General features: G+C 49.4%; 3 protein-coding genes and 2 long non-coding RNA genes across 9 annotated transcripts in view; 1 reads left to right on the plus strand and 4 right to left on the minus strand.

The window, feature by feature from the left end:
* Positions 1-6,069: 6,069 nt before the first annotated feature.
* On the minus strand, positions 6,070-18,750 carry egh (beta-1,4-mannosyltransferase egh). Of its 3 annotated transcripts, none has more exons than XM_037214038.1 (5): positions 18,703-18,750; positions 11,240-11,501; positions 8,979-9,584; positions 8,351-8,437; positions 6,070-8,223 (listed from the first exon to the last, which is right to left on the minus strand). In XM_037214038.1, exons 2-5 carry the CDS (start codon positions 11,435-11,437, stop codon positions 7,726-7,728), a joined length of 1,389 nt encoding a protein of 462 aa, XP_037069933.1. In that variant the 5' UTR covers positions 11,438-11,501; positions 18,703-18,750; the 3' UTR covers positions 6,070-7,725. The 3 variants fall into 3 exon arrangements, with proteins under 3 accessions (XP_037069933.1, XP_037069930.1, XP_037069931.1); XM_037214035.1 differs by lacking the exon at positions 18,703-18,750 and adding an exon at positions 18,511-18,693; XM_037214036.1 differs by lacking the exon at positions 18,703-18,750 and adding an exon at positions 18,507-18,693.
* Positions 18,751-25,651: 6,901 nt separating this feature from the next.
* LOC119091796 (uncharacterized) lies at positions 25,652-30,443 on the plus strand. The gene is made up of 3 exons (XR_005093437.1): positions 25,652-25,702; positions 28,539-29,052; positions 29,294-30,443. It is a non-coding gene; the product is annotated as an uncharacterized LOC119091796 (long non-coding RNA).
* Positions 30,444-37,410: 6,967 nt separating this feature from the next.
* Positions 37,411-47,124, minus strand: LOC119091916 (trypsin-1). The gene is made up of 6 exons (XM_037214843.1): positions 46,936-47,124; positions 41,339-42,018; positions 40,965-41,074; positions 40,272-40,528; positions 39,370-39,545; positions 37,411-38,973 (listed from the first exon to the last, which is right to left on the minus strand). Exons 2-6 carry the CDS (start codon positions 41,642-41,644, stop codon positions 38,803-38,805), a joined length of 1,020 nt encoding a protein of 339 aa, XP_037070738.1. The 5' UTR covers positions 41,645-42,018; positions 46,936-47,124; the 3' UTR covers positions 37,411-38,802.
* Positions 47,125-47,126: 2 nt separating this feature from the next.
* Positions 47,127-52,471, minus strand: LOC119091917 (uncharacterized). Its single transcript, XR_005093465.1, has 3 exons — positions 52,388-52,471; positions 48,252-48,432; positions 47,127-47,241 (listed from the first exon to the last, which is right to left on the minus strand). It is a non-coding gene; the product is annotated as an uncharacterized LOC119091917 (long non-coding RNA).
* A 15,814-nt stretch (positions 52,472-68,285) lies between these two features.
* The window catches only part of LOC119091448 (venom protease), a 26,252-nt gene continuing 22,834 nt past the window's right edge, over positions 68,286-71,703 (minus strand). For all 3 annotated transcript variants that reach the window (XM_037214243.1, XM_037214246.1, XM_037214247.1), the window contains 2 exons: positions 71,002-71,171; positions 68,286-68,957 (listed from right to left, as the gene is read on the minus strand). In XM_037214243.1, the coding sequence (XP_037070138.1) occupies positions 68,799-68,957; positions 71,002-71,171 (329 nt within the window). In that variant the 3' untranslated portion in view covers positions 68,286-68,798. The remainder of the gene's footprint in view (positions 68,958-71,001; positions 71,172-71,703) is intronic.

The raw sequence follows: 71,703 nt of genomic DNA on the forward strand, positions 1-71,703 counted from the left end.
TACTTTGTATATTCGCATCCATGGTACGCGTATATTTACGGAATAAACCGATGCATATATCTGTGATCCATGCCACCACTGAATGATCGGGTGAAATGGAACATCCTACGCGAACTACGGCAACCATCCAACACTACAAATTCTGGTTTTAAATGGAACGTTCCGCATTTGGAGACACGGAAGCAAACATCAGATAAGGTCGAAAGGCTCATTTACAAATACTGAAATACTTTTCAGTGGAAAAGACTGCTCTGGACAACACAGTTTCACCATTTGGTAGATATGCTGTTCAATAAGCCATCGTTTTCTATTGCCTCATCGGACACTGCAAAATATTGCTTCAGAGCGAATTGACAGACATTATATCTGGAAATCGTGCTAACGGACGCCAGGTATAAGCGGTTTGCCAGATGTTTTTCCTCGGCCTTGATCACCTCATGACCAATGGAATGGCAGGATATTATTAACGCTTTGTGGCGTCGTGAATGCCTGGGTGACTGAAGTATAGAGGTTAGAAATGTCCACTAGCCAGACTCGGCTCCTGTCTCTCTTTGCCGTAGTAAACACCGTTCGATGTTCAAATGTTAGTATCCACTGTCTTTGCACACACAACTACGTCTCTTCACACAATCGCTGTCTGTCCACCCACTGTCTTTCCCGTCTCAGCTCGCCAACACAAGAACGAAATGTCCCCACCGCTCGACAGCTCGCAGCTCACCGCCCCCCCCCCCCCCCCCCTCAGCTCTCTCTCGCCACTGTCGCCGGGCGTGGCATGGCGTCTTGGCCCATCCCCACGATGGGGATGACAAGCATTAGAGATACAGCATTGAGTGCTCGCATGCATAACACTCTTGTGAAGACGTTTCAGAAAATATCGATCACCCGATTATCAAACCATGCACACCACCTCTCCGGTCTCCCAAAATCTGTGTTTTGAGAGATGACCTTGATCAGAGAATGAGGCTTGGCTTTTTTAACTATCCAGTGTTCTGTTCAAACAAAGGAAGGGGCAGTGTTGGCTGGTCTAAAACCAAACCCTAATAAAACTCTAAAAACGAAAAATGTCTATGAGGGCACCATTAATGTACAAGGATAAACGTGGCAACGACATATAAGTGTGAATTTCTGGATTAGATATGGCACGAATTGAACTGAAATAGTACCCTTTCGAGCTTTCTTTACCATTACACAATAACCTCCTCGTTGCCAGCCGATTTTTTGCGAAATATGAATTTTCGGAATTCGTGTGCTTTCACACGCTATTCATGCATGTTGTGGTTTCGAGCTATAGTACCTTCTGGTGTGGCTGTGTTAGGGGTTTTGTGAAAGTTCAAAAAACGTACATCGTTTGGTGTCAGCAGAATACATGGCATGTAGCGTGCAACCATATCATGTAATAAGGTATGTTAAAATGCTCTTTTCATTGTCGGCGATGGCGTCAGTATTTTCTTCGGACGTAATGTATCCCTGGCGACCGTTTGCTCCTGAACATTGCCATACATCATACATCTGAATTCCAACTGTATAAGCACAGTAAAGTAAAACTAACGTTGTCGACGACAAACATTTGAGGACGAACATGCGTGTGTCCACATTTATCTGCGTAAAAGCGTACGCGAAGGTAGTTTTTTGACACAAACCTCACCATTGACAAACGACTGCAAACGAACTTATCCATACGAACGCTCACGATGTAAGCAGTTTCGTGCCGAACTTTCTCAGGCTTCTGTTTTGCCAAGCAAGGTTTTTAGCATGGGCTTGTGATTTCTTTATTTCTTTAGTTAAGTTTCTGATTTAGCGTCGATTTCTGAAAATAAATGGGAATGGCGGATTCGTCGAAGTCGCCATAAGAGGACAAGGCCAGAAACTTCTCGGATTTCGTATCTAATGCTCGGGTCGTCAGCTAATAATATATATATATATATATATATATATATATATATATATATATATATATATATGCAGTGTGCTTACATTCATTTTTGACCGCACGTGCGTCACCACAGCAGTCATGCATGGAGGCCTCGCAGATTACATCTGGCTATTATAAAAGCACCTGTTTTGTGAAGCTGAAGGGATGCAGTTGCAGCTCTCTCTTGCAAAATGAAAAACGAAATTGGTGTACAATTCACCATTATCAGAACTGTCCAATGTCCACAATATATGTGGCTGTCATAATCGGATAATCCGCAGGTTTTCAACACACCCAAATTTCATTGACAATGCATGTGCATTTTAGTGAATATCAGTGTTAACGAATTCATGTGGAATACTGTAAATGTTCATTCTCTACATAAGTTTAGAACATGGAAACCCCTTTCAAGTCCTCTTCAACAAACACAAAGTGCAGGCCAGCTATGCGTCTGAGAGACACTGTTCAAAGTTATTGTGCTTCTGAAGGAAAAGCAACTCTCATCCATTTCACTTCGAGCTTGTGAAAAATGGAACACCCGTCATATTAATGTCATGTGTAATGCATGTGGATGGGAACAACGTTGCTAGTTGAGCTGGCTTATCCTGCTAATATTTACATCCACATACTCGGTGCTCAATGAGCGTACCGACGCAGGGACGCAGCCAGTCTTGGTAATCGTGGGGTGGGACACAGTGTTGACCAAGCCCCCCCCCCTGAGCGAGGCCCTCAGCCCCCCCCCCTCCCCAAGAAAAGAAGTCATTGGATATGGCCCACTTCATTTCGTGGAGAACCCTATCCTCCTTAAAAGCTAGGAGTCACCGAAAGATACAATGCTGTTTGTACTTAAAAGTTGATAAACTGAAGGAAGCACGCCGTTGCTATTCATCTTACAGTGTTTCAGTGGACTCTTCCTAAGCGGATAGCACTCAGTGGCTGCATCGCAAGTTTTATGCCTTGTACGGGGACATTGTGAACGTTGACCTTAGATCGAAATAAGGTCGTAAATTCGCATTCACATTAACCTGTTTTGGTCTAAAATGCTCTACTTTGTTCAGAATCAAATAAGGGAAGAATTACAAAACCCACTTTTGGTCACGCGTGCTCACAAGTCTTAAACAAAACCCCCACATCCGGCGCTGTAGTCTCCTGAGGCCATACCTCATGCGCGCTGTGGACTGACATGTGTCATGTCATTGGGGCTTTACGACGCACTCAGCTACTGAGGCTATATGGCGTCGCCTGCCTCTCACCCTGGCAGGAAGGGCGGGCACCGCGGGGAATCGAACCCCGTACCTCTGGTTTCCCAGACGCGCAGTGGCGCGTTAACCACTACACTACCGGCACCCTGTGGACTTGCATCGTTAACTCCCACCTCCACTTTCATTGTCAGAGGGCTTCGAACAACGCACGAGGATTTCGTGGTCACGTCACTGCCTCTGTCCAAGAGATGTTGTCTTGGCCGACTCGAGGCCACCTGCAAACATTGGGCCCTCTGCTAGGCACTGTGGGCCTCTGACCAACAAAGAAGCCTTCATTGCTTTAAAGCTCAACCAATGCAAATAGCGGGTTCCCAACTTGTCCCTGCTCAGGAAATGGGCCCTCAGGGCTCAGATCAACGCGGACCGACATGACACGACTGTACGGTGATGGTGGTCTGTGATCGAAATGGAGACCCGCATTGTCGCAGGTTGTCCCCGATCAGTGCAAAGGCCCTCTATCTGACATGTGATGGCCCGGCCTCCCTTCGTGCACTCCAACCGAGCTCTTGTTCATCGGTGCTGTGGGACCCTACGGCTCCTCCGAGGGTCTCTCGAGCACTGTCCCAGGTCGACTCTGAGCTCCTCGTCAGTACCGGACCCTTGTTAGGTACTGTAGTCTCCTGACTGACACAGGAGTCACTCATTAACTTAATGGTCCCGACCAATGTAAATCACGGATCTCGGCCCTGTGTTTGCTTGGGAAATGAGCCCTAAGTCCCAGACCTGACCCTGGAGTATAATTGGGACGGCTCCGGCAGGTGCCTGCCGGCGGCGCTGAGTCAACGCTGAATATTAATACTATAGCCCACCTCCAGCCCATGCCCACGTTGACCCAGTTGGCCCAAGTTTAGCCCGCGTGGGTCCCATTTGCGAATACTGGCTGATGCACAGCATCACTTCTTTCCCCACCTTTCCTGTCAATTATCATAAGCGGACTGGACCAAGGGCTGTGGTTAGGATGATTGATTTCAGCCGTAAGAAGCTCGGCAATGTGGTCTTCTACCAGCTGTCTAACTGAGTGAAAGTTCATAGTGATTTTGTTTTACAGGGGGTTGATCCTTGGGTATCAATCTTCATCGTCACTACGTCTATATCACCAACAACTATATTTGTACAGCATTCAAATCACCATTCGCATTTTCACGAATGTCTATTGAACAAGTTCTTAATGCGCTGCTTTTAATTACATCAGATGTGTGAAATATCGGGCTTTTGAATTTATAATTAGGGTCCAGAACTTTTTTTGTTGGCCTGAGTCCTCATCTTTTTCGACGCTGCACATTTCCGATCCTTCTCACGTTTCGTTAACACGCGGCCGGGTGACCAGTTGGCTACCCTTTACTCGGGGTTCAATTTGGCTCCCCTGAGGTCTCTGAGGTCTCAGGAACTAAGAGAGCTTGAGATGCCAAATTCACAGGGTGTGTTGACCTGTACGTTAACTCACTTGGGTCAAGGTTTGAGGTTCCTAAGTCAAGACCTTCGGGTCAAATAAGGTCAAACAAGGTCAAATCCCAGATTGGTCTCCAGAGGGCCCCTGGAACCTGATAATTGTTATAAGGAAGGAACTGTTATAAAGAACCTTGATAACTGTCCTCTCATCTGAGGCCAGTGACCTCGTTTGACTCTTTGAAGATTATGGTGACTCATACAAGACCGCTTTGCATTTTGTGTTTGACAGCTTTGAGTATTGCATTTGGATAAGCGACAAAGATTACGTTAGACAGTTTATTCCTAAAAACACAATACTGACATGGGTCATTCCAGTCGGTGTCCTATTCTGACCTTAAAGAAGTCCATGGAAGGTGTGTAGTGCGGTTCCCGTTATCAATAAATTCGAAATAAGCACCACGGACTACCTCACCTAGCAAGCCCTAGAATAATAAAACAGGTTGATCTTGACATTGGCCTGACCTTAATATCTGACCTGGGTCAATGTAATTTGCTTATTCGATTGCTGTGTTGCCTAAGAAAGTATCTAAGAGATGTATGGCCTCGTCTAACACTCCGTTGTTGCATCGAATTGAACGATTCCCTAGAAATTGCCTTCGCTAGAACCACGGCCTGACTTTGACCTGCCACAGGCCATCGACCTTACACGGTTTATCTAAATTTTTGATGCCAGACGATCCAATATTCAATTGTCTACAGCTATGCAAAAATTTGGCGCGGTTACGCCGTGCCGTTCGGAAACCAGTCCGGAAAACCTTAAGGAGGGCAATTTGACCCCCTCCCGAGCGCGCGTTAAGGCCTACATGTCGGCTCGCAAATTACGGCCTCTGACTGTGATATTGTCTAGAACGATTGGGACGCGTCCATTTCTGCTCTGACATCCCAGCGTAGTCACACAGTTGGTGAATTATCCCAAGCAAACCGGAGTGCGTGACAGATTACGTGTAGTAGCCTTAATATAAACCTATAGACAACGTATGGTATGGTATGGTATGGACAACGTATGGTACAAGCAAATCATCAGACGCCGTTCAAGGCGGCCGACACAATGTTTAACCATCCGCCCGGGCTACCTAACCGGCACTGACAGCCCACCCTGTGCCCTTAATGCACACAATGCGGGCGTTGAACAACCGAAAATCGATGCGCGTCAAACATGGCCGCGGGCTGTGGGCTGAGGCTGGAACGACACGCGACTGAACCGTCGGGACAAACGTGCATGGCTCCTGATGGAGACGCCGTGACCGGGCGGCCGGTGCCGTACAAACATGCACGCTGTCTCCGCCACTTGAAGTTTCTTTCGCAAATTGTACTGAACATCGCATACAAAGTATGCTGGAGGTCAACAGTGTACGCCAAAGGCAACGACGTATTTTGCTCTACTTCGCAGTACAAGACCTCTGAGCATGAACAACTGCGCGCTATCCAACCTGAACAAGTACGAGCCAGCCAAGGAATCCTGTATTGGGCAAATAGCACTACCACTGTTCAACACAATCTAGCGCACGCACGACAACATGGGTGGCACTGGCGGGGTCAAGCGTCCCGGCCCATAGCCAACATGGTTCAGCCCAGAAATATGCAGCAGTCCCGGCCGTCACCGGCTAGCCTGGCACGGGCTAAAGGAGAGAGATCTTCAGTGACATAGATCACGTCTCATTCGTAAGTTTTCCTCACGGCTCGTAATCTTGGGGCTCGGAACAACAAACTGAATGCGGAAGGCCTCTGCTTAATCAATATTTTTCAGTGACGGGAGCTTTGGAGTTAAAATAGGAGAATGCCCTCAGATAAACGGTCACCACCGCTCTTCTGGTCACTTTTGACCCGCCATATTGTACTGTCATCTGCGTTACAACTCGTGACCAAGTTATGCTTGCTGATGAACGCTTGTCGAAACACATAACCGCACAACATAGAGCGTCACACTGTAACGTCGCACGCCAAAGGCCCATTGCGCGGCAGTGTTCGCGGCTGTACGGCCATGACCGGGGGCGAACCACGTCAGGCTTGCAGCCGGCTGCTAGGCCAGCCTCGCCTTCGTCCAGTCCAGCTCCAATCAATAGGAAAGGGAATGTTAAACTTGCAAGCTTGAAAAACTTGCAAACTGTGAGGGACATCGCAACAATCATTTCTGCGTACTAATAGGAACACGCCACGTTAAATGTGAGCCAAATCGAGCAGTGAAACAAGTGGACCACCACCTGTCTTAGTCATAGCATGTAACACACGAAGGAAGTGTCAAAATTAGGTGGGCAAGTACACTACTGCAAAGGCTGGAGAGGACACAGTGCAAAAGGCAGTCACAGAGCAAGGCTGGCACCATTACAACACCAGTCGTCAGCCTTTACGAACAGGATTCAATTCGCCATAGCCGAGAGTGTGGGACAATGTCAGCGGCGCCGGCACAGCGGCCACAGCGCCCGAAGGGTGACCGACAGCAAAAGCCACGGAAACGGTAGGGGAGGTCTGCAGCAGGCGCCGCCGCCTCCCCAAACATCCCATGCCAACAGCAATCGCAACATAGACACTTCTAGGAAAAACCGCCAGCAGCTGACTACGGTACGCAACCGCTCAACGACTCATTGGACTAGCAACGGCTCACTGGACTACAGTGCCACTATGCGTGGCTACAAGTACACTCCTGTGGCGCTGTACGCAAATCAGACTAGAGACGGGTTCACATAACAAGCGAATCTTTTGCCGATTCATCGCTAATTGAAAACAACGGAATCACACGGCAGCAAACAATACTAACGGAGGCGGGGAGGGCTTACGCCCGCTGCTATTCGCAAAGTATTAAAAACTGCTCAATCAAAGGTACGCATCTGACTGCGCTTTCTGCTTTGAACTGCGCTGTCCAGCGCAGAGGGAGTGCTGGGCTGGCTGTGCGGGTAGCGTCACCAGCAAGTATCTTTGGTGAGACGGTGGCTGGCGCGCGGCCGACAGCGGCGGGCCGGGACCACACCAGCGCCCGCCACATAACCGCCGCCAACGTTGACGGGTCGCCCACTCTCCACAGCGCACCAACTGGACCTGAACGGCCGATAGACAGGCAGCGGCCCGACGGCGCCATTCGTCTAGGGCAGGGTCAGCGCCGCTTCACTACACCGTGTGCGCCTCGTGTCGGCTGCCCTTCACCACCTTGTTAACCACGTAGAAGTGGTGCTTGGAGCCGAAGAGCCCCCAAATAACGGCCACATTTTCGATGGTGACGTTTAGGGGCACGGTGCAGAGGGCGCCGACGATGCAGAGCAGTAACCGAGCGTACCCCATCCGGTATAGGCTGAAGGACTTCATGACGCCGAATACGTACATGTAGAGGCAGGCCGCACCGATGAGCGCCGAAAGAATGTCCAAGAGCTGCGGCATCGGCAGTGGCCAGTAATAGGCCAGGATGATGTTGGAGGTGGCCACTGGCATCGTCACCCACGCGTAGATGGAGAGGCTGAGCATCGCCTTGTACCGCAGCGCGATGGCGCGAGAATGCACCACCAGCCAGATGCCTTGCATCCAGCGCTTCCGCTGCTGCAGAAAGTCCCAGAAGGTGAACGGCGACTTCTCCCACATTTCACCCTCTATGAAGTCGAAGCTGTAGCCCTCCTGTGGACAGGCAGACGTGAAAAGATTGAACCAAGCAGCGACCAGTTCCTAACAACATTGCTAACACGTGTATCGGTGTTCAATGAATACTCACGCCGCCCGTGCCCGAAATCAATATGGCACATACCTGAAAAGCCATCATTGCAAAGTAGCAGTCTTCCGCTACTGAGCCGTCCATGCCGTTGTCGAAGGACACCTTTCGTTCGGCGTCCAGCTGAAAGGCAGCAGAGAATGAATCACGAAAAATGCAAAGTTTCTCAGTAGTACAGAGGCACGCACTGTTGACACGCAGGCCGAGCATTGCTGACGTTGGTGCTGGCGGCGCTGTGCTGAGGCTTCGTCTACTGTGATAACAAATACAACTCAGCCCTATCAAAATACAGCTCGACCATATCTCAGTCACTTCGCGCAGCGCAAACGCGAAAATGGACCTAGGTTAGGTTCACGATGCAGTATTCAGTGACTCATGCTAGCGTCTGGATTCAACGCCGTGGCAACTTCCACCGTAGATGGCCTCGGGGCTCAAGCAGCCAAACGAGTTGCCGTAAATTGCGTACACTCCAGATATAAAGAACCAACCGTTAAACCCTTAGCACGCAGCTGGCGCACTTGTGCAGATAACGCGACTAAAATCATGCCAGACCGGGTCACATGAGCTCCCGGCAGCGTGACCACAGTGCACGAGGTTGTAGCCAGCCCACGAGACGCGACACCCAGCTGCCCTGCGACACGAGACTGACGCCGGCGGCACGTACCTGCGTTACGACGTACGAGCCCTTCCAAGAGAAGAGCGGCTTGTGAAAGTACTTGAACTGAAAGCGCACCTTGCCCATGTCGTCGCTCACACGGAAGCTGTCGGCCAGGGTGGTGGCCCAGTTGACCACGTTCTCGTTGGCGTACGTGATGAGACCCTGGCCGAATTTGTGGCTGCCATCCATAACGAAGTTCAGCACACCGCGCACGGCGCTCTCTGTGAGAAGCGTCTCCTCATCCAGATGCACCACCCAGTCGGTGGCCTGCAGCATGTTGACGTCGTCCTCCAAGCTGTACTGCAGTGCGCGCGCCTTGAACAGCGCGCCCGACTTGGTCTGATATGAGCTGGGCACCACCACCTCACGCAGGCGCGCGTGCTTGGCCAGGTGCACGGCCCGGTCGGTGACCACCTCCACCATGAAGTTCTCCATGCCGGCGGCCAGGCAGGTGTTCATGTTGCGCAGTGTGTTAGCACGCACCAGCTCCGGGTAGTCGCCACGCGTGACCACGCGCACGCACACGAACGGCGCCAACAGCGGCGAGCCTTTCAGCACCACTTTCTCCGGAAACGTGTTGTACACCACCAAGCCCAATATGTTGAACAGCACCTACACGCAGAGATTCAGTTAGCATGAGCACCACGTATCCGCTCGCCCCATGCGCGCGCGTGCGGAGAGCACTATCCGCGTGTTGCCTTTATATGACCTTCCACGACCACCAATATTGTTGAATATGAGATGTTTGCTCACGTAAACTACGTTCCGGCTCCACGCTGCCCGCACAACCATCCGATATTTAAATCACTATCAATGCCAAAACACTTATACGGGAAACTCTCCTAAAGTTTAATTACTCGAGAAACGTTGGTGGCAGACCATGAAACATCAAAATGTGTTGCGATCCATCCTGGAAAGGCGAAACACCTATATATCACGTTGGTCCGGATTGCACCACTGTGCATGGTGCGGCACCAGCAAACCTGCCCCATGGAGTTAGCATAAGCTGACGTGATACGCTGCGAATGACATGGCGGTATTACGCCTACGTTCTTCCGAGACCCAGAGACAGTTATGGTCCGTAATCTACATTGTTGAATAGATAATAAATCAGTCTATCTAGTCAAGCAAATGACATATGTAGAGGAGTAGGGAAATGTAGGCGCAATTTGCTGCGAAATGGTCCATTTGCAGGCCGAGACAGTTAGCTCAGCGCCATCGAAAACTGGCAAAATCGCGAAGAATGACAATTGCCGCTTGCTCGTAGTCTGCGAATCTGTCTGGTGCCATGAGACAGATGGTAAAGAGGAAGAACACAAACCAAACTATCATAACAACCAAACTTGACAATTGCAAGAAAGACTACGTACTCGGTTTTCGGGCGAGCAACTGCGCTACGGTAGAGCGTTTACTTTGAGAATGTATCATCCTATGATGGCCATCGTCAGGACAGAGTTTCGTTTCCGACTGCCGTGTTTAGTACATGTCCCATAAAATATTGCCAAATGCTGTTATGGTTTTATGTCTGTGTTGCATAAAACGAATCATGATTTAAGTTGTAGTACTCTGCTCTAGGACGCTCCACACATTGAGGAAAAGCCTTCGGCCGTGGTCTTTCTCAAGCATGAGCAATCACAAAAAACGACCCACTCTCAATTCTGGGAGCGGCCGGCATGACGGGCAAGACCAAATCAGAACGCGCATTCACCGCAAGAAACCCCGCTCACCCCTGCGGTACCCCCTTCGAGTTCAAACGGATCCGGTATGCAGGGAGTGTCCGGGTAGGAGACCGACGGACTTCCTATCGGGCCCTCTTATCGCACGGACTGGTCAGCTGGGCTAACTGCGGCTGGGTAAGACGTGGCGACATTAGTGGGAAATCTGAGAATTATGTAAAACTTACCTTGTAGCGAGCATGAATACCTTCCTTTCTTTTACTGAACGCGACGCTGGCCACCGCATGCCCCTCCATACAAAGCAAGCGACCACACTGCCAATATTAGCGCTCAGGGGCCGTGGGGTAACTGGAGTTTGGACCTGGTTGCCGATCTACAGCTACAAAATAATAGTACTACTAAGGCACAATGCTTCTAACAGTCATATCATGTCACTATTAACGACGTAATACCCTATAGCTATAGAACAGCCATACGAAATAGGCTAGGCAGCATCTACTTGGCGCCAGCCAGTCCCTTGCCAGAAAGCGTAAGGCTGGGCTTCGGGAGCGGGGAGAGGCAGCAGTCGGCATCGGCCAGGCCGCCACTCACCTGAGGTAGCGCCAGGAAAGTCAACAGTCGCACCATGTACAGCAACACGGTTAGCAGGTAGCCGTACTCGACCCATGGGTTGATCTCATCGTAGGCAAATTCGGACAACCGGAACGCGCCACTGTAGGCCTCAAAGCCCAAGACGAAGGCGAGCATGAGGCCGCAGTGGAGACAGTGGCGAAGGCGAGATGATGCCATGGCCACAGTGCTTTGTCAGGCCCTTTGAAGCAGACGGCCTGCTCACGACAGCTAGGTTGTAACCCTGGAAGAAAAAATATTCGAAGTGTGACGAACCAGTTTTGCTTTATGCGTACAAAAATTAGATAAAATCGCAAAACCTGCTGTGCGATCATGCCCGATAAACAACAGGGTGCATGCACCGTCTGGTCTCGGTCTCGGTCTCGGTCTCGGTCTCGGTCTCGGTCTCGGTCTCGGTCTCGGTCTCGGTCCTCGGTCTCGGTCTCGGTCTTCGGTCTCGGTCTCCGTCTCGGTCTCGGTCTCGGTCTCGGTCTCGGTCTCGGTCTACGGTCCTCGGTCTCGGTCTCGGTCTCCGGCTCTCGGTCTCGCTCTCGGTCTCGATCTCGCTCTCGGTCTCGATCTCGGTCTCGCTCTCGGTCTCGGTCTCGGTCTCGGTCTCGGTCTCCGTCTCGGTCTCGGTCTCGGTCTCGGTCTCGGTCTCGTTCGGTCTCGGTCTCGGTCTCGGTCTCGGTCTCGGTCTCGGTCTCGGTCTCGGTCTCGGTCTCGGTCTCGGTTGGTATTCCCTCGGTCCTCGGTCTCGTCTCGGTCTCGGGTCTCTCTCGGTCTCGGTCTCGGTTCGTCTCGTCTCGGTCTCGGTCTCGGTCTTCGGTCTCGGTCTCGGTCTCGGTCCTCGGTCTCGGTTCTCTCTCTCTCTCTCATCTCTCTCTCCTTCTCATTCCTCTCTCTCTCTCTCCTCTCTCTCTCTCTCTCTCCTCTCCTCTCTCTCTCTCTCGTCTCTCTCTTCTCTCTCTCTCTCTCTATGTATTATATATATATATATATATATATATATATATATATATATATATATATATATATTATCACAGCAGTCAGCGTTTATGGCCTTCTTTGTCGTTTGTTCAAGGCTTCTTGTGGTGCATCTGTTGTTTTCGGTGCGTCGATACAGGTTACCAAAGTTCATCTATATGTTCAATGTTTTGATCAGTTCAATGATCCTTTTCAGGATACTGATTACACTTTAAACATGCCGCCAAGAGCCGAGCACATATAAAAAGATCCGTTTAATCATATCCTTACAAAACACGCGCTTGGCACATCTACAAAATTGACGCTCACGCTCTAATTCTAGCAATTTTCATTGGTCGGGACCCCAGCGTCTGTCAGGGCCTCAGTCACTAACGGGGGCCCTGCGTTGGCACGGGACCCCTAATCGGCCCAAAGGGAGCCCAGAGCCTAGAGAGCCCACCGAGTCCGACGACCGCGTGCCCGATGGGAGGGTCTAAGGGCGCGAAGGGCTGGTCGGAGTCTGACCTATTGGCCCGGCTTAAGGGGACGGACACTCAAACAACGGCCAGAGGCCACTTAACGCCGATCGGGGGCCCCCAGTCGATATCGACCCATGTCTATCGGCACCACCAGTACCGCGTAGTCAGCTCCGTGTCCGTATGGGCCTGAGAGCCCTTCCCATTGGGCTGTAAAACCGGGGCTAGGGATTTATACTGGTCGGGGGTCTTGTATATGTCAGAGGCCCACAGCGCCTTACAAAGGGTCCAGCGCTCGCGAAGGTCCCGAGCCGGGCAAGGGAAGTGTTTGATGGGGCCCGAAGAGGGGCCAGGGCAGCCCACTGGAGCCGACGATCAAAGGTCCGGTTGGGGGGGGGGGGGGGGCATAAGGGCCTGAAGGACTGGCTGTATGTCACGTAAAGAATCGCGAGCCGTAGGGTCGTGACCTAAAATTTTAGTCAGAGAACCTCTTGCACCGTTTGAGGAACCCCTGAGATAGCGCGGGTGTCAAGCAGAGATCACGAACACCGAACAGTCGGCTCCATGCCCGCTTGAGACCCATTACCCGAGCAAGAACGAGGCCGGGGTCCGCAATTTGCAATGTTTAGGGCGCCGGACATAATGTGGGGCCCCTATGTCGGTCAGCGGCCACCGTGCCTAACAGGGTTATGTGGCGGCAAGTGTTCCAGAGTCGGAGCGGTGTTTCACAGGAGCCTGAAGAGGGGCCGAATGGTCTCTCAATACCAAACGTCAACGGCCCAACTGGAAGGCTGAAGGATCCGAAGGGCTGCTGTTGGTCACATTAAGGACCCCGCCCGTGGGGCCTAACACGGGGTTGGGTTCCAACACAGGGTTCCAAACATGGGAACATGGGGCTCCTGCATCGTTCTGGAGTCCAGTGGCTAACAGGGTATTGCGTGTCAACAGGAGGCCTCGAATCGGTCCGGGGAAGACTCCTTCAACAAGGACGGGAACGGGAGTCTGAATGATACAGGGGCCTTATTAGTGGTCGTTGGTCGTGGCCCTTTGACAATGAAAGGAAACATAACACCTTATGATGAGTGCTCACATTGATGCAATGGAATTGTTCTGTGCAGTCGGGACCCCCAGTACCAAACCCTTCAACCCAATTCAAGCATAACCCTGTTAAAGGGATGTTCGAAATTTGAAGATATTGAAGCAAGCATCAGATATGATGAAATAAACTCACTTCTAACTATTGGTATACTTTTAATGGGGAAATTTCGCATTTGAAAATGTTGAAGCAAGCATAAGATATGATGAAATAGTCTTACTTGTAACTAATGGTACACTAGTGGAGAATCCTGCTCAAGGCAACACAAATTATTTATGTAGTCAATATGTCCTCCATGTGTCAATGTATCATGGTACCTTGCAAAACCTTGATCAGGAACCAACTGACAGCTGTTACGTCTGAAAATCCTGCTCACGAACGCTGGATTCGAACCCATTCCACAAATATATTTTGCCTGGTCTTGATAAGGGGCAATGGCATGGCATGACTTTCAATAATGTTATCATAGCCATGGATGCCTGGATGACCCCAAAATAGTCTACACAGAACAGTCTGCACATTGTAACAGGCATGCAGCTCATAAACTAGATCATTTTAGGTCCCAAGAAGCGTAAGGCTGCGAACTGCACAAAATTCTCTTCAAAATGGATTTCAGCTTAAAACCCCATAAAAATGTGAATCAATCCTTTTAGGGACAGAAATATTGAGAGCAGGGATGTAGTTTCTTTTTCAACTGGGGACTTTGCCCCCCCCCCCCCCCCCAACTTGGGTTCTGGCCCTCCATCGACCTCAAGAGAAAAGTGTGCCAAATCCATGTAGAAGCATGTTAATTGGCAAATTTTGCATGTAGGTTTTACTTGTCACAGTTTAGCCCCCTAACCCATCCTCTGAAGCTACATCCCTGGTTGAGAGTGGGCTTGTTATCAAATACATCATATCAATTATACAGGCTAAACCACACAAACATCATTCATTTGTTTTGGAATGCTAAGGGAACTGCAAAAAAGATGCAATTGCTCCCAAGAACTATATTTTCATGTCTACTTTATCTAGCTAACCCATCAAAACATGAACAAAAATGAAACCATTCTGCTTGACAGGAAAAGAGCTGACAAAGTAGCAAAGGCATAGTACATGCCGTCCATGTGACATTGTCACCACATTGATAACTTCATGCTGACAGATATATTCATATTAAGGGTAAGGCATCAGTTTGCTCACGCTCGCCTATCTAGAGCACACACTAAGGCGGAAGCGGCGGAAGCAGAACTAGAAGAAGACAGGGCTGGCCCACTGCCATCGGGAAAACCATGCAAGATATTAGGAAAGGGTTTACCAAATGAAATGGTTCAATTAATATGAATCCTTCTGACAAAACAAGAAAATAAATTGGGCATCTGCAAACCATTAACACATGCTCGGGTGGGGAGTCAATAAGACCCTCCCCCGGTTTTTCCAGAATGGGTTACGAACGGCGCGGCGCAGCCGCGCCAAATTTTGCCTAGCTGTAGATAATTGAACAACAGATTGTTTGGCATGAAAAATTAAATGAGGTCCCTGACCTAAGGCAGGTCAAATTCAGGCTGTGAATTCAGCTAAGTCAGTTTCTAGGGAATTGTTTGATCTCATGTAACAACAAAGAGTTAGAGGAAGCCATACATCTCTTAATATACTTTCTTAGCCAACACAACAATTGAATAAGCAAACTGCATCGACCTAAGGTCAGGTCAGACCAAGATCAAGCCAACCTGCTTTATTACTGTAGAGCTTGATGTATTGGGTGGTTTATGGCTGCTCATTTCAAATTTATTATGACAGGAACTGCACTATTCATCTTCCATGGACTTCTTAGAGGTCACAACAGGTCAATGACCTAAAATGGTTCAGGTCAACATTTTGGTTTTATGAACAAAATGCCAAGCATGATCTTTGTCACTTATTCAAGTGCAAAACTCACAAAAGTCTTGTATGATTTTGACCACTAAAACCTTTGAAAGGTCAAACAAGGACATTGACCTTACACAAGTGGGCAACCTTTGGCTTAGATCAGGTATCCAAGTTCTGGTGGCACTTAGTAAACCAACTTGGCACTTGGCATTGTTTGACCTTACTTAACCTGAAGGGCATGACCCATGAAACTCAAACTTTGACCAAGTGAGTTCATGTATATGGTAATGCACCCTGAGAATTTGGTGTTTCTAGCTCTCAAAATTCCTGAGGTCTCAGGGGGTCAAACTGACCCCCACATGAGCAAAGGGTACCCAACCAGCCATCCAGCCATGTGTTAAAGGTAGAAATTGTCAAGTTGTCAGAATTAATATCATAGGTACAGACAGCCTCCAATGCATTGAGCACAGCACCTCTCATGCTGCTGTATGGCAGATGCACCTACAGTGTGACCAGAGAAATTTTGCTTTTCTCCCTCATTCTGTGAGCCAAAGTTGACTACATGCACAGAATGCATAAAAATAAGCTAAAACAAAGAAAAGTATAGACCTTTCATATTGTTGGAAATCAACATGTCATATTGAAGATGATGGAGGAATTAAGCAATCAGTACAAAACAACAGAGAAGAGATGCTGTTTCAGATATGACAGTAAATGTCAAACACAGGGTTCCATTTCAGCATGCTGTCTCTATTCCAAGGCCTTTAACTGCTGATCAAGACTGCCAATCCCAGCTGGTCACATTGGTCACTTTCAGTCCTGTTACCAGATGCATAAAGGACATGTTCTTCTATAGTAAATGCAAAACACAAGATATCTTTGTCTGCCAGATTCCACCCATTTTGAGCTTACAGTCATGTAGCAGGTAGAGCAATGAGCTAAAATTTGCTGAGCCACACACAGATCAAAAGTAAAGGCCATTTTTACACTGCCTTAGACCCACTTGATTGCTAAGTATTTCATCATGGCATCATTGAGCTATCAGCTCCATATTCCGTGGCTGTAGGCTCCACATGTGTCAAGTTTACTGGACATGAGATGTCAAAGGTAACATTTTTACATGTAAAAATTGCAGTCAGTATAAAAATTTCCACTGGAGCTTCTAAAGACCAGATGATGACATTTTATGTAATAATATCACTATGCAATATGATATATATATATATATATATATATATATACATCATTACATATAAGAGCACAAGACAGAAAATGCAGAACATTGTGGCCCTTCACGCTTTTGTCACCAAACTCTGCTGTGGATCTGAAATTGTACTATCCAATGGCAGGGTTTATGGCTCAGACAACAAACACTGCTTAGCAAAGATTGATAACAGAATTCACTGATTTAAAAGATTCACTAAATCTATACTAATGTATATTAATATAATAATCATAAATAGTTCACAGCAAACGGTGCACATTTCTAGCACACTTCACCAGAACTTACTCCATATACATTACCCTCCCACAAACAGACACCCTCAGCAATAAGAAAACAAGAAGATTAAATAACCTAACCTTAAAAACTACTCAATACAATGACATGAGCAGAGGTGAAGAAAGACATGTTAAAGGTCAGGCTTTGTGCAAACACCATTTAAAATGGAGGGAAGACACATGGCCAGATAATGCCATGCAGTGATCTCCTGCATGATGCTAGACATGCACAAATCATTTAGTAGAATCCACTGCATGGTGCTAGACACACACAAATCATTTAGTAGAATCCACTGCATGGTCTCTAGGGCCCTGCAGCAAATTTTAACACAGTGCATTAATTGTGGGTTCTAATGATCCAATCATGTAGGCAGGCTCATAAGATAGGATCATTATTGGAGATGTCACTGGGAAATTAAATCAGGTATGAATGCATCAAGACCCTGATTAGGTATTGATCACTTTGTGGGTTGATCATGCAGATAAATATGATGTCCAAAAAATATGGTGCAATGAGCACCTGAAGACTAACCTACATCCCTGTGGGTACCTGTTATGCATGGATATAATTTATATTAGCTTAACAGAGATTGAAGTGAGGATGGATTGGAAGTACAGTTAAGACCAGTGATCTTTTGGGAACTGCAGGGACATGTCTGGTAAGGACACTCACACAACCTGCTTGTTCTATTTCCCATTGATGTCATGAAGTGTGAAACATGGCACAATCAAGTCATTCTCTTTCTTGATTCCTAAGATAGCCAAGGTGGTCACTCCCCATAGCAGCTGGACATAACCAGTTTTAAACCTCATTATTGGGAAATTACTGTTCAACAATGTTCATTTAACTGTTATAGAGCTGCAAAAACACAGTGAATAATTTCCTGAACCATAGAAACAATGCTAGTCCATCATACCATAAAATGGCCCTGTGCGATTGCATTAACACAGTGACATTTCCTCAACCATGACAACAATGCTAGTCCATTACATTATAAAATGGTCCCATGTAGTTGCAAGAACACAGTGAGAACATCGCCTCAATCACAAACACATTGCTAGCCCATCATACCATAAATTGGTCTTATAAAATGAAGCATATCTACCAACCGAAGATCATCACAGTATCACATCATCCCAGCCAGAGCTCTTTACCAAATATCACTCTTTATCATTTTTATGAATGTCCCAGTAAAAACCTTGTGGTATGGTGGGCAAATAGCGTGAGGATCATAAAAAATCACCGGCTTTCACAGCTTGATTTTGTAGTCTGCAGGCCTCGCTTTGAATGATTCCATTTAAACTGCACAAAGATATGATCGCATGGTATGCGATCCAAGCTTCAGCCTAGACTTCCGCTTACCCACCCAAGTGTCCACTCGAAGTACACCATCCGCTGCAAGAGCCAGATCCAAAGCCGCCTGGTCGTCACACGTTTCCCACAGCAGTGCGCCCCCCGCCTGACGCAGTGCTATCTCCACTGAGTTTTCCGAGTATCACAATACGTAATGTACCCCAGAAACCGGGAGTACCCCAACTGCCAACCAACCCCCGCTCACCAATCCATGAAGCGGGGAGATGGGCGTGCTCCAGAAGATATATTTGTTTCCAAGTCGCTAGAGACTTTTTTCCTAGGGAATTCTATGGGTATTTCGTCGCATCTTGCTGTTTTAGATAGTTCCCCACTTGTTCTGAGGCGGCTCGGCGAGCGGGACGACTTTGGTACCGGGATCTTGGTTTTGGTGGTAAATTCAAGGTGGTGGTGGGTGAAACGGTTGTCGGGTTGTAAATGTGTTCTGTAACTTCCGCCATGTCCAGCTCTAGATGCCTATTTGTATCCACCACGTTGAGCTGACGTGCCACAAATTTGTGGGAAGTAAGAGCTGTGCCACGCCCCAGCTCAGCGATCGGCACACCGTCGCCGAGCCGCCGGACCAGGCAAGCCGCCAGACCGGCCTGTCCCAAAAACCGGTGCTCAAGATCTAGGGTCTCAAGATTCTGCCACTGAACATGCTTCCTCTCCGAGCCACACGTCCACTACACAGTCTAACTTGTGTCTAAATGTCCACTAACATTTAACGCCGAACAAACACAGCAAACGAATCTCAGTGAAATCATAAGTGAAAACGCATCGGGCCCTACGCGAGCGCTGGGGCTCAGCGCAGTTAATGGTCCAACCGTTTCGGGGCTCTACGGAAGCGTTGGGCCGGGTCAATTGTTCGAAGCTTCTCAAATCTTAAGGCCCGACTGAAACGGAGACGGCGTAGGGAGTCCTCAGGTGAGAGCGGTGGCGCCTGAACACCCAGCCGTCCTTCAACTGGACATCACAGCTTTGGCCCGCGACCGCGCTCACCGCAGTCGGCACCCATCTTTGCTTCGAGTGGGGAGTGGCTGTTACATAAAGCTCCCCGCCCACCCGAAACTGTCGGCCAAAGGCATCCTGGTCTGAGCGGTCCTTCCACGTCTGCTGGCGGCGCTCTACCTTCGCGGCGAGATCTGGGTGCACCAGGCCCATTGTGCGCCGCATCGGGCGACCAAGTGGGAGTTCATCCGGGGTACCGCCTATAGCCAAGTGAGGCGTGTTGCGGCACTTCAACATGAATCGTGACAAACGGATTTGTAAGCCGTCTCCCGATCGCCGGGCGATTCCGAACTCCATCATTTTTACCACCGCCTCGGCCTGGTCATTCGAGGCGGGATGAAGGGATATCTGAATTTGTGTAAGACACGATTCCCCTTGGTGAAGGCCTGGAACTCAGCCGAGGTGAAGGCTGTGCCGTTATCAGACACCAAGATGACCGACAGGCCGTGAGAGCTGAAGCTGATCTGCAGCTTCTCGATTACTGCAGCCGATGACACTGAAGCGGAGATGTGAACATCACACCACTTGGAATATGCGTCAACTACGAGTAGCTGCCTCCCTTCCACTGGCCAGCGAAATGCACATTGACCCTCTGCCACGGTCGCTGGGATTAAGTCCATGGCTGCGCGGGTACTTCTGGCTGCATCCCACGATGAATCTAGCACTGGCAACATATTCGAACGCAGTCCTCAGCCATCGCGTCCAGTTGAGGCCACCAGACGTGGCTCCGCGCAAGGTGTTTCATCTGGTTCATACCAGGATAGCCATCGTGCATGATAAGGAAAAGCTGAGCGCGAGCGGCGGCGAGATCACCATTCAACAGCGCCACAGAACACAGTCATCGGCAGGCTCAGCTCCCGCCTTCGGCGGTAATAGGGCACCACTCCTTGTTCTATCGGAGGCGTCTGCGGTCAGCCTCTTTACAGATACCTGAACACCTAGGGGAGGACCGGATCTCGGCTGGCGCTGGCACAGATGTGGTCTACATCCACTGCGTGAGACACGTCTTCCAGCGTGTTTTCGACGTCACTAGGAACCGGGGCATTTGCAGGAACGACTGGCAGAGCCAGGCGGCCGAGGATTTTCGAGTTGCCAATGCACTGACCAGCGACGTACTGGAACTGGTACTGATAACCAGACAGCAACAGTCGCCACCGTGGGATCCTGGGAGACACTGCGAGGAGCAGGGCTTTGTCAGCAGACAGCAGACCAAGCAGGGGCGTGTGGTCTGTCCTGATCAGGAACGGTCTTTCATACAGGTATTGGTGAAATTTCCCAACCCCAAACATCACCCCAAGGACCTCTTTGTTCAGCTGGCTGTGGTTACGTTCAGTAACACTTAGACTTCAGCTGGTGTAGGCGATTGGATGGTCTCCTTTCTCAGCGGAAAGAATGGCTGAGGACTTCTCCTAGGCCATAGGAGCTGGCGTCATTTGTTAGAACTAACGGCTTTCCAGGATCGTGGTGGGTAAGTACGGGAGCAGCGACAAGCAGCTATTTGGTCTCCACGAACTCGACACGATGAGAGGCTTCCGAGATCCAGGTCGCTCCCTTCCGCTCTAGTGAGTACAGCGGTGCTGCTACTGTGGCCAGGCCGGACAAGAATTAAGGTAATACTGGAGCAGCCCGAGAAGTGCCTTCAGCTCAGACAGGTCCTTTGGCTCCGGAGCATCCTGCACGGCCTTTGTCTTCTCCGACGTCAAGCGGACCTCGGCAGCAGAGATGCAGAAGCGGAGGTACCTTACCTCTTTGGTCAGGCGGCAGACTTCTCTTCATTGACTCTTGGCCCGCTGGGTTCAGACGGCGCAGCACCTCTCGAACATTTGTTTCGATGAGCGGATGGGCTTTGGACCAGTCGCGGCGATGTCATCGAGGAATGCCGCGACGTTGGGTATGCCCGACAGCAGCGTCTCCATCTCACGCTGGAATATCGAGACGGCACTTTTAACACCGAATCCCAGTCGATTTGGCGAAACAACCCCTTTAGGATGTTGATTGTGAGTGCCCCCTTACTCTCGACATCCAGTGCCAGCTGGAAGTAAGCTTCAAAGAGGTCGACTTTTATGGACATCTTGCTGCCAGCCATAGCTGCGAATAGCTCGTCCACCCTGGGCAGCGGGTACTTCTCCAGCTGACTGGCCTCAATCACCGTTTGATCATAGTTGCCGCAGAGACGAAGAGTGCTATTTGCCTTTTTCACCGGCACCACTGGTGCAGTCCTGCGAGACGTGTTCACTGGTTCTAAGTTTCCTCTGCGACCTGTCTGTCCAGCTCTCTTTCGATCGCCTCCCGCCGCGCGAAGGGTGGCGGTCGATGCTTCAGAAAGATCGGCTCCACTGCCGGATCAAGCTCGATGGAGACTTCTCGAACATTGTGGCGACCCATGTCCATTTTGAGCAAGTCGCTGTACTCAGCCCGATCTTTCTGCTAGGCAGCTTCCAGATCCCGGCATCCGAGGGGACGGGCACCGAGACACTGTGCGGGGAATCTGGGCTGAAGAGGGACTTCCAATCCAGCTTGATCGCACATACCCACTCCGGACCCAGCAGAGGAGGCTCTCTGTATCCACAACGACGAGAGGCAGGGTCGCCTTCTGGCTTTGGTAGACAGCTTCCATTCTGGCCATACCCACCACCGAGGCTTCCTCTCGCGTGTAAGTTAGCAGGGACTAGGCTCAGTGACTCCAAGCTTGGTGGGTTGGTCCACATGCTGGTGAACATCGCCCTGATGGAGTGACTTGCGCCCGTATCTACTCGCGTAGTGACCGGTGCTCCATTGAGCTAAACATCCACGACTGCTGGAGTCGATCTGACCATCACGTGTCGGTCCCGTAGGCATGGTCCTCCACTACCTGGTAAACACAATCCTGAAGAGCTGCAACATGTTCTTAGACGAGTTGATTTGTGCGGTCAATTCTGGGCTGGTGTCTGTTTCGGCAGGCGCTCCCGGCATGCCCTATTCGGGAACAAGCATAACATTGAGCTGGCTTGAACGGACAGCCCCCGCTGGTGTGGCGCCTGCTGCGGCACCTGGAACACGCCGGCGCTATCGCGGCCCGGAGAGCCTGAATCGGGGAGTCTTGACCGCAGGTTCGACAGGCTGATGTGGCCCGACGATGCGCCGGCAGGTTAACACCCGCCTCGGGCGAACTGACTTAGGAGGCGGTGAAATTTAGACCGTTCACCTGGGCACGAACTCGTTCCTCCTGTTTCGCTATTTCCAGGGGTTTGCTCAAGGTTAGTGACGATATTCCAAAGAACTTCTTCGAGAGCTCCCTGTCCGTGCAGTGAGCCACCGCACAGTCGAAGCGCGGAACCTTAGGCGCCAATTTGCTATATACATGCGGAGCTACTTCGGGCGCGTCTGGCGGTGTCCTGGCGAGCTCTTGGATGTTCAGTCCTAGCAGCGTGAGAACCGTTGCGGCCTTCTGGGGGCCCGAAGTGATGCTCGCCGTGAGCATGTAACATTCGAAACCCCGGCGCCATCCCGCGAAGTCCCGCCCACCCTCATAATGCGGCGGCGCTGGCCTCCCACGCTCCGGCTTCCACTGCCTCGGCCGGTATTCCCTGCAAACTCTGACGCCGCCGGCGTGCTGACTGGCGCCAGCCCTAGAACGGCATTTAGCTCAAACTCCTGTTACTGAACACTGCCCCATATAACATGCCCACTGAGTTAGTCGAAAGAGATGTAGGGACACATAAGAATACTATTCGGAAATGCCCAAAATGCTCAAAATTCTACGCGCGGTCTCCACAAAAATTATAGGTGCGGTTCCATGCGCCCCTGCAGCACACTCCAATCAGCGCATACTTGTTTCCAAGTCGCCAGAGATTTTTTTGGACGAAATATCTCCAGATAAGCTCCCACGTAAGACAAGCCTGGGAGCTCTGGTTGACTGGGATTCACCAGCGATGCTGCCAGAATGCTGCCACCTCACGTGTGGTGCTATTAAATGCGAGGAAATACGGCATGCGCATATGGTGTATTTTATTTATTTAAGTATTTTAGACTAATGCTTTTCAACCTATGAGAGAGCAAAAATGCCACGCAAAGGGCAGTTTTGGGAAAATAAAGCAAATCATGCCGAGGGGTTCTTTGGACCGAAACGATGTTAAGCATGGCTGCATTCCTCAGTGTGCAAAAGGCAAGGAAGAATTTCTTTTGTCCTTGCAGTCCCTGTGTGGCAAATATTCACGCTTTAGAAAGTTTACGGAATCAGCCTCAGCCCCTAAGTACCCTCACCCCTGCCTCCCGCTAAGCAGCAATAGCGTAGGCAGGGAGTACATGGGGCGCATAGACCCCTTAAGTTTTGAGGGGCCCCTTGGGCCCCTCGGGACCTACGAAAGCAGCCCAGTTGGAGGTCCCAAAAAGATGACTGGATATCATATTCAGGAGCCTGGCCCGCAGGCCCGGGCACCCTAATGCCAGTCAGGGGGCCTACGCGCTGATCAGGGGCAACCTGAGTCGATAAGGACCTATATGTCGGTCAAGCACCACCAATAACGCATAGTTGGTTCCGTATGGCATGGGCCTGAGGGTCAGTTCCCCAGGCAGGGAGAAAGCAGGAGACAGCGATTTACATTGGTTGGGGCCCAGCGTCTATCAGGGATCTACAGCGCCTTACAGGTGGCCTTTTGTTGGCAAGGGGCCCAAGTCGGCCAGAGGCAGGGGCCTACTGGAACCATTGATGAAGGGCCCGATTGGGGGCTTAAGGGTACCCGGCATGCGGGAACGAGCCCTCAAATGACGGTCAGAATCAGATCGACGCTTTTTTTGCGCCGATCGAGGACCACCTGAGTCGATATGGGCCCATATGTCGGTCAGACACCATCAATACCGCACAGTTGGTTCCGTGCCGGCATGGGCCCGCGGGCCCACTTCCTAATCAGCTACAAAGCCGAGCCAGCGATTTACACTGGTCGGGCCCCTTTATTTGTGAGGGGCCTACACTGCCCAACAGAGGGTCCTGTGTTCGGAAGTGGCCCCGACTCGTCTAAGGACAGTGTTTAACAAGGCCCGAAGAAGGGCCCAGACGGGCCAGCGGAACCGGCGATCAAGGGCTCAGTTGAAGGGCATACGGGCCTGGTGAACTGGCTGTAGATTACATAAGGCGCATATGGGCCTGGTGAACTGGCTGCAGATTACATAAAGGGCATACGGGCCTGGTGAACTGGCTGTAGATTACATGAAGGGCATATGGGCCTAGTGAACTGGCTGTAGATTACATAAAAAACCGTATCCCGTATGATCGGGGCCGGAAATATGAGCCAGAGGTCCCCTGGCACCATTTGAGCACCCGCTGAGATAATGCGGGTGCCTCAGTCGGTCCTGGAGCACGAGCGCCGAGCGGCTGGCACCCTGTCAGTCTGAAGCCCGGCAGCCCACTTGCTAAGCGGGAGGAAGGCCGGGAGGACCAACCATTTCCCCGTAATATGGGGAGATCCCCTTATCCCCACATTTTGTCCGTCCACTGCAGCATGGGCCAAGCTGTTATTTGATCGGGTGGTTGTCACTTAATGTTCAATACTATGCCTCACCATTGATTAATAAAGCCTCAGTTAACTTCATGGATATAATCCTTGGCGGAATTTATTCCAGGATAACACAGGGTGTGTGGCACATTTACCACGAATTGGGAAAACCTTTTTAAAAAGCTTTCGTTTGGTGCGACGGTCTCATCCCATCTGTGGTCAGTAAGAGTAGTTGCAATTCCAAATATAGGTTTCTGAGACAGTTGATTGGCCTATTTCATAAGATCATCTAAATTTATGTCCAGGCGAAGAATCGATTTCCATGTGTCCCCGTATTTATATTTTACCCGTCCACTGCCGAGTTACAGTGATGAGCCCCAGCGGGTCAGACTCAGGCATCGGGCGCGACATTTGGGGCGCTAGTCCCCCCGAGTCTGGTATAGACCAGATCAGCAGTGTGCCAGGAATAGTTTATTGGGAGCGTGTATATCGACTCATGAGTCGATTTACTGAAAACGGCCCTTCTGTGTAAATCACGTCGGATCCGAGTCGATTTACACACAACCGCACCACTGTGTAAATCGAGTCAGATTCATGACGTCACGTTTGCGCATGCGCACTCGCCTGCGTTTCCGACCGTGTCCGCACCGACGCGCGGTTTTGAACGCCGGGCGTGTCGAGGTGCGGGTGAGGGCGGATGTGGTGCGCGGCAAATGAGGATTGAAGGTATGTGCATATTGTGCGTGCATGAAGGTATGTGCATGTCGAATCGAGTCACAGATCAATGAAAGTAATTTCATTAAATAGGTACCCTTGGCCAGAGATGAGGCGTAGGTCAAAATCAGGGTGTTTTCAACCAGGGACGGCGCAGCAATGGCATAGGGCTGTCCCCGCCCCCTCCCCCCTCCCATTGCCGGCAGACGGGTAGATGGCAGCAGTTCCAAATCAGGATCTCCTTAAACTTTGAAGACCCCTTTTGTGGATTGAAAGTATGCTGTTCTTGGTGACAAAGCCTTTCACGTGCCAGGAGGCCATGTTGTATGGTACCAATGCCCTTTGTTGCAAAATTATAAGGTCCGGTTTGTTTTATTGTCAACATCTATTTACCTGGATATAATGCTTATAACAGTTTGGTAAAAGAACATATGCTTGCAATTTTCCTTTCCCTTCAACTTTCAAGACAACATTGCCCATGAGGCCCCCTGTGAGGCAGCCCCGTTTTGCTTAGGAGGCCCCTTGGATATCCTCCCCCCAAACCAAAAATCCATGGTGCCATTCCCTCTGTCAGCATCAGCAGGCTGGACTGATTTTCCCCTCACTTGTTTCTACTTCGTATTTAGGTAATTCATTAAAAGTAGCACATACTTTGTACCTATACATTTTGTCATAAATGGGAGCAGGTTTTGTCAGCTGATTGAATGTTACAGTGCTTATGTATAAGATAATGGTGATCTTCAGCTGATTCTTTGAATGCCTGTCTTCTGGTTTGAAAAGGAATTGGCCCATCCTGGCTGAAAGCAGGACTGGGTAGGTGTTTTCATCAAAATCTGTGGATTTTGTGGAAATGCTGGAAAGTAATTTACATCAGGTGGTATTAATTTAAGAAAAGATTTGACCAGTACATATATGCTTCTAACAAAATGTATTGAAAGCTGTAAAGTAACAGCTGGGAATGATTAAGTTTTTTTCAAAGTCTAGCATTGACAAGGAGATATCTTGTGAGCGAGGTACACAATTGTAACAAAACAAGTGGCCAAAAACAGGTATTTATCAATTTTAAAAACTTTGGGAAAACAGCAGCTGTGTTTGAAAAGCAAATTTGGATCTGGTGAGGCAAGGAAGGATGTTACTGGAGATCTTAGCTTCATCAACATGCATTTTAGGACCCACTAAGGTTAGAATGCAAACAATAAAGATGATTGTTGTTGTTCACAACTGTTCACATACTCTTTGCATGTATGTAAACTCATTTAAAAGCAGTGTTTAGATCATATATATATATATATATATATATATATATATATATATATATATATATATGTAAGAAAGCTGTAGGTGTGGCTGACTGACAAGAACCATGCTGAGAAGTTGGCCATCACAGAGGTCTTCCTGGACTGTGACCAGTTTCTATGCAGCTTCCATATGCTAGCAAACATGCTGGCTTTTTCAGTTTGTTTTCATAACCTATCAAGGTTGCAAATTGGATTGACTCTCCTCATTGCCCTTGTTTGTCTAATATTATTACCTAATGGCTTGATCACCCTCCGCAGTGGCAAAAAAGCTGAATGTGTGCTGAGTGATCCCTGCATTATACATCAGTGGTCGAGCCAAACTAGGCTTTAAACATTTTATGTGGTATACAGCCTTGATAACTTTTTCATATAGCACTAATGGTCTGGCTCTTGTCTCTGGCCCTGATAGTATAATGCAGTACTCCTGCAATCTGGTGCCCTGGCCCCTGATGTTCTAGATCAGAAGGCCCAATGTTGTGTTATGGTGAGCCCTTTGCTGGCTTGGCAGGCTGTGTTACAAGCCAGGAAGCCCTGTACTGGATTAAGAGGCACTCTCTATTCAAGAGGCCCCTTTGATGCATCAGATAGCAGCAGTTCAAGGTCAGGGCTTCCTGACCTGATATTACTGTCCTTGAGAGTCTGGCAAGGTACTCCTACCTCCTGGTACTCTGGCCCCTGGTGGCCAGACCTGACACTCCTGCCCCCCATGGTCTGACCTGGTACTACTTCCTCCTGGTGGCCTTACCCAGTACCACAACTTGATGGTGTGAATTGGTACCAGTGCTCCTGGTAGCATAATACTGCTGTCTCATGGTGATCTGACATGGTACTTATGCCACATGGTAGAAGGACTTGATACCTCTGCCCCTGATGGTCTTATCTGGTACCCCTGTGCTTAGTGGTTGGGCCTGGTATTCCTGCCACCTGATAGGGTACCCCCACTATTGATGGTCTGACCTGGCACTGCTGCTGCCAGCTGGTCTGACCTGGTACCCATGCCCCCTGCTTGTTTGGCATGGTGCCTTGTGCCTGATGGTCTGACCTGGTGCTACTGTGATCAGACCATCAGTGTGTGGGGTCACCAGATCAGACTACTGGAGTTAGAATTACCAGGTCAGGCCACCAGGAGGTGGGTACCAGATCTACCCCTGATGATCTGACCTGGTACCCTGATGATTTGACTTGGTACCATGATGATTTGACTTGGTACCCCTGATGATCTGACCTCTTACCCCTGATGATCTGATCTGGTACCCCTGATGATCTGACCTGGCACCCCTGATGATCTGACCTGGCACCCCTGATGATCTGACCTGTGACTCCTGATGATCTGACCTGTGACTCCTGATGAACTGACCTGTGACTCCTCATGATCTGACCTGTGACTCCCCATGATCTGACCTGGAATCCCTGCTGGTCTGACCTAATATTCCTGCCTCCTTGTGGTTCTTGGTGTGCCAGCTGGCAAACTAGCTGGTTGTGCTTTGTGCATAATGTCTGTGGACATTACTGGGCAGTGCACTTAGCTAACATACTTCGCTATGTTTCAGATGTATAGCATCTCAACAAAAGATAGAAGATGCCTGTGTTGAGGAAAGGTGACTGTTTTCATTCCTTTGATGAGCTAGATGCCCATATCCGTGAATTGGAGGCCGAGACGAATGTGAAGTTTTTCAAGTCGAGCTCTGTCACTCTTGGTAAATTTCTTCAGACAAATCCTGGGCACTTCATTTCAAAGTTGGTCGCTGACCGTGCTGACAAGGAGGCGCTTTTGCAGCAGAAAAAGTACCGTCTCGTTAAATTTTCATGCACTCATGGTGGGCGCCAGTACGAAAGCAAAGCTGGTGATCGTCGTGTCCGAAACACGAGAACCAAAAAAGTCGGCTGTCCCGTAAGCATCCTAGTGTTTCTGGAAAAGTCATTGCGTTTAGAGATTAGGGACATCTCACTGGAGCATTCCCACCCGGTGTCGAAGGCAAGCGTTCTGCTGCAGCCAGAAAATCGTCGCCTGCCTGCGTCCTAAAGGCAGCGTCACCACAGTCGTGGGATCAGCAAAGAAGTAAGGTAAGCTTGCTTGTTGTGAATTGATGCGACCTTTCATTGACAATTGTTAGTAAAACCACGTCTCGAACAGTAATGAGTCGGGAAATATGACCGGCTCATATGCGGTGCGTTTCCGGTCATGACTAACTTGTATCGATCAATAACACATGGTACGGCGTAAAACTAGGTCATAATGTTTCTGCTCAGTGCGTACCATGTCTTGATGTAAGTTTTTCTTAACGTGTTCCTTTTTTTTCTTCAGAGTACTGAACAGCAACGGTGGATGGTGGGAGCGCTGGATTACGCCGTCCACGTACTCGGCTTTAAACCCGCCATCATCATGCACCGCGTGGTCACGGTGTTCCACGAATTTGACTTAACTTCGTTCATCGGAAACGCCTTGACTTCCCGGATACTTGTAGAGCTCTTAGGCTTCTTCTATTGTAGAGAACAGGCTCGATATCTATATTCGTTTGCATGTCATGATGTGAATAGCTAGTTTGCCAAGATGCATCTTCATGTACATATATGAGTATTGCAAGCCCATCCAGAGACTCTGAAAGGCTGAAAGCGTTTCCGACTATCTGTGTTGATTGTTTCCAAACTGGATAAGCTTTGTTAAATAGCACCGCTCACCAAGCAATGGTTCCTTACGTCCAACCTCCTGCGCCCCTGGATGTCCTTGCACTATCTCCTCACTAGTCGAGATGAACGTTGAGCGAGCTTAGATCTGTCGTGTACCTGAACTAAGTAGCTGAAGTGAACTAAGTAGCCTCGTCAAATGTCTGATGCGTTCTTCGTCGACAGTTCCACATATGCGAGAACTGACTGGGTAATTATATACTTGCCCCATGCGAGGAAGACGCATACAAATGTATGTACAATTTTGTTTTGTGCTAGTTTAACCAGTGACCGCTAAGGAGAATGTGTTTTAAAAAATACCAACATGAGAGCATTGCTATGGCTACTTATTCAATGTGTCGAGCCGCTGTTATATAATTGCTTAGTGCGTTCAACAATTCTCAGCCATGGTTGTTATTGATGTTTTTTGACACTGGTTGTGCTCGCACGCTTTGAATCTAGTCAACAAGAACGTTGATGATTGTGCGTAGTGGTGGGTTTCCATGCATCTCAGCACTCAGGGTGTGCCTTTGTTAGTGTACGGGATTTGTTGGCATGTGAGAAAGTTTTCCTGACATAACGCGGCATGTCTGGCCGCTCCAATGCGGTAAAATACCTGCGCTGTTGTGACATGGTTGCTACTTCTCATTGCATGCATCTGTGATAAGCTCGTACGGCTGCGTGCCCAGAACTGCATTTCGCGTACCTTCCAAGGCTGTGGTTATCCCAGAGAGGTCATTGACCTCAATACTTTAATACATTTAAAGCTGACCAACTCTGCTGAAGTGATTATAGCGCGTTGTGAAAATGTCACGTATCCACAAATACGCCTGAGGAAATCTATCAAATGTCTTGTGAGTTTCTTCCGTATGCGCAAGACCACTGGCAGCTCTAATGACACCTCTCATTGCGAATGCGTGGCTGGGTCATGTTCACGCTCATTTCAATCACAAATTATTCAGACAGCTGGGTTGTTTGACTCGGTGCGATTGCAACAGTAGTATCGGTGCAATATTTAAAAAAAAAACGGCGCGACCAGATTCGCACGATATCAATCGTCCCTTCGTTCTAACAACTTGGCCAACAATAAATTATGTATCAAAATTTAAGCCGTCAGAATATATCGCGAAGCGGTAAACAAGCAATGATTACACAACAGGGCAGTCTACATCGCTCAGACTGACGCAAAACACATTGTAGGTGTAAGAGATGGTGGTGGTCGGCGGCAGCGGGATGAGGCCGCGTAAATACGAAAAGACCTGCGTGCTGTCGATAGGTGAGGGTTGGCAGACCTAGGGCGCCCATCGCTGCCGCGCGGGTGACACGCTGGCGTAAAGCTGTACGTGTGGTGAACAGGGACCGAATCTCCAAAGGAACCCACGAGTCATTAAGGGCCCTGAACACAGCGATGCTGCCACGGGGAATGACTAGGTCACCGCGCCAGCCAAGCGCCTGAACGGTCGCCGCCATTGGATCTTGCTGAGGAGCATCGGTGACGATCCTGGCCCCACGGTTAATCACCCCTTGCACTCTATTTAGGTGATGCGCTGCAGCCACACCCCAGACCGAGAGGCAGTACAGAAGATGAGAACTTGGGACTGGATGATGGATTTACGATCCTCGGGTGACGAATCTGTTGATTGTGGTTTGTGGTGGAATTTGTTCATTGTGATTCGTCACAAACAGCCAATATGGTTGGTTGTGGCGGATTTTATGCAAGCGGAAAAGGATGGGGCTGCGCATTTTAACGTAGGATGTGAGCATCTCCCAAGAAAAGGTACCTGCAATAGGACCCCCAGCACCTTCATGGGCGACGAAGGGCTCAATTGGCGTCACGCACTGCCCAGGTGAAAATATAAGGTTTCCTTTCAGGATTGTGGAGTGCCGGGAAGAATAGCTCTTTTGGTCGGCTTCATTTTAAGAGAGCTAGATGTGGAGGAGGAATTAACTACTTGAATGGTTTCCTCCTGTCGTGATTTCAAAACGAATGGTTGGTCTGGATGTGTAGAGTCCAGCAGTTGGGTGTGGTCGGCACAGGATACTAGATATTCGTGAAGGAGGTAAGATGGAGATTCATTCGTAAAAATACTGAAGAGGATAGGGTCAACCAAGGATCGCTGAGGGACACCGTAAATCGACAGAAGAGAAAGATTCCGCTTCTCACCATCCACCTTCGACCAGCAAGGTAACTCCCAAACCCATTCGGATCAATACAATATCACTGCAGCTTTGTCGGATCTACGCCATGGTTAATACATTAAAGGCACGGCTGAAGTTTACGAAGGTGACGGCCACGACGTGCTTAACCCCAATCCGAGTACAGCTCACTCAGCGGCATCGTCCGGGGCGTTTTCGGTTGAGTGACCGAGGATCATGGGTACCGAGGTTGGACGACAGCTGCATACACACAACTTTATCGTGTGTCTTTTACAAGGCAGGCAAAGCTGATGTGCCAACGAAAATGCTAGCGCTTTCACGGAAGACATATTTGTGAAGAGCCGAAGGTGGAAGATAGAAGAGCGAAGAGAATATTTATCGCATTTTATTATTGGCAGTACCCCCATTAGGTACCGCCAATGACTGTCTTTAACAGTGAGGTTCTTTCGGCACAGACGTCTGCAAGTGACCTAAACCTAAAAAGCGTTTCCCATAACGTTACGCAGAAGTGAAGTTCTTGGTTTTAAGTTAGCACCAAGTTGAACGACTTCGAATTTACAGACGAAAGACTCATCTGGATGTCAAACACACTCATATTGGTACCGCGTGTGAATCAGTTGAGTAGCTTCAGTTGGGTTACTTCACAGTACTAGGTTCAGTTAAGGTACCGAATTGCATTCAGAATGTAGGTTGCATAGGCATGAACGTACGTACGGCCCAAGTTTGGATTTGCCGATTTCGGTTCCAATTTGTTTTTGATTTTTGAGTGAGGGCTTAACGAAGTCTTCCATACATTTTTCCAGTTTACCTACCGCGCTATTCAACGTTCCATCATTGCGATTTTCCCGCCCAGGGGAGCGCTACTTGAATTAAGCCTGTTTTTCCAAAGATGACTTCAAGTAGTCCCATTCGAAAATATAATGGCTAGGGTCGGGCATTTCTTGCCATTGCCCCTTGAATGCTCGGTACCATTACAGATGTTAATTACAAGTTCCTAGGTTCACCGGAAGTGACCTAACTAGACCTCTGAAATCGAGGATACACTTGCCACATAGAAACTCTGGGCGAAGATGCATTACTGCATGAGGAGATGTAATCACATCATTGGATTAGGCTTCTAAGACTTGAAGTGCGTATCCTAAACACTGTTGCATAAGTTGCATCACTAATAAATTCTGACAGAACGTTTAACATCCCTAGGCGAACATGGGTCAGCCAAGGTGAAAGCATTGCTGACCCCATTTCTATCTACACTCAACGTCCACGGGGTCATGAATATCTCTGCAGAGCTCAGAACAAAAGCTTGGCAAAGCTCTAAGGTCTATCCCTTTGGATAGAACCAGCTTAACAATTTAAAAGGAATAACACCGATGCGTTATTTTGTATGTCATCTAACATCACCTCCCTTCTGTTAATTATTGCCTGCAACAAAATACAGACAGCAAATTGCTTTCCAGTACCTTTCATGGCTTCTTGCCCCAGTGCAGAAAGTTAGAAATGCATAAAACACGCACGAAATCATGCCGGTGGAAATGCATCGGCCAAAGCTGACGAATTTGTGTGTATGAGAGGGGGGGGGGGGCGTTTCACCATCAAGGAGCCCCTTTAGGAGCCCTCCGCACCCCTCACCCGTTACCAAGACTGGATACAAGCCGCACACTGCAAAGCACCGTGTGGCAAGCATGCGATGCTGCATGGCGTGCCTTGTAAGCAATATGACAAGTTCAGCATCTACTTTTCCTGGTACATACACATGTACACGCGCAAACGCACGCATACTATATTGTATATGTACATATATATATATATATATATATATATATATATATATATATATATATATGTTCGCTTCTCTGGACGGTATGTTCTCAATAAAGTACGCCGATGTGTAGCTTCAGTGATGAAAAAATGAGCTATGCATGGGCAAATGAATATTTTCAGCTTTTGTACGCGTGCTTGATTGCTGAAATCACACCTTTCCCTTATTCGGTAAGTCATAGATCAGTTCGCCAGTTCGCTGCGTTGAATACGCTCTGTCGCCTGCGCAGATCACATCGCGATGTAATTCACAGGTGTGTGTGTCCATCATGAGTGCATCTACACAGAACACCTCTGCTTAAATCCACTCGCGAGTGGAGTTACGCAGAATGGCGCTTCTGCGTATATCACGCCATGAGTGAATCTACACAGAACACCTTCTCTGCTTAAATCCACTCGCGAGTGGAATTACACAGAATGGCGCTTCTGTGTATATCACGTCATGAGTGGATCTACACAGAACACCTTCTCTGCTTAAATCCACTCGCGAGTGGAATTACACAGAATGGCGCTTCTGTGTATATCACGTCATGAGTGGATCTACACAGAACACCTTCTCTGCTTAAATCCACTCCGGAGTGTATATACACAGAACGGCGCTCCTGTGTAAATCCACTCAGATCTGAGTCGATTTACTCCTGAAGCCACACTTGTGTAAATCTACTCACAAGTGGATTTACACAACAGTGCGTTTACGTGTAGATCAACTCAGATCTGAGTCGATTTACACAGGGGTGGCATCCTGTGTAAATCCACTTCGCAGTGGATTTAAGCAGAGGAGCTGTTCTGTGTAGATGCACTCCTGAGTCGATTTACACGCGTCCTAGTTTATTCAGCGTTGAATTTCTGGTCGGGGCTCTGGATTAGGAAGTAAAAAATTCCCAGGCACGGACTGTAAATACTAGAAATATTAACGCGCGCTCGGGTTTAGGATAAATGTGACCCCCTAGGATTTTCTGGCATGGTCCCCGAGCGGCGAGACGTTGCTGCGCCAAATTTGGTATAACTGTAAACAATTGAATAGCAGATCGTTTGGTATCAAAAGTTAAAATGTACCCTGTAAGGTCACTGACCTAGGGCAGGTCAAAGTCAGGCCATAGATTCAGCGAAGACAATTTCTAGGAAATCGTTCAATCTGATGCAACAACAAAATGTTTGACAAAGCCATACATATGTGAAATATTTTCTTAAGCAACACAACAATTGAATGAACAAATAGCGTTGATCTAGGACCAAGTATTAAGGTCAGAATAAGGTCAAAACAAATGTGCTTTTTTCATCTAGAGTTTGTTGTATTGGGCAGATTCTGGTACTCATTTCGAATTAATTGATAACAGGAACCGCATCAAACATCGTCCATGGACTTGTTAGATCAGAAAAGGTTACTGACCTGACCCAAGTGAGCACTTCGTTTTTAGGACCGCACTACATGGCGTAATCATTGATGCTTATTCAAATGCAAAACTCAAAACAGTCTTGTATGCTTTTGATCACCATGACCTGCGAAAGGTCAAACAAGGTAACTGACCTTAAATAAACGCCAGTTGCCTTTTCCTAAGAACCGATGTCTAGGTTCTGGAGGCGCTTTGGATGCTAATCTAAAGTTTGGCCTCGCTTCAAATTGTTTGACCATAAGGTCATGGCCCCGGAACCACAAATTTTGATACACGTGAACGCACACAGGCGATTACATCCCGTGACTTTGGTGTCCCTGGCTCTCTTAGTTGCTGAGGTCTCAGGGGGTCAAAATGACCCCCAGACGAAGGATATTCAACCGGCCACCCGGGCGCGTGAGAATTTTCGGCATTATGGAAAGCCATGCAATTTCATTTCCGACACTGCAGCCATAGACACGGGCCACAGCTGTGATGTGAAACAACATAACGATTCTCATCTTAAGGCAACACAGTTTGTAACATTAAAAAGAGTGTGCAGCTGACCACAAAGTGGTGGAGAGTGATTTTTAAGCGTGGATTCAGCTCTGCAAGAGCTCTTTCTTCAACACTGATATTGCCCCAGTACGCCATGAGATAGTGTATGGGGCACGCTATATGACATTTAAAGTTGTGATCGGCTGCATGCCAAACACATTCTCTTCTTTCTCTGTGCATACAACGTCTCAGGTTTGAACGAAGCCAACGTGCTCACCGGCCGTGAGCTCGCTGCACCGGCCACTCGTGCACCAAGATCTACGCCCCAACGACCGGGACTTTTGGAATGGCCAGCAACTGATACTTAAGTGACAATGAAACCTCTGAAACGAAAACATGTATGATGTTTATGACCCATTGCACTTCATTTATCTCTGTTTTGTGTGGTTAATTGCTTTAGGAGTTATAGTGCGACGGTGCCTGATGGCCTCGGCTCCAGGTGACAATTTGGGCCGCTCCAAATTTCGCCGGTGACTGAAAGGGCACTTTTGTCCTGAGGCCAATGAATCACGTGGTCTTGCGTCGTGAGCGACGGGCACGGTGGTGTAATTCAGCATTCAGCCAGGACATCTCTTAGCGTCGCACGACATCCGGCAATACGTTTGAGCGTCGTACCAGTCTGGGACACCCCTCAAAGACAGCGGCATGACGGGTTACTTTTTGGCGCGGAGCTCGGCCCTCCTCTCCGAGGCGTCGCAAGCTGTTGTTTCACTCGACGACGAGGCGGACCGAGACGACCTTCCACGTGCCAGGTTAGGGCCATCCCATAGCGCAACGGTTGGGGACGAATTTGAAGTCGTGTGGCAGACAGGGACACCCACAAGCCGCACGACACGCAGGTCACCTCTCCCAGAGGCACAAGTCGGGACACCCACGAGCCGCACCACAGGCAGGCCACCTCTCCCAGAGGCACAGCAAGTCGGACGCTTCTCCCAAGGGCACAGCAGGCTCGGTTACTTTTTCGAGCTGCGCGGCAGCCAGGAGACGTTGTGCTGCCTGCTGCAATCCGGTGGCTGTGGTGCAACCGGACCACTGAACAGACAAGCAGACAAATCACCGACACATATCTTATCGACCGGACCACTGAACAGACCAGCAGACAAATCACCGACACATATCTTATCAACCGGACCGCTGAACAGACCAGCAGACAAATCACCGACACTTATCTTATCAACCGGACCACTGAACAGACCAGCAGACAAAACACCGATACATATCTTATCAACCGGACCGCTGAACAGACCAGCAGACAAATCACCGACACATATCTTATCAACCGGACCGGTGAACAGACCATCAGACAAATCACCGACGCATGCCTTATCAACCGGGCCGGTGAACAGACCATCAGACAAATCACCGACACATATTTTATCAACCGGACCGGTGAACAGACCAGCAGACAAAACACCGACACATATCTTGTCAACCGGACCGGTGAACAGACCATCAGACAAAACGCCGACGCATATCTTATTAAAAGCGGTAAAGACATGCATATCCAGCTGCGAAGCACCCCATGCTGCTTCCAGTGTTTTGCCGATGATGTAACAGCTGTCTTCATATAATATATCAGCAACGGGTCCCACTCTTGATGCGACTATATCACGCGGATGTCGCACATATTTCGCAAGCCCTCATCGACATGGGCTGAGTCCAAGATCATTTTCACTTGGCGTCGACAGATCGCGCACACGACGTGACCAGAATGCCTTGAGATGATCCAACACCTGATGAGACAGACGCCTGATGTATTCGTCCAACGATGTTATGTCAGGCGAATAGCGCCGAAATTATCCAACTAAGTCGGTTTGCTGACCTGTGAAGGTCAAACCAGACAATGACCGGTTTGAGCCAAATTTATTGGTCAATAAATATTTATTCACATACATGTTGGACGGGAGTCATAACATTTTTAGCATAGTGGGCGAAAAACCAAATTGTATATGTTCGGTAATACATCAACGACAAACCAAGGCACAGAGGGCGGTGCCACTGGATTAAGCGGACCTATACCTTTCTGCATGGAAGTTCGGCAAAACCAGTGGGCCCTTAAATATCACCCTGAGTATCAATATAAGATCTGTGTTGCATTCACAGATATAGCTCGGACATCGCATGCAGGTACCTAGTCAGCAAATATATTCATTATATCGGCCGCTTGCAGATACCATGTCTGTGCATGATTTCGGATTTGCTGAGAGGATTCGCAGTAGTCATCTCTCCTCCTGGCGAATCGGGCCGAGAGCGAACCAAGCGAGCGTTGAGCACGGACATCGGCTTCCTTCCGTATTCAGTGGGTTCAGCGCATGAAGGACGGGACGGCAATGTGTTGGTGTACTATAAATGCAGTGTTGGTGTTCATTCTGCGCTATTTAAAACAACAATGCAATGTCAAGCAGCGGTAAAGACGAATGTTTCAGCATATTTAATTATTTTCGGCAAATGCAATCACAGATTCCAGATTCACCAAACGAGTACATGCAATAAAGATGAGTTCATTAGACGAAAGATTGAAAGACAAAACACGCGTTATTGGAACAGTGTCAGTGGCATCCGTCACCATTACATTAAAAACAGGCATTCACTGTTATCATCACATGTTTTCATTTCAAAGCATTACGAAGCAAAAATCGCGCGGAATGAGTCAAACGTAAGCCCAGCACCTCACCATAGACACATGAGTGAGTTCGCCAACCGGGTTGAAGTAAGTTCTAAGAACAAGTATGCTCAATGTGATCTTAGCACAACTCTGCACCCACGTCGTCTGTTAATACAGTAGATTGTGCGTTTTCCGGCCGATTCTATATAACGTGAGTGACGTGCTGCGCATGGCACCACTGGCAGAACCTCTCGTGCTGATCTCAACATATGCTAGTTTACTTACACGTAAGCAGACTGGCAACAAATACACGTCCATTATGTGTGCAATGGCAACGCATTCCACACCCAGTTCAATGACAGACGTCAGGAAAAACATTGTTATCAAACGAAAACAACGACAAACGCCCCAGACATGCACTCAAGAAACCTTCGTTCCGGTATTGAGCTATGTGTTGCCAGAGCAAAGCCCATGTTGAATCATCCACATTAGTACCGTAGTAGGAGATCACTTCTTCCAGTTCGTTGGCTTTTGCTGGGAGTGCTGCTGGCTGACCTCAGACGGTCGTGAGCACGTGAGAGAGGTTAGCGAGCAGCATACCAAGGAAGTTGTCCAGCCGCCTACGTGAACGGCCAGAGGTCATGGGCTTTTGAAGGCCTTCTCCAAAATCCAATCGACGTACATGGCCACGCGTGTGTAGACGCCCGGGAACTTTGGGTGGCCGCAGCCCACGCCCGACGACACGATGCCGACCAGTTGGACGCGACCGGACGCCAGGTCCTGGTAGGTCATGGGTCCGCCCGAGTCGCCCTGAAACAGACCCCAGATCAGGATGCAGCTCCCGGGCGCTGGCCGGGCGGTGGACGCCGACAATATGTCACAAAGTCCGGCGCCGTGGCCAGGCTGACTCAAATGGCATCGCTGTTTAAACAGCGCATGTTTGATGATGTTTACAGCCGAAGAATGCATTGCGCCGAAAGATTGCGCCTGCATTATGCAGATTGACGGACATCAGAGATTAACTCGGCGCAATCTGGTGGTGTACATGCCCACACCGATAAAGCAGCGGCTACCCGTCCTTCACACACAGCAAAACAGCTATCAAGAGGGCAAAGAAAAGTAAAGTGTAACAGCACGCAATCGTGCTATCAGTTGGATGTGTATCGCGAGGCAGCAGCGTAGGTGACACGGGCCCAGTCAGCACACCTGGCACGAGTCCCTGCCGCCGCCCGTCGTGTCGTGCGCGCATATCTTAGTGTCGCCGAAGCCGGGCGCGAAGTCCGCCTGGAAGCTGTCGTCGAGGGTCCTGTAGCGGGCCTCGCAGCCGGTCGTGTTCACCAGCGGCAGTTGTACTTCCTGCAGCACCGCCGACGTCTCGCCACCTGAGAGAACCGCCGGACACACGTCAACGCACGCGCCCCTGCGCACTCGCGGCGGCACGCGGCCGGGATCGCTTTACACAAGGCATTTGCTTGGCCATATCTTACGTGACTTTGAGACGACAACAATTTTCTGTGGGCCTAATCCATTCATAGACAAACTTTCTGACGCACAGCTAAACAGCGCTGTCATCTGGCACGTGCCTCCGCATGCCCAAAATAGAAGGTTTGGACGAAGCCAGCAGCAACATAATAATTTTGTCGCCGATGTTCTGTGGGCGTACGCCAGATGAACACACACACACACACGCACACACACACACACACACACACACACACACACACACACACACACACACACACACACACACACACACACACACACACACACACACACACACACACACACACACACACACACACACACACGTGCACACGCACGCACGCATGCACGCACGCACACACGCACGCACGCACGCACGCACGCACGCACGAACACCTTTGCTTTTGTACCTTTGTTTTTGCACATATATATATATATATATATATATATATATATATATATATATATATAACGCAGTTTGCTTACTACAAAGCACCTAGAGGTGCTGGTAGGTGGCGCACACCAACATCTTCATTGCAGCATAAACTGATAAACATTGCTGCCGCACCAGTACATGCCGGCTGCGCATACTCCCAACGGACGGATGTGTGTTGTCGTCTCCTCACCGAACTCGGTGTGTCCCCAGCCGGCGACGGTGGTTGTCTGGCCGGTGAGGTCAACTCCGCGAGGCGGCAGACACACGGGCCGCACCAGTGTGCCCAGCCGCAGCGCCCGACTCAGCCGCAGCAGCGCAATGTCGTGGTGCTTGCGACGGTGCACGTACTCGGGGTGCAGGTAGATCCGGTCCACCAGGAGGTCCTGGTGCGACGCATCCGTGTCGGAGTTCAGGTCGTACTCGCCGACGCGCACCACCAGCCGGTTCCTGGGGATGCCAGATGATTCATTCAACAGGTGCGCATTGCGTCACTCGAAGGCGGAGTGAACGCGACGGACGACGCCCAGAGTACGCCATTGTGTTCTGTTGTCCTCAAACCTTCCGCACCATGTCAAAGCTTCCCCAACGTGTCAGGCACACTCGCCGACCCCGGGGTTCTCTGAACTTTCGGAGCTCATCTGTTCCTACATTCCTCAGATTCATTTTCTCCCTTTGTCTTATGTATGGATGGCAGTGAAGCTAAACCGTGAATAATGAGCATCATGGGAGAGAACAGCATATGACAGAGTAGCAGAGGCTTCATTTACTTCCCTCAGAATAAACACAATTCCCGCATTTCGTTAAATGATGTGCAACTCAACATTTTGTTCCGCGCCGACTGTTCACCCTCCCCCCCCCCCCCCTGGGTGTCTGACTGACTCACTTTCGGAACTTGCCCAGACAGTGGGCAGCGGTAACCACAAATCGTTCGTTGATGATGGCTCCACCGCAAAACCAAGAGATTTTTCGCCGGAGTCGCTCACCAATCAGAGCCTGGCGATAAGAGAACGATGTAACATCAGTGTTTGCACCATATGGAAAGATTGTGGTCAACAGGTAACATTTCCATGAGTTTCCTTTACGCGTGCCTTGCACATGCAACGTCTCCCTAGCTTATATTTTAAGAACATCATAGTAACATTTCCAAAAGCACAAACAGAAATTAAGCCAGGCGCTTGAGCATACATTAAAACAGCGCGTTTAACTAACTAACTAGCGTGCCTACATCCAGCCCGAGTAGTGTTCTGACTGACTTACGATCCATGGCCATCGCCCAACGATTGCGTCTTCACCGCCGGTGATGTAGTGAACATCTTTTAACTGCTTGCTGACACTGTCCAAATATTCTTGCGAATATATCCCATATGGATCATCCTGTTTTCTCCCCGTTCTTATTGTAAACGTTTCGCCGAACACCTCTACTGGGACGTCGAAGTCCGGAGCGTATCCCTCTTCCTCGTCTCCGTACACCAGACTGGCTTCGCCTGCCGCGGGCGGCAGGAATTTCACTCTGAACACCTGACCCTGGCCCTGAGACGCGCTTGCGTTTCCGGAGCTCGCCATGTCCTGACCCTGTGGACCGGATGCCGCTGGCCCCTGACCGTGAGGACCGGCAGCCACTGGCGCCTGACCGTGAGGGCCGGCAGTCGCTGGCTCCTGACCCTGTGGGGCGGCAGCCACTGGCGTCTGACCGTGAGGGCCGGCGATTGCCGTCTCGGCAGGCGGCGGCTCTGTGTACGGCTCGTACTCGAGGACCTCCTCCTCCTCGCCGTACTTCAGCGAGTCGTAGATGGCGAAGGGGTCGGCCGGAGCCGAGGCGTGGGAGCGGTCCAGCAGCGGGGCCGAGGCATGGGAGCGGTCCAGCGGCGAGCGCCGGCGCCGGCGCAGCTCCAGCTGGTCAAAGTCGGCGCGTACCTCGGGGCTCACCAGGCCACAGTCTGCAGCACAGAGGAACACCCGGCTCAGCACAGACAGGCTCACAGACACTGTGGATCAACGTTCACACCAGCTGTTTGAAAAATGTGTCATAATCCCTGCCGGACTGGTCGGCGCAAACCGACTTGCCCGGGCGGGGGGTTGTAAAACAGTTATTGGTTCTCCACCGGTGCATGTGGGGTCATAAAAGGTCGAATACCTTTTCAACAGAAAGGGTCAGAGTAGATTAAGCACCGGGGGATGAATGACTGCACTGTCATGTGGTTGTTGGCGTTTTAAGCTTTATTGTAGCATAAGTGAAAGCATTGTTTTAAGTAAGTGTTCCACACCTATATGGGGTTTTGAACAGAAGCCGCCATCTTCAAGACCTTTCGGTGCTGTTCACAAGGGCAGGCCCTTCTTAGACTTCGGTTCTTCGTGTTTCTGGGCGACATGCCCGCGAAAATGGGGGAAGATGCCTCGGGGAGAGTACTTCGAAGTCGCCTTGGTATTCATGAAGTCACAATAATATTATTCAAATCCTCCCATTCCCTAAGCCATGCGGCGATCAAGACCCGAAAATATGTAATTATCAAGGTGTTCGTATATTGCGCTGGTGAGCGTGATTTCCAGATGTAGCGGCCGCCAATTGGCTCTCAGTCAATGTTGTGCAAGGTACGACGACGTAAGCAAACCATGACATATTAAGGAGTATATTTACTAAACGGAAAATCTACTGTCTAGCGCGGCTGTTTTCACCTGAAAAGTATACCAATAGTTATAAGTGAGATTGTATCATCATACCTGATGCTTGCTTCAGTATCTCCAAATTTGGAACATTCCTTTTAAGAATGAACAACCTTAGGTGTGTTTGATCTGACGTTATGTGACATGCTGTTTGTTTATAATGAAGGGAAAGACGCAAGCAGCCCCGTAAAACCCTCTTGAAAACCTTCTTGAAATTGTACAATCTAGGTGGCGTTCTTACTACAACAAAACCATACCATTGCTAATGAGGTCAGCACAGGACAGATCAAGTTAGAAATATGACATTCGACCATGAGATAAGAAAATTTAAAAAAGTGGGGGAGGGGTAGGTTCAAGGTAAAATAAAAGTTACCGTCCTCTCTTAATTCGCATAATACATGTTGGACATAATTAGGTGTCATGGCTGCTACGCTGGATATACATCTAAAGCTGTTTCTCATTGGTGCACAGTCTTGCCCATCGGACTCATCAACGCCATTCGGCAAATAAGGCTTCCAGTTTCCCAAGATTACAAGTCAATTTCAACGCTGTTTTCACTGGGGAGGCGAATATGCCATACGCGAATATGCGAGGGCGCCAGACAAATTCGGGTATAGTAAACCGATCAGACACAGGGCCGAAGCCTTCAGTTACGGGTGGACGGCGCGTAAAGTAAACCGATCAGACACAGGGCCGAAGCCTTCAGTTACGGGTGGACGGCGGGTATAGTAAACCGATCAGACGCAGGGCCGAAGCCTTCAGTTACGGGTGGACGGCGGGTATAGTAAACCGATCAGACACAGGGCCGAAGCCTTCAGTTACGGGTGGACGGCGCGTATAGTAAACCGATCAGACACAGGGCCGAAGCCTTCAGTTACGGGTGGACGGCGGGTATAGTAAACCGATCAGACGCAGGGCCGAAGCCTTCAGTTATGGGTGGACGGCGGGTATAGTAAACCGATCAGACACAGGGCCGAAGCCTTCAGTTACGGGTGGACGGGCCTGACCAATCACCGACGCGAATTACATCCTAACCAAACGCACAGCTGGTTGCCTTCCGTGGCTTCATTGGCGTCAGCTCCTGGCGACCTCAGTCTACCGGTGCCGGTTTGGGGGGTCAAGTCGCTATGTACGCGCTGGCAGGGGCGCATCCAGGGTAATCAAACACGGAAGGGGGATCATCCCAATGAGATCCCATCGCTTGGGAATGGTATTGGGGTGAGGGTGGGCCTCTACATTATCGATCTTGGCTGCGGCCATGTGCGCTGTCTGGTGGACTCTGACTTGGATTGTGTGCAGTCGGTGGCAGTGGCCGTTCAATGCAGCAGGGAGGTAAGGGAGACCGTGCTAAGCATTACGGTACGTTCAACTTTTTCCATAAAACTCCACCGTAGAATTGGAAATTCACAAAAGGAAGGTGGAGCCTTAGAGCACAGACAACAATCCATCTTTGGGTGAGCTCTGATACAAAATCTTCGAACCAAAAAGGCCTTAAAGACAATAATGGCAACGATAGAAACTGTCACCCAAGCACGTTTACGGGCCGCAGTATGGACCGCAATTAGGGTTATCTGGTCCCTGGCTCAAACGGGGCCCCGCGTCCGTTTTAGGGCTCGGGCCCAGGATCTTTGAAGGTCGCGTCCGTTCGATACTAGAGCCCATGACTGGTCGGGCTCTTCTATTGTCTCATTATGGACCACTTCCATGTCACGTCTCGCATTTCCATCCCATATCAGGCAAGAAGACCTCGAACAACGGAAGTGGCTCTCTGACATTTAGGTTCCCATTCCGTTCCTCTTCAGCGGAATGTGCCTCAGGTCAACCAGGAGCTCGTTGCCGACACAGGCTTCCCTGTTAAGCTCCTTGTGCCTTGCCACAGGGATCCACCCTGTTTCAGGGACCCGGCCAACGCAGAAGGTCTTCAGTAACAGTCGTGAGCATCGGTCTTACCCGTGCTTCGTGATTGGTCCCCGGGGTCCAAGCCGACTAGAAGCCAACTGCCCAGCATTCGTGGTCTTGTGAGAACAATGCGTCCCGGAGACTGCGGAGAGGGCCCACCAGAGCCACATGTATCCTTTAGCACATCGCAGCGCTTGGGTACGCCAGGGAGCTTCTGAGGACGGCGCGACCTACTTAGGGCTGCCGCAGCGCGACCAAGGCTGCCTCGAAAGGCAGGCGACCCACTTGTTACCAAGGCCCACTCTGAAGCAACCCACGCCTGCGGACACGCTGGACCGCGCCGGAGACGCAGGGCTGCATCCGCGGCATCGCTGCTAGGCCAAGCACCGCTGCAACACGGCCGCGGAGATCACGCCGCTTGAACGCGCACGTGCGGCCGGGCCGGGGTGAACCCAGCAACGCTGCAGCACGACCGTGGAGATCACGCCGGGGTGAACCCAGCACCGCTGCAGCACGACCGTGGAGATCACGCGGCTCGGACGCGCACCTGCGGCCGAGCCGGGGTGAACCCAGCACCGCTGCAACACGGCCGCGGAGATCACGCCGCTCGGACCTGCTCAGACGTACACCTGCGGCCAGGCCGGGGTGCCCAGAGCACCGCCGCAACAACGTCGCGTAAATACCGCACGCGATGTCTGCAAACATCTCAAAACGAACGGTACCAATGTAATCACCAAATGAATGGTTGTGAATTTAGCACAACGTCGGCACTGTTGCAGGCACTGCAGCATGCTCCAGTTCGACATAGTCATCCCATTCGGGGCTTCAGAATTCCTCACCCAGGGTTTAGGATAGCATTGCAACTAGTGCGGTAATCCGTGTCAGTGATCCTAGGTACCATTGCACATTGCGACTGTATCTGGCCTAATCCTCAAAGGCCAGCCAAGTGATCTCTTGCGCCTGTCAGGAGTCCACGGAACGATCAAGGCTCCTACGTAGGGCAGAAACCCCCACGCCTAAAAGTTGATACTGTGTTGGCTTGGGCCCTCGGGACCCATTTACAAAGCAGGGACATGGTTAGGATGCGCGTTTGTTACTGAAGGCCTCCTGCTTTGATTGGGGCCCCTGAAACAAGCCACCCCTGCATCGGTCTGAGACTCGCAGTGTTATAATAGTGTGTGCGGGCAAAGAGCTCAGAGTGGACTGGGCATGCATTTCCGAAGAATAACAGGACTGGACCCTGAATGCCAGAGGGCATCTTGTGTTGATCGAGGCCCTCGGGCATTTGAAGGAAATACGATAGGTGACAAATAATTGGATCCATTATAAGGCATTAGAAGGGCCCTGCCAGTAACGGACCCCAGCACCGAAGGGTAGGTTCCTCAGGGGTCGGGGCCTGTTTCGGCCGGGTTTCGATAGCTCTAATTGTAATTCAGACACTTTTTGTGTGGCATGTTTTATGTTTATCATCATTGTCTTCCCAACCTTTATGATTGGATGAATTTCTCATCAGAGGTTACGCAAAGCAGGTTTGTTGTGCGTGCCTAACCCCACCTTCCTATCGTGATATTCCAATTCTACCGCTGACTTTTTTGGAAAAATAAATGTGTCATAATGCTTGGCACGGTCTGTCCCCATCCCGCTGCATTTTTCTTCCAAGACTATAGATGGCTTCCGACAATACAAAAGGAAGCGTGATGAGTGTTCACTGAGGTGTGCCTCCCCCTCAATCTTCAACCCCATGTAAATCATCCTGACTGCGCCTCTGCCAGTGCGTGTGGTAACATGAGCCCAATCCATACCGCTACCGGTGGGATTATCGCCAGGAGCTAAGAACAGCTTAGCTACGGGCAGCAACAAGCTGTGCTTTTGGTTACATTTTAACTCATTTTAATGATCCCCCATAGCCTTCCAGCGTCGGGTCGGTTTACTTCACCTTGTTTGAGCTGGTACCAATCGGCATCAGCCTTTCTGGTGATAAACTAGCCCGTTTTTGCTTACTGATCTAGCTGGTGATGAGGATGAGCGTTTTGGTGATAAATTCCAATTCATTTTCCCATATACGTTAATTTATTTCGCAGTGGTCTCCTACCACAGTTAAAATACCGGAGAAAGCTCTGCAACCATTTCTGGTCGCGGTTCCCTCGACCCCCGCAACACGGGAAATGCAAATAACGTTCTATACCACCGTATCATTCAAATTCCTCTGAATTCGTCACTTCATTATCAGAAGACAGCTCCTCACCACGTTGGCGTCTGCCCACAGCCGCTCGGTGTGCGCCTGTTCCGCGTACCTGGGTGCCCGATGTACCCATGCTGATTCAGCCGCTGACTGCTGAAACCGGTGGCCGGTGACGCAGCGGGTCGCTCCGATGGCACAGCGGGTCGCTCCGTCCTGGGCGGCGGGCTCGGCTGCCGGGGCCGCTGCACGGCCGGCAGCGGCTTGCCCCGGCCCGGCCTCGTGCCCAGCACGAAGTGGCCCTGCGGTCGCCGGATGGGCTGCTGCTGTGGCAGGGGCCGCCGGATCGGGCGCCACGGGTTGGCCGTCGGCCGCGGCCGGCGAGTGGGGCGCGAGGCAGTGATGAACTGACCGGAGGACTCTGGGAACGTGGTCGCCTTGTTAGTTGAAGTGCGGCTGAACTGCCGCATCATTCTGTACGATTTACTTCGTTTGCAGATCGTCGTGACTTTACATCACATGTGTCACTGTGTTAAGTATGATGGTAAACTGGTGCAGTGATCTCCAAATTTTTTGCGGCTTGTTCTCGTCCACTTGGCCGAGCTCGCCATTCAGATTGGACAGTTTACATTGCTTCTGTATCGCTCCTTGATGGGTCTCGAGGGCCTTTTGACAATGCACAAGTGTGCAGAAGACAACACCTCTGCCCTGTTTTAAAACACATACCGATTCATCGGTGTAAGATGGGAAAGCCTGGAACAACCCGCTGGACTTGTATAACTTTGGGGGATATCTCTAGCATAGCTATCCAGGGATATGTATATATATATATATATATATATATATATATATATATATATATATATATATATATATATGATCGCCTTGCTATTTACACCCGGAAAATGGGAACGCCTAGATTTCGGTTTACAGCGATGGTTTGACAATGACCATAGACTTGTCCTAGAGACATTCCCTTCACTCCTCACAGCGAAGGTTTTCGAAACCATCTCCCCGCTTCGCTCTTGGGCGGTGTGCATTCTTTGCCCTCCGGTGTCAATGTTTTCCTTATGGATCCCGCACACCGCTGAGTCTGTGTCAGTCACCAGGTAACTCATTGATGGATGGCTGACTGCCGTAGTGTCAGCAGCTACACATAGTTACGCCGGTACCATAAACACGCGCGATGTGGGCATCAGCAGCAGCACGCAGCAAAACACAGGTTAGTGCGCACAAAGCTGTGAAGATAAATGGGAAGCGACACGATGTATCACATAATTCACGCCATAACACGGCCATGGTAAGGCGACAATCTGACCACCAAGACCTGATAATGCACGCTATTCATAACTCATACGTCATACATCACATACTGGTTAACAGCAGGCTGTGATTCACAGACGATGTTTTCTAAACATGTCCTTCTCTTACTTCTGGGGCAGCAGACGATCGGGTTTTTCGGTCTGTATAAACAAATGGTTGGTTTCTTCTTTGGATATTCCTGCCGAACCGCGCGGCAGTACCGCCACGGCCGGCAGTCGCCGACAACTCCATCAGCTGTGTAGCATTTTAGCGGGTCGTCGTCTGGCGCCTGTCAGGATCCGGCTCTGACCTGGGGCGAGCCACGGCCAACTGTTGATTAGCCATGTTAGCAGACCTGACCGAACTGGGAGGGCCAGCCCTGCTTAGCAGCTCTCCAGACCATGCGATGGGGTCAAGGAATGGGTATAGCCCATCGGCTTGACGCTGCCCAAAAACATTCAACTGGAGCAAGGTGCTTCGTCATGCTTTCTGTATTGCCGGGCATCCGGCTTTGTTGTTTGCGGTTGGATAACATTTTCAGACATGTAGAGGTATCTCCGCATATGAACTACCGATAATGCAGTCATTGCTGATGAAGCTGACTGTCATGCTCGCAAATGGTGTGATGTTTAAGTAAAAGGTAGTGACCAAGAGAACATATGATAAGGATGTCTGCGCGAACAAAGCCGTAGAAAAAGTTGGCTGGACTAGCCACTTAGAATGCTGACGCTAGGAATCTCATCTTCACAAGATTTTGGACTCTGTTTGCCAATCAATTGGCAATGAAGTTTGCAAAACAAGTCCAAGAACCACGAAATCCCTTGTCAACGGGGTAAAAGGCACACTTTGTCGGCTGCAGCTGCGGTAGCTCAGTTGAATAGAGCGCTTACCTGCCGTTCCGTCCACGCGTGGCGGATTGGTCTTGGGTCGTTTTGAGCGCTCGCTCTTTGCCCCTGTCTGGGAGGGTCCCTGGCCGGCGGCAGTGATCGCACTTAAGTCGCCTGACTTAAGGCCAGGTGACGTCAGAGATCAGGACGGACCGGGCCGAGCATTACGGCAAGTTAAGCTTTCACCATCAAACTATGTCGTAGAACTGGAATTTCATGATCGGATGGTAGGGCCAGAGTTCATGCAACAAACACTGCTAAGGGTTGGCTATGATCCCATAAATCCATCCAATCACCAATCAGTAGGATCGAACTAAATGCCTCAAGACCACACACGTCTTCAGGCTTTTTTCGGGAGGGTGACATAGCCATTTGATGTAAAAGAGCTGCATGGTCGTCTTGCATCACCTAAAACCTTTCCACACAGCCCCACTCCCGCAAAAAGGTTGTTGAAATCATCCGTTTCTCATGGGTGATAGTAAAGTGGTCTGTCGCGTAATGATTGACTAAAAGATGCGTGACATGAAGATCCATGACATGAAAACAACAAGAGTTCACCGCCTCCTGTTCTTCCTGCCAGAGAGACCTCCGCAGCATTTTCTAGGCGGCGACATCCGGTCACAGGGCTAGAATGAGCGCTAAAAGAGACCCTCACCTCATCTATTGTGCCCGGCTTACCCCAGCATCCCCTTGGCAGGTTTCAGTTTATATTGTACGCCCCTTAACGTTACCAGGCGGCTACCATAGCGATATATTATGAAGCAAAATACCGGCACCGTGCACTCACTGACCCAGCTGGTACTAGGGTCGAGTCGTGTAGTCACCCGTCACAGCACCAGTGCACTCACTGACCCAGCTGGTACTAGGGCCGAGTCGTGTCGTCACCCGTCACAGCGCCGGTGCACTCACTGACCTAGCTGGTACTAGGGTCGAGTCGTGTTGTCACCCGTCACAGCACCAGTGCACTCACTGACCCAGCTGGTACTAGGGCCGAGTCGTGTCGTCACCCGTCACAGCGCCGGTGCACTCACTGACCCAGCTGGTACTAGGGCCGAGTCGTGTCGTCACCCGTCGCAGCATCGGTGCACTCACTGACCCAGCTGGTACTAGGGCCGAGTCGTGTCGTCACCCGTCACAGCACCGGTGCACTCACTGACCCAGCTGGTACTAGGGCCGAGTCGTGTCGTCACGCGTCACAGCGCCGGTGCACTCACTGACCCAGCTGGTACTAGGGCCGAGTCGTGTCGTCACCCGTCACAGCATCGGTGCACTCACTGACCCAGCTGGTACTAGGGCCGAGTCGTGTCGTCACCCGTCACAGCACCGGTGCACTCACTGACCCAGCTGGTACTAGGGCCGAGTCGTGTCGTCACCCGTCACAGCATCGGTGCACTCACTGACCCAGCTGGTACTAGGGCCGAGTCGTGTCGTCACCCGTCACAGCACCGGTGCACTCACTGACCCAGCTGGTACTAGGGCCGAGTCGTGTCGTCACCCGTCACAGCGCCGGTGCACTCACTGACCCAGCCGGTACTAGGGCCGAGTCGTGTCGTCACCCGCCACGGCACCGGTGCACGAGAAATCGCTGGCGTCATCTAACAGAGCATTGAGCAAACCCATGCCTTCTGCTGTGATATCTGCACCATTGGCACAGTGTTGTCTCTTCGTTAAAATCACGATGTCAAGTCAAAAGGGCTCACCGTGCTGTTGCCATCTATGATCGAGGTGTTACAAAATGGATTTGGGTTTGGCAATCTTGAGTTTGTGTATCTGGGAGTTTTGCGAGAGCAGATGAAGTTTCAGAGCTTAAGCCGTGGCGCGTTGTCAATGAAAAAGTGCAACAACGTATCAAAGAGCAAGAGTACGATGGCGGTGTCGCCCGGTTACAGAGCAGATTTACTACCAATGCTGGCGATTAGGAACGTCGTTAGCGGTGCTATTAGTGCGAACGTGAGCCTATTGTTTCTAAGATTTCTATTGTTTCTAAGATTGAAAGAGCCGTCGATAAAAGTTTTTCGCCGATCAGCATAGCGTGGACTGAAATCCAAACGATGTTCATGAACTCACCAAACAAGTCATGGGCACGCTCCAGATTATCGCTGTGACTCACGCATGATGAAAACGGCTGCTGAGCATGGCCAAGTCGTAATAATGATGCAGCAGCATCACTTCAGGCATGAACAGACTTGCATCCTGGAGGACTGTCCGTAAATCAAGTGATCGACGTAGGCAGGTGCGGAGCTTCAGTTGTTGAGAAAATACAAATAAAAGCGTTAAGACACTAGTTGTCTGGCAAGTTATGGCTTAAGTCAAGTTTCGCGTTTTTTGTGGAAAACTTGCTTTATCGAGTATTGCCTGATGCTTATTTCAGATTGAATGATCATAACGAAGTAAAAATATTTACTATTTTGACTTGGTGGAGACAGACAGTGGAGGCCAGGACGTCAATAAAATTAACTTGATAAACCTTCTGCTTTGAGATGCCGCCTACGGTCGTACTTGGCGACGGTTGTAAATTTAAATACCAAGATAATCTAAGAGGCTTTTTGTCAACTTTGCGGTCGCAAGGCAAAATAAGGCCACTAACCTCATATGGACAGCAGCAAGAGGGGGCCATAAGAACCTCTCCCACCACCCGAGCGCAGCGCATTCAACCGGCCGCCCGGCGACATCTCATGAGTGGGAGGGAGCCCATCCATGATAGCAGGTGGGTGTGAATGGGTGGTGAGGTGGGCTGGGTGTGGGGGATGGGGTTAGCCGCCCGGCGACATCTCATGAGTGGGAGGGAGCCCATCCATGATAGCAGGTGGGTGTGAATGGGTGGTGAGGCGGGCTGGGTGTGGGGGATGGGGTTATAATAAAATCCCAAACAGATGCAGAGTGACACTCTTGACAGGTTCAGCCCGGCGGCATTCCTTGCATAGAGAGCCGACTGACTCAGACGATAGCGTACGGAGAAGCTGTACCTGTCAGAAATACTGGCACCACTGCCCCAAAGTCAGGGCCACCAATCCAGCTGGCGGAAATAGCCTGTCAACTGAAAATTAACATCTGCCAACTAACCAAACATACTGAGAATCTTCTGTCAGAGGCATCACCGTCTTCATCAGGTCAGCAAGCCAGACGTGTTCCCAGCCGCTTCACCCGGGAAAGCTCTCTTGAAAGGCATCCAGATCGCACCTCCGTCAGCGCCCTCTACATCCTCACCTGGGACGAACCGATGAGGTCGTGTTTACCTGAGCTGGTGCCGACCAGGCCAGCGCCCCACACGTCCTCATCTGGGGCGTGCCGATGACATGGTGTTCACCTGAGCTGGTGCCGACCAAGCCAGCGCCCCATACGTCCTCATCTGGGACGCGCCGATGAGATGGTGCTCACCTGAGCTGGTGCCGACCAGGCCGAGACCGCAGACGAGCAGGGCCGCCAGCGCTGTCATGCTGCCGCCGATGTCAGGCCAGACCACGCTCCAGAAGACGAGTGAGTTGCGCCGCCGGTCGGAGCCGAGCCGGCGTGATCCGAGGGTCACCGAGCAGCGCCGCCCACCCGAGGGTCGCCGGACAGCGCCGCCCACCCGAGGGTCGCCGGGCAGCGCCGCCCGCCGAGCCGGCCCTCAGCCAGGCGTGACGCAAGACGGCTCAGCTGCCCGGCCGCCCAGCTAACCCTGAGACCGCAGCCGGCTCCAGTACGTTGAGGCCTGCCCGTTACCCGCCGCAACCACCCCCGGGATTGGGCAGATCACGTTGCGTGACGGGTGGAGGTCGCGCTTGGAGAGGGGGGGGGGGGGGGCAGTACCGATGCAGTGCGACGGTGAGTAGATGCCGTCATCCATGGCGCGCTGAGAAGTGGCGTATGGTGGCTTGCGGTTCTCGCCGCGGCACACGGGCAACCTTGACCGTGAGCGGGCACTTCCTCAGCCTGTCGCCGGGAGGAGGGGGGGGGGGGGGGGGCACTCAGGCTGACCAGCTCAGGCACCCAGCGGCGGGACAGCCAGGCGTGGCAGAAGGCCGAGCACGCCGAGCACATGGGACGAGCTTCTACTTGGGCACTGAAGGTCTCATTTTCATACGAAATTATGAGGTAAATAAGAGAGAGAATTGTATCAGAAGTTAGCCACTAGCCAAAGCCGTTGCTCTCGTGACGGCAGGGGACCCAAAACAGGTACCTGGGAAATTTGAGCCTCGGCTGTCTTGACGTTCCTTTGCTTGCGAAGTGCGCTACGCAATATGTATAGCGAGAACATTTTCCTTGGATATAGCTGAATGAAGTGTCGCGCCCGGGCGGGAACGGCTGTTACCGGGGCTACAAAGACATCGGCGGTTATTTTCTTTCTCGAGCCTCGTTGAAAATTAAGCATTAAGCTCATGACTTTGCATGGAAACAGACAGGGCGAAAAAGCGCATGGTCCCTCCCTCATCTCTTGGGAGAACCCTCGTCAATGCGTTTGGAAAACGTCGCATACCACTTGTAATACGGACGTCGGAGTATGGGTGACATCACACTCACCAGAAAGCTACAGCAGACATTGGGGCGTTATACACGATGTCACTAGCGTCCTTGTGACAGGAAGATGTTTCCCATGCTCAAAGTAAAGATAGCTTTAACGTGAATTAGTGCAGAATCAGTTAAAAACCATTCACCCCAAAGCGCCATTCTATCGAGCAAAATCGAGTAGAAGTTGACGCGGTGACTTGACTCACGGATGACATTTACGAGCTCCGCGAAGTTCGGTCGCGACAATGCGATGACGCGGGGAAACACCCGCAGTGCATCAGACACCGCGCTCATGCAGCTTGAAGGTGGCAGCTTTGCAAACCAATGTCTTCTCTGCGAACTGGTCACGGTCACCGGGTCCCGCTGCAGCCACCCGCCGAGAATGACGTCACGGCGCCCACGGAGAGGGGCTCGACAGATCGGTCTCCCATCAGTCACGTGCGCGGTACTGGAAGAATGTGCAGAGTTGCATGTAAACTTACCGTTCAAAAAATAACCGATTTATTAATAAGTTTTTTTGCAGAAATATGTGCAGGGCATGGCTCACTACACAGAATACCTTTCCTGTTTTCTGCCTGCCAATGACATTCTGTTTGAGATGCAGCCATGACAAGTTTTATTTCAGATATTGCATTTGGAAGAAAATATGGTTGTGCCCACTGAACAACTTCCAGTGTGGCCACTGAAGGAATTTTCTGTAGAGCTGGCAGTACCACTTACTCACATTTGTAATCGGTCATTGCACGAAGGGTGTGTACCATCGGTGTAGGAGAGAGTTACTGTCACCCCTGTGCCAAAGAAAACATCGCCGAAACTGCCGGGAGACCTGCGACCCTCAAGCCTCACACCGACTTTTAGCAAGGTTTTGGAGAAAATTAATGTCCCACAAATTCTGGTGCACTTAAAAAAGCATGGACAAGCATCAACAAGAAAATACGATAGGTACCTCAGCCTTATACTATTTAATAAGGTTGTTGTATGACATGCTGACGGAGTTGGACGAGCCAGGCAGTTTATTTTCTCCGGTTACGTACGATTTCAAGAAGAGATTCGACCTCATTGATCATACAACGGTTATCCAGAACATGATTGCAATGGAACTTTACTCCGCGTATGCAAAGTGGCCATGTTTATTCTTGCAAGACCGACAGCAGCGGGTCAGAGTGCCAGATGGAATCACGAGTCAGTGGAGAACGGTAGCATGCGACACTCCACAAGGCACCCTAGTTGGCCCGATTGTTCTCCTGGCTATGGTTGGCAGTGGCGCTGCTTACGTTAAGAACCGACTGAGTTCTGTCGTCGATATAGCCATAAAATAGGAATGTCCAATTGACCAAGTAAATCAGCACTGCTAGCTGTAAGAGCACACTGACAAGATAGATTATTAGGCAACAGGAAAGAAAATAACATTAAATACCGGCAAGTGTCAAGTCATGCTTTTTTCACAGCCAAGAAACCATCAGCACTACCGTGCATCATGATTTAAGGAAAAAGCCTGTCACCATAACTAAGCTCTTCGGCATAAAACATAAAATGACGTCATGACAAGCACATGGTAATGAGATTGTAACCAAAAGATCGAAACCCCTATACATGCTCCACGTCATAAATAATTTCCATCATTCACAGGAGCAGCTTGTACTGGTTTATGCTGCTTACATTTGACCATTGCTAGATTATTGTTCACGAGTTTTTGATACGAAGCTCACTGCCAAGCAGGTGCAACGTCTTGAGAAAGTGCAGAAAAGAGACTTGAAAATTATCTTCGGGCGTACGGAAAAGTATTCGTACTACATGTAATGCGCGGGCATGAAAACCCTCGCTGACAGACGGGAAAAACTACGCATTAGGCTGCAAAAACAAATGCAAGGGTCTCTCATGCATGGGAATGTATTTTCAAAGCAGTGAGTGGCGATCTCGAGCATAAATACGCTGAGTGCAAGCACGCTAAACGTTTTCCTGTGGCATGCGAATACGCAAATCAAGTATCCTGCATATAACCACTCTCATCAACACAGATGTAGTAGCAAATAGGTAACAACCTTCTTCGAAGGAGCTTGTAGGCAAAGAATATTCACTGCATTAATCGGTACATACACATCGCGGATTCCATCGTCGAAGGATATTGTGCACATCTGCCATATCATTTGATACTTGAAGCCATGCTTTTCTTAATAAACCGTCCCCCCCCCCCGCCCCCGCCTCTCTCTGTCTCATTCATCATGCCAAGGCATATTGACAACGTGTTTTGTAAATTCAACACAAATCCGAGTTGAACTGGAATCCGGCGGGATTAAAAATGATTCAGGACATTTGTTCTGGGTCGCAGGGACTATTTGAGCACCCTGTTGCTACACGCGTGTTATGTATGATAGTAATGGATGGCATGACACCATATATTAAGTGGATTACCTATGCCGTATGGCATGCGTCATGCATGATGACACTGCAGTTTCCATATCTGTGCTTCACTACCCGCCACTGGTCCGCGTCAAGTTCTCGGTGAATGGCTCATTCCCAGTGACAACTAAATGTATCGAGCCATCAGCTGGCTTGCGGCGGAGGTCACCTGTGAAAGTGCATACCTGGCGGTACGCTGCCTTGGAAGCAGTGACCTATTCACGTTCTGTATGGCCATGCTCTGGTTGGAGCATGGAAAACCCGCGGGAAACTCGGGGGCGAATCAATTGTTGAATGGGGTTCAAAGCCTTGGAAGATCCTGAAGTTGTGAAATTATGAGGCCGACTGTATAAACGGTGTTGCACGAACATGTACGCGTGCGTGCATCTGCATGTGTTTTTAAACAAACTTATTTTACTGAGCTCTTTCCAGTAACGTTCACCTATTTTGTGAAGTCTAGCATGAGGGGCCGATACAAGTAATATGACCCTGTTGTTATGCGTCAGTAACTTTGACTCAACATTGCTTTGCAAGTACTTTTAGTACATACTATGCACTGGATTGATTTGCAAAATGCAATTGGTTCAAAACAGCGGTTAACTAGCACACAAATGTGGCCATTTGAGACCGCATTTCACGCATAGTCTGCATTTCGATTGGTCACCTGAGCGGAAAGCTCATATATGCTCTACAATATGTATGAACACTCCTTCCGTTAGTTGGTATGGTTAACTCACCAAATCGGGTCAAGCGAGATTCAGTGAAGTGTTTACTGTCTTGTCGCAGCTGTTGTTTTTCCGCAGATAACGGCCGGCTTATGTCTCCCAGCTACCGAACATTGACGCATGGTGAATTTACCTGAAGGTCTCTTGATTGAGTATCTTGATAGATATTCTATAATATTGTCTTGAATGACTAAGCACTTCTAACCCTGCAGTGCGACGATGTCAACGCTGTAAATTGTTTGCAATATTATCCCGAGCTCTTTCAGGATCTGAACTAAAGTGACCCTAACAGTGAATGACTTCACCACCATTGGCGCATATGGGCTGTTCTGGCTCGTGGTATCATCCTTTTGTTGGACAACTTTATACTTTTTTGTGACGACATTATTGCTGGACAACGTTGCTCAGCGTGACCTCGATTTACCTATGCAAAGGTTTCATTCATTGATAGTGTCTGTTGTACTGCCAAATGAAAGCTTCATAATCGCTTGACAAGTCGACACATTGCAAGCAGTTTCGAGAGTGTCTAGCGAAACGTTAAAATCGCACATTTACGCGGTGCAGAACTTAAGAAATGACCTCACATCGCAATGCATTCAAGCACGTTGAGAACATTTAACTTATAGGCGAACTGTATGGCACTTTCAACTCACGCAGCCCAGCAATTAATCATGATCCGCTGAGGTCTTCGGGATGTGCTTAAAGAGCCGGAGACCGTGCCACGACTCGCACGCAGGTTAGGTCGCAGAGGTTAACCAGACGCTCACCCAGCGAGCGAAGGGAGACTCAGAGTGGCACTGAGTGTGGGAATGAATAACCGCTGCCAGTTTCATACCGGGTTTCTTCTCATCTCCCTTATCAGAAGATGGTGATGGACACAGCGTAGATACGTGACAAAGCGGCACGGACGGTCAACCGCAAGGCACGCGTGGTCCTGTAGTGACCCCAATAGATCAACACAACAGCTTAGATACGTGACAGAGCGGCACGGACGGTCAACCGCAAGGCGCACGTGGTCCTGTAGTGACCCTAGTAGATCAACGCATAATATGTGGGCTCCGCTAAAGCATGCATTACTGTTAACATTTTAACATTTTCTTCATTTTAACATTTTTAACATTCTAACATTTTAGATGCCCCACAAAAATATACCATTTATGTTCGGGAAAGAATATTTTGGAGACTGCCTACATACTTACCATAACCTCATGAGCCAGACTATTGCGCTATTTGCTATGTTTTCGGCATGCCCACATCCGATGCCCACATGAATGTACTAAATCAACTCAATGACGGCTCACAATTGAAGCCGTTTTCAAATCATGTAAAAATGGTTTACTTCAGCAGCACATTTTGCTAATGTATTTTTGCCCTCTCTTGAGAGTAGATCAACATAAAAGGGATGCGCAGCATTTTGTGATGGTGTGAACACAACTTCAAAGTTTCAATGAAAACACAGTATGACACAGCGAAAAGGCGCGAAATTTGTTGCATGGCGTTAAGCAGCATCGCGTGTGCTCAATGTTTTTGTTTTGCATGACTACCGCATTTCTCAGCGTTTTTATTCATTCTCGCATCTGTTTTTACTCGTGCGTGTCACAAGTTTGATAACCGGGTAGGTTAAGTACCCAAAAGTCAATACGTACTCACTGTAACTGTGCACAAGTCACGTCGACTTACCATTCAACTAAGTCCAAAAATACAAAATTTACCAAAGAAACACTATCACATTTCAGAAATCCATCCTTGGTCGGGTGACAGCGAAACCAATTTCCGAAACACAGGGGCTTTTTCTGTATATTTGTAAATATCTTACATTCATTTTCTGGATTATGTAGCGGTGGTATCAGCTACAGTCTTGAACATCTGGACCATACAGCGGTGGTGTCACCTGTCTGGACTATGCAGCGGTGGTGTCACCTGTCTGGACCAAACAGCGGTGGTGTCACCTGTCTGGACCAAACAGCGGTGGTGTCACCTGTCTGGACCATACAGCGGTGGTGTCACCTGTCTGGACCATACAGCGGTGGTGTCACCTGTCTGGACTATGCAGCGGTGGTGTCACCTGTCTGGACCATACAGCGGTGGTGTCACCTGTCTGGACTATGCAGCGGTGGTATCACCTGTAACCTTGAACATTCGGATCATGCGGCGGTGGTGCCATCCGCAGTCGTGAACAGTTCGCACCTGATCGATATCGTTATAACAGTCTGAAAATTTGGCGCTACGGTATTGATCCGTTGTCTCTTATGTGTTGTTCCTAGCATTTTTTATGTGTGTTTGTCCGTCGTGAGCGCATCGCCCCGGGGCATCTCGGCTTCGTAGTTGCCTGGCAGCTGGTGTTAGCTCGCTCCCCTCCCCGCCCCCCTCCCCCTTACATCCCGCACGGAGGGGATGGGGGCCCGTCGTCCAGTCGCCCTGCAAACACTCGCACACTCACAACGGGGTCAAGGTGACGGGCGGCTGTCAAACCTTCGTAACGAGCGCACGCTGGTTGTCATTTTAAAAAATACACGCAGGAGACGGATACAGTATTGTGGTGCATCAGCATAGTGACCGGGAACTGGTCCGACGCACTTGAAGGCTACCTGGCGTCCGGCTTTGTATTGCAGTACAAACAGGTTTCTTTTCGTACATTTTATACTGCTCCCAATCTCGAATATTAATGAGTGAAAAACGTTAAACCTAGCCTTTTCAATTAGCTGGCTCCGTTTCAAAACCTTCGACATCTGCCTTACAAGTTTTGCGCATCCTGGGTTGAACTTATCAACCGTGGTCTTGTTTTTGTGTCGTTAAGAGCGAGCGGTCATCTCCCAGCTGACGGGCTGCGCGGGCTGCCGGCCGGAGGACGTGACTGACCCAGGCGCCGTCGCGTGTCCGCACGCGGCGGAAATCGGGGTAGGCGCAGCCACAAAGACACGAGAGCACAGCACCGCGCTACCAGCGGGGCGCGCATTGGTGGACGCCATCATGGCTGGGCGGGATGCTTCCCGGTATTCAACCACGAGCTACCTCACCGCAGTGCGCGGGACATGGTAGTGCTGATGTACGGTGAGGCTTTGGGAGTCGCTGGCGGGCCAAAGCTTTCGCAGCTAGCCTCAACCTCCTCCGGAACTGGTGGAGCAGGTGTTTGATTTGGGGGTACTGAGCTCCCAAATCCCTGGGCTGGCACCAGCCACACGTCTGGCGGGCGGTGCCAGTAACGTTAGTCTCATATTGCCAATGTTAGTGCCCTGCTCATGTAAAAATAAATGCTCTTCGTGTGCATACTACTTGGCTCCTTTCAGACTGGCAAGAACGGCCAGCTGCCCCCTAATCACCTGTCATTGCAAACAAGCACCTCAAGCAGCGAGCAAAAGAGCTATACAAATACATGCAAAAAGTTTGTTAACTAAGCCGGGTTGCTTTCAACAGAGACTCAGAACTAGTCTTTGCATCGACCAGTTTGCGTTAACTAGGTTAGTTTGCTAATCGCCTTAGTGTTTGTACTATTTTACAGCGCAGCAACCCCCTCCCCCCTGCGGTTTTGAAACTAAAAATGATCGATAGAGTCTTGCGAGAAAGATACAATGGACTGGTGTTAACGAGAACTCACGACTGGTGATAGTTTGTATGTTGCTGGGTCAATAACTGACCTCACTTAGCCAGTTCCAGGCCCAAACATTCCTGAAAATCGATGTTTTTCAGCTTTAGACGCTGATTTGTACAAAGCCACGCCTCAAATGCGGCGCACGTCTCTTTGTTACAGTCACAATGCCACAATAGTGAAACGAAATTTTGTGCGGGTTCTTTGCTTAATTTCAAGAACAATGGTGGGCAACTTTTTATGTTTCAGCATATATTTTCGGTGTAAGGCTCCGTTCATAGAACAGTGTGACCCGCCGCACGCGGTCCACGGAATCGCCGTTTGGCGCCCGCCGCCAGTGGGTGCCAAATTCCCAAATTAGATAGCGCTGTATGTCGCATCACGAGGAATGAAAAGCGTGTTAGCAAGGCCATGGTGAGCCATTTTTGCGGGTGGAATTAACTCTGCAAAAGCTCTTTTTCCAACACCGGTATTGCCTTGGTGTGTCGTGGAATAGTGTGTGGGGTTTGTTACATGCCATTTATGGTCGATATATGGCCGCTGATTATATGCGTCCCCACTTTTCTTCTCACGGGCAACACCTGGCTTTGAACCTATCCGACGTACTCACTGGCCTAACGGCCGCTGCGCCGCCTACTCTTGCACTGAAACCGATGTTGTAACCACCGGGACTTTGGGCACGGCCAGAACATGAAATATTTGGTCAAATGGAACACCCGAAACGAGCACGGTCACAATGTTAATGCTTATTATGTTCAGGGTGTGTTACATACCATACATCCTTGTTTTACTCGGCTTATCACCTTGAACGGTATACTGCGGCGGTTAAGATAAATTTGGGTCCAGGTTACAAGGTAGACTAACCTAAATACATTAGGCGAAAGGAAGGCAATTTTTCAATGCTGGAATGGACTTAAGTAACCTCACACCGCCCTTGAAAGGAATGGCGAACTTGCTCGATTTGCATTACCTATATCCTTGGAGTATATGTGAAGACAAGCAAACAACAGAAACGTGGTCTGATGTCGTTTGATCCGATCAACCGTAAGCGATACAGCAAAATAGCGACCGCAAAGGCAGATGGGATGCAGGCTACCACACGTTTTTGAAACCACCGGCTCGCAAAGGCGACGAGGTGTTGAGGGATTATAGAAGGGTGAATGGTGAGCAGCGATTAATAGCAAAAGATGGTCATTGCTGCTCTAATACACACACGCACGCACACACGCGCACACACACACACACACACACACACACACACACACACACACACACACACACACACACACACACACACACACACACACACACACACACACACACACACACACACACACACACGCACACGCATGCACGAGCAAACGCCCGTACGCACACAGAACGCATACAAGCACGCACACACACACACACGGAACTAATTTAGATGTTTAGATAGAATGAAGTCACCCGGGAATTAATGACTGTATCGAATATTCTCAACTCAAGGGTTGCCTGGCACCAGACCTTAATGCATGGGACAGGTCTGAGCCATATGACCTCAACGTGGAATCCTGCATACGGCTTCGGTGTCAATTGCGCAACGAGTTTTCCACGCCGCCGAGGAGTCTCGCACGATCGCGGCGTCTACTGGCGCCCACAGCTCCAGGTCAAGGCCGTCGCTCACGGCTCAGCTCCGGCCCCACTCCCGGAACTGTGACGTCACCCGCTCCGGGGGCGCGTGGGGGAGGATTCCACTGCCCCGGCCGGCGTCTTCCAGCGCGAGCAGCGTTCCCTGTGCTTTGCGTGGTATTCTGAAGGATGGTGGCCCGACAAGGGCAGTTTGCAGGCATGCGACGTCATGGTGAAACCCACGGACCACATCCCGGACCGCCTGCGGCCGGCCGACTGTGTCATTTGTGGGGCTGGTACTCAAGAAACAGGCCGTGGTCTTACACAGCCGCTGTTTGTATTGAGCTACAGGGACATTTCGCCGAACTCGTATCGGATGCTGTCCTTCGACATTCCATGCCTATTGTACCGAACTGTTCTATGCAACACTAGCTTTTCATTTGGGAATTTCTTCGTGGAAGTCTTCTTAAATAGATATGCTTCAATATAATGGACCACGCAAGAGAAGTGGATACCGACTACCCCGCGCCAGACCGGGGGGGGGGAGTTAAGTTAATTTTTCCCCTACAGTTTTTCGGGCACAAGTCAAAAAGGAACGCTAGAACCGGCATTAAATTTTCAGTCAGAGTCAGAGAGGTCAACCTCTAAAAAACTTTGACCACGCATGCCTGTTTTGTAGGTCATTTGCCTCTGCTCAAACGGTGTGTATTAATACATTTTCATAGTACTTGCACAAAATGCGAGGTCACTGAACTTGAGTCAGTTCAATTGTTGCCATTTTTCGTACATAGTTCAAGTTTGTGCGTTTTCTTGTGGAGATTTGGTATTGTATTTGAGGAAAAGAGTGCTGACTTACATGCACAACTATCACATGACCACAGAGTACTAGACTCAGGTCATGACCTTTCTCTATGGGGTAACTTCTGTAAAACACATACTGAGCTCAAAAAGGCAGCGTTTAGTTAATTTTGGCTGCATAATCTCAATCAACTTAAAACGTGTTGGGCTTAAATCAGAATGCATTTTGAGGTCACCATCGCGCATACAAGGTGATATGAGGTCATCAAAGGTCAATGACATATGTTGCTAGTAACGGAGAGGTTAGATGAACAAGTGCGATGTGTGTAACTACCTCGTTATCGCGCTTGTGAAGCTGATAACGCCTAATTTCATGTGCCAACGTTTCTGTTCTCAGCTTGCTACAAATACATTGTCAAGCGTCGGGGAATCCAGGGAATCCAGGGAATCAAAATAACCACATCGTGTTCGCAATATGCACTGAATGCATTACATTAGCTGAGAGCCAACTGGAGTTCGTTGGTACCAGAAATCGTGTTCACGTACGTCAGACATGAGTAATTCGGTGGCATGTGTTCCCTGGCCTTAAGCACCACATGGCCAATGAGCTGTTGGCATTCTCGTGATGATTCTATGATATCATGGACCTTTATCCTGATATCTGGATATCGCCCTGATATCTGGGCGACCTTTAAAGGGTCTTTAAAAGGGCAGGGCTGTGAACTGCACTGAGTGATCTACTTGCGAAATTACCAAGGACGTAGTGCAAACTTCTTGGCTCAGGGAGTCTTGCTCCATTTTGAAGTATATTATGGACGTGTTTAATTGGCAACGTCCTAATGATCCACAAAACACGAACCGAGTCACTCAGGGACAAGGTGCTTGAGTTGGTTCCTGCCAGTCCGGCCAGCGATTGCCGGATTACGGCCTTGGCCGGAAAAGTCGCTGACAGACATTCCGTGGCAAGTTGTAAGACCATACAGTTCTTCGAGATTAAACCAAACCAGTAGATGCACGTGCTTTCACTAACAGGACGCCTCTGCGAAAAATGGTCACGAAACCTGTCCATACCTAAACCAGCCATGGGGTTCTTCATTCTTGAAGTTTGACCTCCAGGCCGAACTCGGTCAGCACAGTGAATGGCTTTGAATTTATAACTGACCGCATTATGCCAGGTCAAAAATATCCTTTTCACAAAAAGCGAGCTTTTTCAGCTTGGCATGCTCATATATACGATACGATGCCTTAAAGCGACACGAAACTAAAACAGTAATGTTTCTTGTGAAATTTTGAGCACAATAATGTATAGTTACACTCCGTGTATTTTGGCATATGCGAATGGGGCGTAGCTCTGTTAAAGGGAGTGTTCCACATTTATATGAAGCGTTGAATTAAAATAGCCTTCTTAAATACCTTTCGGTGCTGTTCACAAGCCTGTCCTTCTCACGACCTAAGCCACTCAAGTTTCTGAGATACACGCCTGCGAAAATGGAGCAAAGTGTATCGAGTAGAGTATCTAAAAGTCACCGTGACATTATGACCTCGTAATAGCGTTATTCAAATCCTGCCATTTCATGTGCCATGTGGCGATCAAGGCAAAGAAAAGTACGATTGTCGAGTAGTTCACATCTGGCGTTCGTGAGCGCGATTTCCAGACATAATGGCCATCAACTGGCTCTCAGTCAATGTTGTGCAGGGTACCATGACGTATCCATATCATGACGCATTGAGAAGGATATTTACTAAGCAGACAATCATGCTGTCTAAAACAGTCTTTTCCTCTTAAAATGCATGAAAGTAGAGCATCAAATACGAAAAACTAAGCCCACATATAACTAATAGTATTATTCCAAGTGAAAAAGATTGCTCTAGACAACACAACTTCTCTTTTTAGTAAAAGGTTTCTCAATGCGTCATTGTTTGATTGTGTCATCGAACGTAGGTATGACGGTGAGGCGTTAACAACCTAGCCTTGCGAAATTGCCACCCTGACACCCAATTTTAATACTTCAGACTCGCTGAGAGATCGCAGTGGCCATGCTGGAAGTGTTAGGTAAACCAAATGACGTTACGGGCTTCTGTTTGGCCCTTTCTCGTGGTATTCTTGCATGATTATCCGTGAGGTTAAGATATTAGCCTGTGTTCACATGCTCGGTTAGGGCGCTATTCTTAAGTTATTTGATTGCAAGTTTATCTCCGGAAGAAGTAGCAATCACCTCCAACGACATATGCTATGTAAGAAGAAATGTGGTTTTTGCTTCAAACCTGCACAGTTTCCTCAACATTGATTGAGAGCCATTTTACATTCCCTATCGTGGAAATCGCCCTGACATACGCCAAATCTGGGCGACTCAACAGTGATATTACGCCTGGCCTTAAACGTGGCATGGCCTAAGGAGTGGCAGGGTTTAAATGACTGCTATGGGGGTGTAATGCATGTCTGAATAACCTTTAGATAGTCTGCCCCAAAAAAGTATGTACATTTTCACGAGCCAGTAGCTCGGAAAAAGTGTTTTAGGTCTTAACACGCGCCCGGGTGGCCTGATGAATAGTCTTCGCTCGGTTGGGGTGGTGGTCAATTTGACCCATCTGAGATCTTGGCAACCAAGAGGGCTAGAGACATCAAATTCACAGAATATATTGGTATGTATGTGAACTCATTTCTGTCAACATTTTTGGTTCCTAGGCCTTGACCTTTGGGTCAAATACGGTCAAAAAAGGTCAAACTTCAGGTTGGTGCCCAAAGTGCGCCCAGGACCTAGATGTTTGTTCTGAACAAAAGGCCACCCGCAATAATTTAATGACAGCGACCTTGTTTGACCTTTCGCGAGTCATGGTGACCAAATTCATGCAAGAATGTGTTGAGTTTTGCATTTGGATAAGCGCTAACGATTGCGCAAGGGGATGTGTTCCGGAAAACCCAACGTCAACCAGAGTGATTTTGGGTTAGTGACCTTTCCAAACTTTTAAAACGTCAATGAAAGATGTAAAAATGTGGTTCGCGCTATTGATAAATTTAAAATGACCACCATACACTACCTCACTTAGCAAGTTCTAGAGTAATAAAACAGGTTGGTTTTGGCCTTTGTATGACGCTCGTACATGACCCCAGGTCCATGAAATTTGTTCATTCAGTTGTTGTGTTGCCCAGGAAACTATCTCAGAAATGTATGGCTTCGCCTTACAGTCCGTTGCTGCATAAGATTAAACAATTCCATAGAAATTGCATTCCCTGAAGCCATGATCTAAGTTACCTGCCGCCGGCCAGTGACCTTACAACGTGCACCTTAATATTTTATATCAAACGATCCGCTATCCAATTTTCGACAGCTATGCTAAATTTGGCGCGGCTACGGCTACGCTATTCAGAAACCATTTCGGAAAAACCTTCGGGAGAGTGTGGTAAAATTGACCCTATCCGAAGTGTCAAGTGTTGGGAAGGGGAGTGCTGTAAACCGCACCGAATAGTCTTCGTAATCGTTGCTTCAGTTCAAAACCCTATACAAATGTGGAACACTCTCTAATGTATCGATGTGGGTCCGTCGCGGGTGGTCCACGGAATCGTCGGTTGGCGCCTGTCGTCCGCGCCGGTCCCGGCCGTACATCGACGTACAGTGTTCCTCAAAGATCACCGCTGTCCCAAAATCAGAAGGTATCCTCTGAAAACCTTAGGTTGGGGACGCGACATCAACCCTCCCTTTCCTATCAGGTCGAGTGTTAGCAATGAAAAAATGCAGTATTTTGCGCGTTATAATTTTTGACCAGCAAAGGGCCGCCGAGTCTGGTCTATAACTAGAACAAGAGCCCGCGAGTTCTTGTGGATCAGATGTTTGAGGACTGGCGGGTTCAGAGTTGCGTCTCTAACCCCGAGCCATGGCGTGCTTTGTTATAAAAATGTGATAAACCGCATTTAGCCATTTTCGGTTGCAGAGAATTCCCCTCCCCAAAAATGCGCGTGACGGTGCAGTTTAAAGTATACGCCACGTGACTTTCAAACACCTGAAACCAAAACCACTGAGCCTGACCCCTTAACGAAGGTCAATGCCAGTGCCTCACAGGTGGGTTTGGTCTTCCGAGTCTTTTGAATTCCACAAGTAATTTTACCAAAGCGCAACTTAACCCGGGAAACAACACGCCATGCAGCCAGCACCAGCCCAGCGCGAACCGTTCTGTTTGTCCTTCGAGGGCCCTGGGTCTGCGATATTCGAATCAGCGGCGGTGCCTCAGCTCGGTGATGTGGTCTGGCGATGGCCGTCAGCGACGACCGCGAGCGGGCAAGACCAGGTGTTCACGATCAGCCATTGACTGCGGGCCCGACGTAGCCTGTCCTCCCCGGGATCGCAGCACATGATTTACCTGCGTTTGGGCGGTATCACAATACCAGAATATTGTCATCAACAACATATGGCGGTTTCAACCGGGATAGACGATTGCAAAAATAATTGTGGGCCAAATTATGGGAAAGGGCATCTTGTTGGTGGATGTGCTAAACGAACGAGGATGCTGTCGACCACCTGCAAACTTCTTATGATCTCTCTTAATGGACATTCATACAATATCAGCATGTGCACTCCAAACTAGTGAAAATATCTCAAAAGAACAGGAACCATCGTAACCGCCAATTTTGGAAAGATTGGCAGACTACCGAAAAACATATGGCTGTAAAACTGGTCGTTAACATTGGAAATAAATATGAGAATGCCACCGTTTCAATATGTGAACGGAAAATATGCAAGACATGCGCAGGAAAATTATATGTGCATGGCTTGCGATAGAAGCCCACAAGTCTTTTGAAATCACTCAGACTATCGGGATGATACAGTGCTGCCACAGCACACGGAGCCGCTATTTCCTTCAAAGGAACTATGCGTGGCTGTGAGGGCACAGTAATGTTGTCCCATGAACACTCGGAGTTTATCATTCAAAACTATATCTGACGATAGTAGATATTGTGTCCCAAAAAGAAAACGAACTCTTCGGACCAACGAACTTTTCTTTTCGGCTTATGATCATGTACTATGAGGACCTTTTCCACAGCATAAATCAGATACAACATACAACATAAGTGGTATGGATATAATAAGTGTTATTGATGCGAGCCGCTTTGCCCACAGTTACCTCAGCACAGACTCAAAACTAGCGTGCCGCATTTGTATGGGGTCTTGAACCGGAAAAGCCATCTTGAATATCCTTCAGTGCAGCTCACAGCCCTGCCTTGCATAAGACCTGAACCCTCCCAGATTCTGAGCTACACGCCCGCGTTAATGTGCAGCCTATTTCCAGGAGACTCTTGAAGCTCACCCAGACATCCATGACGCCATGAGCATGCCATTTAGATCATGTCATTCCACTGGCCATGTGGTGATGAAGGCGAATAAGAATTAAATTATCGATTCGTTCACATCTGGCATTCGAAAGCACGATTTCCAGAGCTTCAAGGTACGATAACGTAATCAAACAATGACGCACTGATAAGCATAGTTACTTAACAGAGGAAATGTGTTACGGGAGAAGTATTTTTTATTAAAAAGTATGCCAATAGTTATAAGTGTGCTTATTTCATCATATCTGAGGCTTGCTTCGTTATCTTCAAATGCGGAACATGCCTTTTAACGCGTGTCTTCAGTGCGCACTTTGCGCTAACAATAACTTCTTAAAACTCGACCCACTTTATTCGTAATTTTTTAAGACATGCGGTCGTCCGACACACGCCATCGCACACAAGAACATCGGCGCGGCCTGGCATAGCATTGCCGAACATGCATCAAAGTTTAATAAAGGTCCGCTGAGTCTTGACAGACAACGACAACACGTTCCAGATGAAAAACATCCCTGGCGATTTATGGTTCCGAAAGGGACCAGTGCAAATGATGCAGGTCACGCAATAATCGAGCCATGAATGCAAGTAAAGGGGAGAAGCTGTGAAATGCAATGGCAGACTCGAGTGTAGGAATGCATAAAGGCGAGTTTGCGGAAAACGAGCACACCACAACGAGCCACCACATAGGCCACCGATGTGACATACCACCAGATTGTCTGTGCGGGACTCGCCTGCCCCCCTGCTTCAGCGGTCGGATCTGCACGTGGTAGGCCTCCCACCCCTGCTCGGTCGTGGCCGACAGCCGGCCACCGCGACACTACTCGGCCTGAATCGATCCGGATGGCGCACTGCCACCAGCAGTTACACCATTTTCTGTCGAATCCAGTCGAGGTAGGCACTGACGCGAGTGTACAGGCCCGGGAACCCGGGCGTGCCGCAGCCGACGCCGGCCGACACCACGCCTACCAGCTCGTACCGGCCGTCGGCCAGCTGACGCACCATCGGCCCTCCAGAGTCGCCCTGCCGACGGACCGCCAAATACAGCTTCACACAGCTGCCGACAGACGGCGGTCGGCCACACGGTACACGGGACATTAACCACCGGAGCGGGAAAAGTTTTTGCTGTCAGATGAAAGGGGGATGTGAATGGATATTTATGTGGGGGTGGGGGGGGGGAAGGGCACACGAGCCTTGTTATACAGACACAGCAATCGGTCTTCAGCGTAACCCACACATGCTACAACCAAAGCGCTTCGGACAAACATTGCTTATGTTTATTTTGTTACTTATGCTTGTTACTTCAGTTAAAACCAAAACGGGCTGTTTTGCTTTAAATTGAAGGGCACGGGTGAAACGCTCGAAACACTATTTGCAGACAGTGTTATTCAAACAAACCTTGTAAATGGGGGCTACTCCATCAGTGTCATCGACTATGACATCCGTAACTTTACGTCACGATATCAGACGAAAACTGACGCCACCAAACATCAAACGAATCGAATGAAACTGCGCTATCAGAATCAAATGCCTGAGAGTTGTAAGACAGAGGAGTGTATCCTGAACAAAAAGATATCTGATGACGTCAAGCCGGTCAGCCAGAACGGCAAGGTGACGCTCATCATCTACTACAAAACAAAAAGCTGACCCAACCCATCATAGAAATAAGCTCACCTCCAAATCTGAGCCCTTGAAACGAACCGACGTAGTTCACCTTTTTTGTGACATGAGAGATTTCAGACTCCTAGAGCAATCCAACTGCATTGGTGTCACTTCCACCACGCTTTCAAAGCGGTTGGCAATGCGCTTGGCTGACGGTGCTCCAAAAGGGCACATGATAAAGGAACACGGCCGCCACATCACCCAAGACGACCTCACCAGAGACACCTGATCATAACATCGTCATCAAACAGGAGGGAACTTTATGTTCCGGAGGCTGCCACGCTTAAAACATCGTGACCGGAACTGAACAAACAAACAAACCGGCCCCTCAGTCATCCTTATGTTCCGGAGGCTGCCACGATTAAAACAGCGTCACCGGAACTGAACAAACAAACAAACCGGCCCCTCAGTCATCTTTATGTTCCGGAGGCTGCCACGATTAAAATAGCGTCACCGGAACTGAACAAACAAACAAACCGGCCCCTTAGTCATCTTTATGTTCCGGAGGCTGCCACGATCAAAACATTGTCACCGGAACTGAACAAACAAACAAACCAGCCCCTTAGTCATCTGTCACATCATTTGGAGATGATCGTTATCATCAGTATACATGACATATTTTACTGTTCAGCATGCGTTTTGCCGCTTGAAATCTTATGCATTCAGAAATGCCAACCACCTGATATAGACTCTGTACAATTTGGTGATCGAACTTGACTTGGTTATGCTTAATTGTTATACCTAACTGGTTATACCTAACTGTAGCAGGCAACCATATATTAGCCGCTCGTATGTTGCATGTGTGTACCTCTGAAAATGGAATATACCATTCCGAAGCCTCAGGCTAACCAATATATGCAAAACATTGGCGAGTTATTTTTTAGTCTGAATGATGGACAGACAACCGCAATGAGAAGGCTAGAAGACGAGCAGAATAAGCCCACTTGATGCATTAGTACCCCAAGGTCTTTAACAACACTGATCTATCTATCTATCTATCTATATATATATATATATATATATATATATATATATATATATATATATATGCATATACACATATGCAAATGCATAGGTACACATATATCGGTGGTGTTAAAGCCCTTATATCCATATATATATATATATATATATATATATATATATATATATATATATATATATATATATATATATGTAGATATGTAGATAGATAAATAGATGGGTACTTTGCGTAGTGCATAGGGGCCATATTTATGCTCAGCATGTGGGAGGTGGGGGTTCAAACACATTACATGCCTCCTTACTAGATATATTGCGAGTCTGGCCCCCGAAGCGCGACGGTTCGCGCATCACCGCGCTTGACTACGGGTAACCCTTCCCACACCTGTGAGTCAGTCTGGCGCGTCGGCGACGGGGTGCTGACCTGACACGCGTCCTTGCCGCCGCCCTTCTCGGCGGCGCACAGCTTCGTCTCGCCGAAGCCGCCCGGAAACTGGACCTGGAAGCTGGACGACGACTCGTACTTGGACTGGCACTCCTGGATGCCGACCACCGGCAGGCTCACCTCCTGCAGTATCTCACTGGACTCGCCCTCTGCCAGGAAACGACAGATGTCAGTGCCGCTGACGCCCTCGTTCTGCACAAACCAGGGGAGGGGGGGGGGGGGGGGGGCAATGGATGATTCTACGATCATTCTACAATGATCCTATATGCGACACCATGAACATTGAGTGGCAGACTGGCGGGACGCGCAGTGCGGCAGCCAATATCACATGTGAGGCTTATCTGGGGCCAGAGGATTGGACGGTCATGAATTTGCGGAGGCATTGAGACGATTGTTTAAAACACGGTGGCTGTTCACTGGAGCTAACTGTTCGAGTTGTCGCCTCGTCTGGTGTGTTAGTATGCACACGTTAACATACCAGACGAAGACGGCTATTCGAGCAATTATTCCTAGCCTGATTTCAAGGATCCATGAAAATGCCAGGCATGAAAATACATTTGTTTTCGGGGTCAGCTGAGAGGAAATGCAGCGCATCTTTTTCAGAAGGTGCAAATTATTTGATGTGCCTCTTTCGGTCAGAAGTATTTTAGATTCAACATGCTCTGTAGGTGTGATCCGGCC

This window comes from Pollicipes pollicipes, unplaced genomic scaffold (assembly GCF_011947565.3).
Source record: "Pollicipes pollicipes isolate AB1234 unplaced genomic scaffold, Ppol_2.1 Scaffold_3447;HRSCAF=4054_pilon_pilon_pilon, whole genome shotgun sequence".
In the NCBI taxonomy this organism is placed as follows: Eukaryota; Metazoa; Arthropoda; class Thecostraca; order Pollicipedomorpha; family Pollicipedidae; genus Pollicipes; species Pollicipes pollicipes.

Bases quoted from the DNA above. Each gene is read 5' to 3' on its own strand.
- LOC119091916 (XM_037214843.1), bottom strand. From the start codon at position 41,644: ATGGCGAGCTCCGGAAACGCAAGCGCGTCTCAGGGCCAGGGTCAGGTG. The intron at 40,529-40,964 runs GTGAGTCAGTCA...TGGCATCCCCAG, and splicing joins TGTCTGGGCAAGTTCCGAAA to GAACCGGCTGGTGGTGCGCG. The intron at 38,974-39,369 runs GTGTGCTGACTG...GGTCTGTTTCAG, and splicing joins GCGGCAGGGACTCGTGCCAG to GGCGACTCGGGCGGACCCAT.
- egh (XM_037214038.1), bottom strand. From the start codon at position 11,437: ATGGCATCATCTCGCCTTCGCCACTGTCTCCACTGCGGCCTCATGCTC. The intron at 9,585-11,239 runs GTGAGTGGCGGC...CTCTGCGTGTAG, and splicing joins CTTTCCTGGCGCTACCTCAG to GTGCTGTTCAACATATTGGG. The intron at 8,438-8,978 runs GTACGTGCCGCC...GCTGCCTTTCAG, and splicing joins GCTCGTACGTCGTAACGCAG to CTGGACGCCGAACGAAAGGT.